The sequence below is a fragment of the Saccoglossus kowalevskii genome, chromosome 15 (genome assembly GCF_978046115.1).
Source record: "Saccoglossus kowalevskii chromosome 15, keSacKowa6.1, whole genome shotgun sequence".
Taxonomy (NCBI): Eukaryota; Metazoa; Hemichordata; class Enteropneusta; family Harrimaniidae; genus Saccoglossus; species Saccoglossus kowalevskii.
In genome coordinates this window covers 18,423,338-18,487,031 of record NC_140655.1, presented here as the reverse complement: position 1 = coordinate 18,487,031, position 63,694 = coordinate 18,423,338, and the positions used below count along the sequence as shown (strand labels likewise).

At 35.2% G+C, this 63,694-nt stretch overlaps 3 protein-coding genes across 3 annotated transcripts; 1 reads left to right on the top strand and 2 right to left on the bottom strand.

Moving 5' to 3' along the window:
* Positions 1-4,526: 4,526 nt before the first annotated feature.
* Positions 4,527-8,604, bottom strand: LOC100371045 (5-hydroxytryptamine receptor 7-like). The gene is made up of 2 exons (XM_002731110.2): positions 8,151-8,604; positions 4,527-5,095 (listed from the first exon to the last, which is right to left on the bottom strand). The coding sequence occupies exons 1-2, from the start codon at positions 8,602-8,604 to the stop codon at positions 4,527-4,529; spliced, it is 1,023 nt and encodes a 340-aa protein (XP_002731156.2).
* A 17,109-nt stretch (positions 8,605-25,713) lies between these two features.
* LOC100370889 (melanopsin-like) lies at positions 25,714-53,508 on the bottom strand. The gene is made up of 2 exons (XM_006811963.2): positions 53,061-53,508; positions 25,714-26,288 (listed from the first exon to the last, which is right to left on the bottom strand). Exons 1-2 carry the CDS (start codon positions 53,506-53,508, stop codon positions 25,714-25,716), a joined length of 1,023 nt encoding a protein of 340 aa, XP_006812026.2.
* On the top strand, positions 31,031-32,967 carry LOC146734036 (uncharacterized). The gene is made up of 2 exons (XM_085508325.1): positions 31,031-31,695; positions 32,275-32,967. Exons 1-2 carry the CDS (start codon positions 31,047-31,049, stop codon positions 32,763-32,765), a joined length of 1,140 nt encoding a protein of 379 aa, XP_085364451.1. The 5' UTR covers positions 31,031-31,046; the 3' UTR covers positions 32,766-32,967.
* Positions 53,509-63,694: the final 10,186 nt, after the last annotated feature.

Genomic DNA, 63,694 nt, shown 5'->3' with positions numbered 1-63,694 from the left:
GTTCTACACCGTTTCAATATCATGATTATCTCATCTTATTCTCATCTGTGTGTGGTATACGTAAATATGACCTTGTTACACAGATTATTTCAAATGACAGCTATGCCACTTCTTGATCTAAAATGTCATACGGAAACAATTCCATGAGGTAAAAACCTTCCGAACGAGGGTCACATTTGCATATATGTCTTTCGAACTTTAAAATGGTGCCACTCTCTTTCTTAACACTTAATTAGGTTTAACGAATTTTGATATTTCCGGATTTGTTTTAACCTTCCACCATTAACCAAGAAATCAAACATTCTATAAAGCAATGTAATTTGCATTAGTTTTAGTCAAGTGGTTATAGATATGATGAAATTATTTCGTCTTCTGGAAAATTAAAATATGTATTTTCAACATTAATTTACGTAATCAAAAGGTATAGTCGTGCTTTTTTTGTTAGTTAAAGACCAGACTAGTAAGCATTTTGGCGACAGAATGAACTGTAACATTCAAAGATAAAGCTATGAGAAATGGCAGGCCTGTTAGAAGAAATATAATTTGATTCAGTTACAGACACTTTACAAGCAATTAATCAATCTCTACAGTGGTGCAGCTGTGCGTAGTGAATGTTTTGTGTGTGTGAATTGAGAAGAGACGTTCACCAGTTTAATTTAAGTATCGCTGTCTGAAAAGTAAGGTACTTGAAAATAAATGTGAAATTCTGCCGAAAGCAACGTTTGGTGTTGCAGGTAGAGATGCAGGTTCGTGGGCACTTGGGAGTGCATTTTTTTTTGCTTTTTATTATCCAAACAGTCTTGGCTATAGACTGTTAACATTTTGTAGAATTGTGAATAGTGGAACATACTCAAAAACGATTTTAAAATATAGATAACAGGTGCAAACATTCTCTCTTTTGAATGCTTAGCAAGATTTAGCAAGGCTGTAAATAAATATTAAAAAAAGAAACATGGTGAAAAAAAAGAAATGACGGGATTTCCATATTATGCACTATATAACAAAACGATAATACATTTAAATTTGGAACTGTTACAGCCATTTTAATTATGAGCATTAGTAAACTTCTTACTGAGTGAATTGTTATGCAAATTAGCAATTATCTCAGCTTCTTTTTAGTGCACATCCCAGAACTTTAAAAAAATAGCTCCTAGACGCTTTGACCTTTTGTTTTGAAATTTTCACAAATGATTGACAATGTGTTTATCTTCAAAACGCCGTCGGGGCATTGTTTTTGGTTGAATAGTGTTACAACAATCGTACAGACAACTAGTCTGGGTGTTAATTTATGTATAAACTCGAAGTAGTGAAATTTGAGCTGCTGCCCTGCAAAATTGACAACTGGTAGACATTTTATAACGGCACTTTCTTCATAATAACCAATTTTGACAGGAAACAGAAGCATGGTTTATAAGCAAATTTTTTTAAATCACTTTTGCCCCCAAAAAAACCACATTTTTGTGCATATTTCAAACAAGAGTGTCCATAAAAAATACTAACACAATTTTAAGATTCATACAATAAGCTTTCCGAAAATATTTAGTTTTGTGGACAAAGGAGATCATCTTGGTTTCCTAATTAACTAATTAAAATACCTGTCAGGTAAACTACATCTCTACCTTAACTTTCACAAATAAATTTGCAGGATTTACTATATAATCCCTCTTTGACAGTTCCTCTTACGAAAACATTACGAATGCAATATTGATGTATGTCGATATTTACTGCAATGACTGGAAACACATATGCAATTGTGCGTACCAATTTATAAGAGTCTGACAAAATCTGGGTTAAAGGACCGTGGTTCTCACCCCACGTCCTTTTTGACATGGGACTCATAGCGACGTACACAACGCGTGTAAAATACATTTTACATTATATTGTTTATAATACTTTATAACACAGGCTGCGCGACGACAACCGCCCTTTAAATATCTGTAAAACGCATACTTTCGCACTAATAAAATAGCAATACCCCGTGCATATAGCTAAACACAGGCTAGTTTAAATAACGACGCTTTCTCGTTTGATTATGAATAATTGAATGGGAACACTAAGGAATTGAAACTCCATTCTAAAAAGTCCTTTTGCCGATATCGTTGATTGGATTCCACAATAGCTCAATCGTTATTGTAACGTGGCTGATGCTGTGGGTTCGAATCCCAGCTGCAGCCTTGGCTAATCTTTTAAGCGGTTAGGGAGGAACTTAATTTTTAATTTTGTCGTCAACTCCAGATGTTGAACCGTAGTTAAACCTGCGCTGTATTAGCTAAGGTGGAAAGTCTGATATACGCCGCCTCTTGGTTATCACCCAAACACAAAAAGAAGATACAAATACAGATTACAATACTAGTATTCGAAAAGTATTGAATTTTAGTTAAAACACCGGTTTTTAAAATTATCGCAAAAGCGATTATCGACCAAGCACAAGTAGCGATGCGTCGGACTGTTAGGCAACGGAAACTATGTCGAAGTGAAACTGGCCGAGTATTCTGACTTCGCCGAGAGAACCACGTCTTCAAAATAGTGTTACTTCGATCAGCATTTCACATCCACTGGAAGTGGATCTGCGTGTTACGAAATATCGCAATACCGCAATACCGAACTTCTCATGAAAGTGATAATTGGCTCATGATCAGCCAATTAGAAAATACAGATAATTAGATATTATTGCATATTCATTTATGATTGGTTGTCTATTACGAGTCTTATCTATAGAAATTGGTACTGAGAAAATATGTTTCCCAGAATTGAATACTTAGTATATACTGGGGGATTTGATCAATTTTGTTATTAAACGTGATACTAGACTAATGACATGAGCAGAAGAGTTAATTAGGAAACACTCGAGGAGATACTTATATAAATACTTGGAGCCACAGTTTAGGCATTATAAACATATATAATTTAAGTTACCTTGAGCTTGAAATAAAGTATTAGAACCACATGAGGGACATGTGTGTCAAATCTTATGAACAATGACCATAATTACCTTTTAGTTATATTATTAATATACATACACATAATTACGGTGACCTTTGACCTGAAATCGAAATGATGTGGCGGGTCACGTGCGTGTGGAGGCGACTGCTATTTTCTCTTGGAATTGTATTATGACCTATACATTTCAAATTTATCTGTACCTAATTGTCGGGACCACATGTTGAATGTGTGCCAAGTTTGAAGGCAATGGCTATTTTTCCCTGACACAAACTTGTATTATCACTTGTGTCTCGCACAGGACACTTGCGTGCCAAGGTTGAAGTTGTCGCCTCTTGTAGTCCATACTGTAATGTTGATCCTTGATGCGAAATGTAGTAAGGTCTCGTGGATCGCATCGGAAATACGTGTTTCATTTTTGAAAGCGCTGGCTCGATCGCTTTCCCAATGTAGCTGTATTACATAGTATGAACAATGTTAAAGCGGGAAGGTCGTCACCTGCGCACGCGCGGTAATTGAGTCCCAAGCGACGATAACAACACACGCTAAAAACGCAAAAGGCTCATGGGCAGACGCGTGTTTGTAAACAAAGACACGTTATGGCCATCTGACGCATGCGCAGGTGACGACTCTCCCGCTATAACACTTACTGCGACTGTGAAATTTGACCTTACAATGCGTCGTGTCTCTTTACATGGCGAACGTGTGTTCCATTTCTGATATTCTCGCATGTTTCCACTGTAGTTCAGTACTGAGTGCATGTGTATCAAATGTGGTGGAACTGGCTATTTTTCAGTATATTTAACATAGTAAAAAACACACAAACATTTTGATTAATGTGTGCTATGTCGAGGGCTATTACGTAATACCTCGGGGGGGGGGGTGATACATAGCTGGATAGGGATTGCTCAAAAGTGTGACCATTTTTATACCTGGATAGTGGAAAAATGTATACCCATATTTATACCAAAGTACCATTTCTATCATCACTGTTTATTTCAAATAAAACAGTTACCATATCTGCTCCAACAGTTGCATTGTATATTGATTTATTAAAAGATGTATTTTGACCATAGAAACACATCTGTCACTTACATAAGAGCATATTGTTAACACAATGTTAATAAATATTACCGATATTTATACTTAGTATCTTGAACATAAATAAGACCGATACTTATACATAAAATACAAAAAACGAGACCCATTTCAGGGGCACGCCCCCATTAGGCAAGTTCTATGTATTGCCCCCGGCGTAATACTAGTACAAGCCTCCCTAATGTAGTCTGGAATAAAATAGATAGAATAGTTGTTAATTCTGTTTGAGTAATAGACACGTGACCGGATATTAAACTATCGTATTTACTCATTTTGGTACAAATATTATCACAGTGTCATAGTTATTTGTTGGATAAAAAAAATCGTGTTCTTAGTTTGCGATAAGAATAACCGTGTATTGACTATAAACAAGACTGGGTTATATTTTTGTAAAGTTTGTATTTTCATAGAATATTGTTGTTTTCAAATACACGTGTGTGTTTGGGTGTGGAAAATTAACTGAATTTTGCTATTTTTTATGAATTTGATCACGGCTGTGCATTTGTTATCGCGTGCACCGTATCATTATCTCCGGGACGTCCCCGTATACACAATATAGCCATAAACTCTTCTGTGAATCTTCTGTTCATTACACCATATATAATTGGGTTACAACAACTGTTGCAGTATCCTAGCAACAACGTCGTCATTTCAACGACAGGCGACAGCAAATTCGGTGACACCACTCCCAAAACCATCGTTATACAAAAGGGCAGCCAGGCAAGGACGAAAGCGGCGATAACAACCAGAAATAACTTTGTCAACTTCATATCCTCTTCGCGCTTTCTTCTCACTCTCTCTCGGTCGATAGCAGCGGCCTCTTTTGCGTTATTTGCTTCTACCCGTTGCCTGCTGCGTCGGACGGTGTTCCAAATACTTGCGTATGAAAACAACATTATGCAGCAGGGTCCCCCGAAACACAGAACTATCATAAAGACTGTGTAAGATATACTGCTTCTCCACTTGCAGAAACAGAACGATTGGTTCGGCAGATAATCGTATTCAGCCCATCCAAACAGTGGTGGTGATGCGAGGCAGCATGCTAATAACCATACCCCTGAATAATATATATATATATATATGGAAATACAAAATAATGAATTATCATAAAGTAATGATTCCCAGTGTCATTAGTTGTGTAGTATTAAGTTGCGCATACATTCACCTGTTGTTAAGCAATTATCCCAACACAAATAATTCGATAGATATATAAGATACGAATCGATAAGTTAATCCAATTGATAACTGGGATATCAATTATCTATTGTATTAATTATACTATATTTTTATTTTTATTTTAGTGTGAGTAGAGAATGTCATGTAACAATTACAAAACAATTATAATACTGGTTCACATTTCAAGAAACCGACATTTCCTCACTAACATAAGCGTCACTATTGTCTCATTGATCGCGTTATCTACAAGTCCCATACGACGCGTACTTATAAAGAGAGCGCAAAATATAATATTTGTTCAGATGAAGTTCGAACCCGCTAAACGACGACTGTGACATTTTAATCAGTTCTTTTTCACAGAAAAGTCCAAATCTTATGAAACGTTTTCGCTCAAATCAATCGTTTCAGCGCTTACTTGGGGTCGCAAGGGTATGTGGATTTTGAGACTTGACGGGCGGTTTTATTACTTAAGCAGATTTTAGTTCTAAAAAGGGCCTTTGAAGTGCTTCAGCGTAAGGAATTTCGGCTTTTCATATGTTGTATTCCCAACCTTCAAACGCTTTAACAAACAGTGATTTCCAAACCTTCTTTTTGAACTCAACACGGCTTGTATGTAATTAGGTAAGAAACATTAACGAATTGGCAATGAACAGACATTTTCCCATCGTAGCATTGTTTCATTTTATTTGTGTGGTTTGACTAATACCGTGTCGACATGTGTGCCTCAGACCCGGCTTGGCTAACTTGGTAACAATCATTATGTATATGTAAATTGGCGTACGTTACCACAATGGAAGAAAAACTGCGCATTTTTCAGTTCAAAATATTGCATCAAATTTTGGCAACAAACAATTATCTTTTCCAAAATTAAATCCGATTGGACAATTGTTGTAAATATTGTATACAAACAGAAACAATTGAACATCTCTTCTGGGAATGTGCAACCATAATTTCGTTTTGGAGATTATTTCAAAACCATTGGAGGGGGGGGGGGTATTCCGGGAAGTGATAATATTGTTCTAAGCTGTGAACGTATTCTCTTTGGATTCCCCCACAAATCTACACTATTAAACCATCTTATTTTAATAGGTAAATATGTTTCATATATATGCCGCTTTAGAAATGTAACGCCTTCTCTTGATTATTTTATGAAGATTGTCAAAGAAAAGAAATGTATTGAAAACAAGTCATTGTCAATGATACGTCCCCTTTCCGTTCCGTTCATTTTTGAGTGACATATACTTTCAAAGCAGATCATGACCGAAATCTCAGACAACTGAAAGTGGTCTGATCCGAAATGCACCTGCATATGTACAATAGATTGTACTAAATCTGAACAAAATCCATCCATGCATGACTGAGATCCGGTTCCGGAATTGTGAAAATATGTGATTTTGATGCATTTTTTGCCTTAAAATGGACATCATTCAGCTATTGTTAAGCGGATCATGAAACAAATGCACATATCTATTTGTGACATGATGTACCATGTGTGTGTGAAGTTTGAACTTGATCAATCCAGACATGTCTCGGATACGGATCCAGAACTGAATTCTTTAAAACAAAATGGCCGCCAGTCGGCCATTTCAAACTAGATCAAAAAAAAAAATGTCGTGCATCAAGGTCCTATTATGTTTAATGTATGTACCAAATTTGAACAAAATCCGTCCATGCATAACTGAGATCCGGGTCCGGAATGGTGAAAATGTGCGATTTTGATGCATTTTCGGGCTTAAAATGGCCGCCATTCGGCTATCGTTAATCGGATCATGAAAAAGATGCATGTGCATATGTCCCATATAATGTGTGATGTATGAGTGAAGTTTGAACTTAATCGGTCCATGCATGTTCGAGATACAGGTGATCACGGACGCACGGACGCACGGACGCACACAGGGCAAAACATAAGTCCCCGTTTTCGGACTACGTCCGAACGGGGACTAAAAATGTCTTGAACGAAACAAAATACGTTTTAAATTGGGGTGCGTTGGCACCCTTGTTGGAATGATTAGCTTCTCTGTACTATTTTTGTAATGTGGATGTCGGGTCTGTGACGTTTTTACTGTTATGTAAACCATTGTACTTATTATTAGAAAAAAAACAAAAAAAAAACATTATCAATGGTTTTAATTAGTAAAGATTAAACTGAGCCGGCGTTGTTATCGGCCACGATGTTTCTTTAAATGATTCCTGTAAGTACGGGGCGCAATTCGAGACTTCCCATTTTAGGCTGTCTTAAACCAAATCGGCGTGGCGACGGCTTATTTTGTTTACAGTGTTTCAACGCCGGCTTAACTATAAAGCTGGTCTCCAAATCGGATGTTTGGCACACGTGTGAATACGATAGAACAGATGCCAGTCTGGAAAATGTTAGCCATTCACACATTCTTTACATCTTTCTATTTAAAATTGTCATAAAATCAATTATATTTTTAATATCTAACTCAAACGTCTAGAGAGACTGCAATAATTGTAGGCGCCGAGCGATGTCACTGAAAATGGGTTACTATTTTATACGTATCAGAGATGCAGGTAATACAATGTTCCCATGGCAATATACTGACTGATCACCCATTGTATATTTCAACGTCAGGCAACTATGCCTTAAGATATGACAGTGCTACAGGTATGATGTCGTCGTACCACCTCTTGTTCGATATGTGTCACATGAGACGTATATATAACCCATGTAAAATACATTGTTTGTTTGCACGAAATTCGAACGCAGGCTGTTTATTGATGGACTAACCGTATTTTTTAAAATACGTTTGGGCACGCACATGCGTCAGACGACAGCTAAGACCTTTGACGGTACATGTATGTTGCATCGTTTTCTTTTATTATTTGCTGTGCTAGATAAATGGCATGATATCCACCATACGCCGAATACAATACTACACACACACACGAAAACGTTATATTATTTGAAGGCTTACCTAGTATCATCGCCGCTGTACCCTTTTTGTTGTAAACGCTTCTAAAATGATGGGGATAGGAGATGAGAATAAATCGATTGACGCTGATAGCACCCAGTGACATAACAGACGCAATGAAATTGACCATGCTAGTGAACCCAAAGACAGAGCACCAAGCACTACCTAATACCCACTCTCCGTAAACGATGGTAACGACGGTAATCGGCATGTTTGCAATCGACACCATCAAATCAGCACCACTCAGGCATAGCACCAGCGCATTCGACGTGGTTCGTAGTTTGCGACTGCAAACAACAACCACCCAAAGAAAGACGTTTCCTGTGATGGATACGAGACAAATTGCAGTTAATATGACACTTTCTATGATTTTCTCCGTCAACGGTACACTTCCCGGTACAGTATCTAGACTTGAATCGTTGCAAGCTGATGTTGATGTGGTTTGTGTTACCGTCATCATCTCCGGCGGTTATCATTTCAGAAAGAGATGTTCGCTCGTTTTAAATACACGAGACAACTGCCAGAAAGAAAAAATAATCTTCCGAGTCGGTTGTTCCTGACTGCACATGCGCTATATTGATTGACAAATATGACGTGTGTCACCGTCTTCGCGTAATGCACGGCGGGGGGGGGGGGTGGTATCGAGCGTATGCCTGACATTTTTATGACAATTTAGGTTTTATCAAATATTTGGAATTTCTGAAAATTTGATATACGTTAATTCACGAAAACACAGTCTATACAAATAATATGGCCGTGTCACGGATTAACGACTGCAATATTTTTCATATTTTTACATTTCATATTTTTCATATATGTCGTGTTCGAACCACATATCGTATGGTAGTTCGTTGCTTCTAGGCACTGATATAATCATACCTTATTGGAAGGTATTATTTTTAGATTTTTACAGGTATATTGAACATTATTAAGTTTACACTCCGTCCACGTGTAAGTGTGACATTGATTTTAAACTTAGCCAACAATTATATGTATATTTCTTATACTGGTACAATTTGTAAACGTAAATGTACATTTAGCGCCCTCCTGAGTTATGTCTTGGATATTCTTTTAACATCCTCATCTGCAATGCTAGTTCCCGGTAAAGAGTAATCGCCATATTGTCCCACTGGGCCGACATTCCAGCCTAAAAGCACGTGACTAAGTACATGTAACGTAATTTGAAAATATTCCAAGTTCCGCTCTGCGTAAACGTGTCTGTAATACTGCCATAATACCATGTTCATTCTTTCTGCCTGCTTAGACCTTGTTACGGTTCTGGTATTTCTCGCTAATTGTGTAACAAAGAAACAGTTTTATTTTTACGAGAGTAAAGGCAAAAACCCTGCTTTAAATATAGAACGATCACGAGCGTAAACGCTGACGTCAGGTAACCAAGGGAAATACAACAAAGGACGAGAACTTTATGAACCAATCTGAATGTCGGAACCAGGCAACTGCAATGGCGGCTTCAATCACAGACCACTAATAAAAGTGGTGCGAAGTGTGAAACTACAGTGTAAAGTAGACTGTAAATCTTAGGAGCACTTCCATGTTTTCACTCCACATTGTTTTTCATCAAAATCCTACTGTTGAGTTAAAAACGTGTGTATTTTATTATAAAACATCTGTATTTTCTATCAAACCAGTAGTGTTTTAGTGTTTTTAGAAAAGTGTTTTTGGAAGTTATTAAAACACGTTTTGATGAAAATGAAGCACATTGTGAACGCACGAATATACACTTTTATTAAAATGAATGTTTTACGAGGAGATAAATGTGTCATTAAAGTGTTTATTCATAGAACATTTATCAACTAATGCGTCCAACTTTATGCATTATGCAAGCAGTGATAAACAAATTTAAAGAAATGTCTGGGGGCTCATAATAAACATTATTATACATCTGTCACTGTAACGCCACAGCGTACCGTAATTTTGCGGTGATTTACATTCATGTAATAATAAAAAATCAAGCATGGATGCCACCAGGACGCCACACTCACAGAAGTTCGCTGATTCTGTTCTAAACCTTCGAATTTCAGCATTCCCATGATGTATCCTGGGAAAGAAAAGTTTTCTATAATAATAAGGTTATTATGAGAATACCTCAAAACATGCACTCAGACAGTACGCCGTCGCATCGACCTCTGCTGCGCGTCGGCCGATGCTCCCGCTGTACTGTCTTCGTGACGTAATTCAGCGCATAACGAGATTGCCAAGAAATTACCCTCAGAAAATAATTTCATGTTTATATGGTCCAACCAGTTTATAAGTACAACTGGAAATTGAGACACGTGGTAAATACAGTACCTGATGGCCTAATGGATTTTAATACTTCGCATTTGGTGAACGGTGGTTGGTAGTTCCACTCACATCTGAGCAGTCTCACATGTGATTTAAGCATTTGTTCTCGAATACTGTTCAATTTGAAACACTTCAGAAATCAAGAATGCTTCAACCCACAATACCAGACTTTAAATTTTTCGCAAAGTGTTAATGTATAAGGCACATGTGTTTATGTGCGTAACTAAAACACTTTCCTTTCAAATTACACATGCAATATTTCAACCTGAAACAGCCGACTATAAAAGTGTTCATATACAGGATACTTGTGTAAGGCCTCTACGGTATATAACCACACTGCAAATCTGAGTGTTTTAAAATATGACACATTTTTGTCCACCACTTTAAGTGTGTTTTTCCTTAAAATTGCCAATGAGCCATTTTACAACACTACTGTTTTTAAAATAAAACATTGTTACTGTTTTGTGTTTATAAGCTTGTTCCCACTTTAAGAACACTTAAAGTGTTTATAATCTGCATAATTACGAAAAGTGTATGTGATGAAAACACTTGCAGTCGGTGTTTTATTTCAATATTTCAAAACTGTTTTTGCACATAACACATTATGTGAAGTGTTTCCAATATAAACACGTATTGAAAAGTGTTTCCACAAGGAACATGTATAAAATGTACTCTCACAACATATAGTGAAATATTATTGTAAAGAAATTACACTTATTTTAGACACGGATAATAGTATTCAATAGTATCTCCATGTTTTAAGCAAATACAGTAGGTCATATGGTTAACACAGACAATGTGTGGTTCATCCATTTATTTTTGTTTTCAGACGTATTTGACGTATTGGTGACCTCCGTTAGAAGTCAGTGTCACGTGACCACCTAGACAAGCATTTTAAATAATGCTTATTAATTGTATAATGGCCCCCGACCCATTACAATCATACAAATTGATTATTGACAAGAAATAAATTTATCTTACAAACTATGTATGAAAATATAGATGAAGAGGGTTTCAACAGATAGTATAACCACTATATGTGATGGGGATATTAACATCCTTTTTTATTTTTATTTTTAGATATATACATACAAACTTAATAGGTTATTTGATCTTTGATTAAAAAAACAACAACTTATAAATAAGTAGAGCTGATGAGTTAATGATCTGGTTGTTAGAGAAACTTATTAACTGTACTAGAGTATTCAAATTTGGGGGTTGTGTCTCATTTTGGAGATACTTTATCCTGATAATGTTTATCCACCGTATTTAATGCGAATAACACATTTTGATGTTACTTCTTGAACCGTGTAGCCCACAAAATAATTGAAATAATTTACTGTACTAGAGTATTCAAATTTGGGGGTTGTGTCTCATTTTGGAGATACTTTATCCTGATAATGTTTATCCACAGTATTTAATGCGAATAACACATTTTGATGTTACTTCTTGAACCGTGTAGCCCACAAAATAATTGAAATAATTTACAAGTTCTAATTTTGTGTACTCATTGGTAATTGCCAGTCGATTTTTTTTCTTTCAAGATGCAATGTAATGCACTGCTTTTCTCTGAATTGTACTACCGCAGTCCTCAAAACATTACAACTTATCTGTATGGTGAACTCATAGAATTACATTTTGGTAGTTGCGTAGATCATCTTTAAGACAGGAAATATTGGTCAGGTGCCCAAAGGGCAAAACATTGCAAGATCGTGACAAACAACAAAACACCAACTTTTCAGGAAAGTTACGTTTTGCCATGCACATTGCAAAAAATAGTGTGGCGACAGCAGACCCACTGGATTATATGGATTGAAGCACATGAAAAGTAAAGCATCTGTGGCATTCGAATAAACATTCCAAGTTCTCCAGGCACTTGTCTTGTCCTTCCCATAGAAGGACAATATTGTTCCGCGCCCTGTGAAGGCATGGAGAAGTATAGCAGAGAACGGGATTTGTCCTTTCCAAGATGCTGACAAATAGTGTTAATATGGTAATACTTAAACTGTGTTCCAGTCCCAAATGCTATCCATATATGAGTATTAGGAAACTGTTTTGAAATATCATAGAATTGACCAATTATAATGACAATTACATCGGTGTCCACTGTGCAAAGCATAACACTCCCAGCCCTTTTGCCTTTCCCAGTCAGTAAAATGTACTTTCATCCTCGTGCCGGCTTCTTCATGGTCACAATTGATCATTGGCTCCGCTGCACCCTTGCTGATTACTCTCTAATCTGGAAATAATTGTTCATAATAGATACAATCTTATGAGGAAATATAAGTTGCATGAATCAGAAGGTATGTCATATATCGGCCATGTTTTAAGAGGATTGTCAGAACTTACTAGATGTGATAAATAATACCTTGTTTTCCGGAATATTGATATCTTCTACACACTTGCTGAGAAATGCAGATAGCTCAACCTTGTTGGTTGAATCTCGCAGAAAATCATTCCATTTCTTCGGTAAATTTGTTCTTCCAGCAACCTTGTTCGAAGGCCCATTCTCCTTTTTCCCTGGTTGATCCCTTTGTATTGCAAGTTATGTAGCAGTCCCATACACACTCCAATCTTCCTGTACTTTGTAACTCACGGAGAATGAAAGAGAGGAATACATTTTCTGCATATTCTGTTGCTTGAATCAGATGTTGGAAGGACGTGCACAACTGGTGTACTATCAAATATGTACGTTGTTGATTGGCTATGTAGAGGTTTTGATTTGATCTTTGGTTCGGGAGATTTCAGCAGTGGCAGAGAGTTCTTTTTTATTGTGTGCTGGATAGGTAATGATCGATCTTCAACAGACTTCAGTGGTACTGATTTGGATTGGAGGTTCCAGATAGTTTTTATTACTGAATCGTCTGCACAAGCACGAGTATTTAAAATAAAACGCTCTGGTCAGTCATCTAGAAATGGGTATAACATCCACTGCATGCTTTATTATGGCTGGTGTATCAGCTTTTTCATAAAATGCTGCATAGCAATGCTGTGATAGCAGCGGGATCAGTTATTTTATGGCTTGGAATATCTCTTGTCAAAAGCTGTATAGTGTTATCCATGTCTCTTCAGTAGTTATTGCCTTGCTCCTGGGGGCTCCCTTTTCTTAGCGTTAAACGCAATCAGCTGAGAAATGGTCATGCAAGCTTGAGAATCATTGTGTTCATTAATTTCCATATGTTACCCATGATCATTGAGATGCGAACTTCAGGTAATGCGTCATTCTGACAGTCAGGCGAGAACTAGCCCGAAAACTTGCCATCTCAAATATCATTTTTAGTGCTTCAGATTTGTAGTCAAGAATCAGAAGTGCGTCCTGCAACATTTTCTGCATGACTTCTAGGAATACACATACTGTTCTTCTCCCATCTGATTGATCTTGCATACTACTGCTTTTAAAGTGTTCCAATATCTCATTCTGAAGACGTGATTTATGGGTGGAGATGTCTACACTGAAGTCTTTTAAATATTTCTCATAGGTAAGATGTATTTCAGACAAGAAAACATTGATGTGCCTTCTACCTAAACAGCATTTTCAAATATAACCTACTAAACCAGCAAAAGTTTGTGCTTTTGCTATTTAAACTTTTAATCTTGATAAGCAAGAGGAACTCTCAGATGTTCTGAAATAACTGTGGTACTTGTTTCGGCACTTTGTTGAACAACTCAGGGGATACTTGGCATCTCTATTTTCCCAGAAATTTGTTCATCGTCCATATCAGTAGCCCACTTTTTCAGCAATGCGTTCATATTAAATATTGTAAACTCGTGGATCATTTCCTTTTCCGCACAAAAAATATTCATATTCAGTTGAGTTGCTCTGCGCTTCTTCTTTCTGTGATTTGGTGATTGCTCGTTTTAACATTTCATTGTTAAATTTCTGTTGGCAAGATTCATGCCATGTTGCCTTGTTTTTTTTGCCTTGTGGATTTCCATATTCTCCCAAACCACCTTTATAAATAATTAAATGTGTATAACTAATTAACCAATTTTATATCTTGGTGACAAGAAACCAAGGCTCGACAGTGGGAATTATCAATCAATATACTTTCTCACCCCATGTAACTATCGCTTGTCTGATCAGGAAAGTAATTGCATGGGTTGGAGGTATACCAATGAGAAATATGTAAACTATATGGACAAACTGGCCAGTACACATCTCATATCTCTACAACAACAAATAACCTGGTTTGTTTAGATTGATGTGATTCAGTTTTTAACAAACAGTATACAATATTTGCAGGATTCAATGACAATTCAGTTATTAATATGATCATCAAATTGCGCCTGAAGCCAACAGCAGACAATATCGTCAATGCACATGCATAGCTGGTATCGCCACTGCGCATGTACACCAACGAATTTGCGACAGCCAGGTATACTATTATCATCAGTGTCGTGCTGATAAATGGTAGTGTGACAATATAAATGTCGAATAGGAATAGTAACTTTGCAATTTCATTTTCATACAAACACACTTTGTGGCCGTTATTTAAAAACAGCTTATTAACATATAGAATAAGACTTTCTGGTTCCATTTTTAAGAGAATCATGAATTTCCTGAGAAAGAGCTGTTTCGAAATTTTAGCTATATTTATATTATATTTGAAGCATAAGATGAATTTCAGTGAGCATTCAATGAACAATAGCCTTATTTTTTATAGTATGCAAATTATCTAATTAGCATATTCATTTCAGAAATAAATAATCATACTCTATTTTAACATTAATATTGTGCTTCTACCCTGAAAAATGAAAAAGTTAGAGCGTGTTATGTGTTTTCAAGCGATGATAACGGTTGCCATGACAACTAAGCTGAAAAAATAGGACCTTACTGTGGTCTGAATTTTTGCAGTCAATATTTTTCGCAATGTGCATGACAGAACCTAACTTTCCTGAAAATGTTGTGTTTTTGTCCGGTTTGTCACGATCTTTCCATTAAGTCACCTGACTATACAGTGTATATACAGGACCAGAGTGACTCCAGTGTGTCGAAAAATCAGACTCACTCTCACGTGAAATCGTCGCGTTAGTCGCACTGGACGCACAAATGTCAAGTAAACACATTGTATTTTTACAATTTTATTTTTAATAAATATTTAATATTTTGCAATTAATATTTTATTTGCTTACTTTACTTCCTATGTCGACAGCAACTATGAGTTTAAAAATTATTTCTCAGTACTTATTCACTGTTAAAATGCTGTACCGTTACTTTCACCATCCTACTACAGCCAGATCTGAAGGCCTTTGCCGCATTCTGGCCATGCTGTGTGGCGCGTATCGCGTGGACGGGTTTCACGTTCTCTGCACGTAATAAGCTCGGTTATTAAGCATCTTTTTATTGGGGATGCCCGGTGGCCGAGGGGAAGACGTGTAGTGGCGTGAAGCTAGGCGATTAGGTGCCGTACGCGAGCGCCGGTTCGAGTCACGCACGTAGTACGTATTTACTATAATTAGACATAGTCTTTACCTTGCCGTTTATTCGGTGTTATTTGCTTGTATTTTTACACGCGTTTTGCGTGAATACAGTGACACGGAATTAAGCGATCAGTTTTGAAATGATACACGGGATATTTATAAGGACTATAGAAAGAAAGAGTGTAATTATGATTAAAAAGTTTGTATATTTCCAGGCATTCAGAATTTTTTTTAATGATTTTCGATCTTTGATTATTTTTTGCTCATATCATTTTATGTGGCTACTGTGCTATTTCGCATAGTTTTACAATTTTACGTATTTATTCATATATAATGCTAGATTGCTTAGTATATTTGTTATACAAGGTGAAAACATGTAAGATTTTTTTAAAGCTTTTTTCAAGCATTTAGCGAGATTCATTTCTTGTTGTAAAGTGCATTGTTGTCTTAGTTTTCTCCTCTACGTGGTAACCAAGTTCTCTCTTTAGAAAAACAACTAATTGGACAACTAACCAAGATCAAAGTCGTATCAGTGTGGCAACTTTCGCTATGGTTCTCCAATTAAATCCAACGCATCAGCTTGCTGCTGATTTCAATATTGTCTTCAGTCAGTTCAGCTTTAAATATGATTAGCACATTTGTCACTGGGCTTGAAATATGTTAAATTAAGGTAGTTTTATGGTTTTAATACAAAATCAAATGAATTTTTTTTGTACGGATGAACTGAATATAAGGAACAACCTTTAAAAACGTAACATGTTTTTTGAGAGCTACCCGCAGGGAAAGAACATCCAAGTTAAGCTAATCGTGAAGAGGCGATGCTCGAAATTGCGCTGTTAAGTTCAGATTGCAGCAAATTAACCCGCATTTTAAGGACCGTGGTAGATAGAAAAATAAAAATTAAGCTAACGTAACATAAAGCGGCGATTGTCGATTCCGACTCGATGACGTTCCATTGTTTCCAACTACGTATTCGACATGATCGACCGGGATCATTAAATTTGAACTTGAGAGCACAAACTCAATGTACTGTATTAAAGTAAAAAAAAAAACCCACATCACGTACGAAACATGAATACTCAAATGTTTATTTACAATCGTGCAAATCTCTTACCGAGCAACTAATTGAACTGATTTTTTGAACTATACTCATGGTTATATCCAACGGCCACCAGTAACAATTCACCGATGCATCTAATTAAAAAGAGAAACGCACGATCGGACATGATTCGAAAGTTCATAATTGATGTGGTAGTCAGCCCCTAGGGGGAAGGGCTTGTCAATATTACAGTGAAACTTTAATGGCATTAAAAAATATCCACTTTGTATAACGAATTCTCATTAATAAAGATACTGATATATTTTGCTTAAATGAAGCTCATCTGAAAAATAATGAATCAATTGACATTGACTGTTATTTATGGTCTAAACTTTGTTATAAGCATTGTTATTTTTGTTCAGTTGTCTCTGCATGTTATTCACCTACGACGAAATGTCAGTTGGGTACTTGGGACTTTGCCATTTAATTTGTCAAATTTGTGCATATTCTCAAGCCGATAATTTGTAATTCGTTTGGACTTCCACGACAGGTTTAGAATATAATTGGGTTGAACCAAGATATCGATTCCATAGAATCAAACTTGATGTTGAAAAACATTATAAAAACCTTCTTGTATTTGTCAAATGTGTATCAAATATATTCTGCAAATGACAAAAGCACTTCTATTTCACAAAGAGAATCATTAGATTGTCTTAGTTTATCTATCAGAATGTGTATGCAGTAATTGTAAGCGAACTTATTGATTTATTTGGTTTACATTGTATTTTATGCGACTCTGCAGCTTCAGACTACTCTTCTCCAGATTGTGCTTTTAACTACAGAAGGTACCCCTATATATAGAGCATATTGTTAATGAGGTTCATTGACATCATCTCAGCCCTGACCGGATTATAACTCAGAAAAATCAAGGAATAATTGATTGTATTCACTCAAACTCTTATCGACTAAATGCACGTGTTTTGTAAAATTTACCTTATTTATTTTGGAAATTTACCTTATACTTAAACACAGAAAGATCGTGAAATGATAAAAAATAAAACCAAATTACATGCCGTTTTGGTTAGAAGTTTTTGCAAATTTTCGGAAAGTTCTAAGAGCAAAGAAACGAGAATTTCTTAGATGTAATCATTTATGGAAACATGTCTATACGCTAGGATTACATTCTCATCTGCACAACATCATTTTGATAAATAGTATAGACATTCTGAACGAAAATAATAGTTCCTCCATAACGCACTCCGTGCGTACTTCTAAACTGCGTGTGCCCGCTTATGGTGCTAATGGAATAAGCCTTCTCCTTTGCAAAGAACTCGGAAATCGATCTTGATCGGTGATGAGAAAAATTACGACCTGGACCGTGATCTTCCTGATTGCGGACAGAGCTTGCGCAATGAAGAAAGTGAAAGTGCTAATATGTCTCCCAACGTTTGTCATGCGGTGTGCAAACGTATATTCTGATGAAATATTTGTTGTATGTGTATAATATGTTTTTGTCATTTTGTGATCAATGTCTTGTTTAGAACCTCGATTTCAAATGTGCTCCTGTAGTTTCAAGAATCAAATTTGAAGAGAATCACAATACACATATCTATATATGACACAAAATAATACGTCGACTACTAAACCTAGAAATACAAAATCGCGTTTTTTAACCCCTACTGCCGTTTTATTACTCGCTTATTTGAGACACTCTTGTTTGATTGTCCAAACCTTGGGAATAATTCGCAACAATTCAATTTCCTACCTTACAACCCAGACGGTCAAATAGCGTCAATAGTGTATCATTTTAAAATTTCCATCCGTCTTGTGAGAGACTTTGAACTGGCGAGAACTTGATTCCATACAACCTCGTTTCATCAAACTTGAACAATATGTTTATATCATGAATAAAGACAAATGTTAACATTGTCGTCCATGGATACCTGATTGGAGAACATCAAAGTTGTTCTTGTTTGTTAATTTCTTTTACAGTTCAAGCCTGGGATAATGCGGGCTCGTAAAAGTCAAATGTTTGTGAACTAGTCTCAGGGTGCTCTACAGTACACATTCGAAAAACATATATCTAAACCCACCAGTGTCATTAATTATACTATAGTATTTAACTTAAAGTTGTTTTTCTATTCAATCTTGTTTTTATTCTATCTGCTTCAATACGTCTCATACAACATCATTGCTTAGTTGTTTGTAAATACACGTTACGTTTTTGTACCTTGTTTTTAATTTGTCTTAGAAATTGACAGGAGTTATCGTAACCTCGTGCAGTGAGAACCAGTGTGACTTGCCTGTCGATAAGGATTCTTTTTCTAAGTTGCATATGTTTAATAAATGTTGGGTTTTTTTGTTTAATTTTACCCGTGAATAAACAATCACTATACTATAAAGTTTTTGCGATGGTATCGCAAAGAAATACGAACACAGCACAGTGGGATCATAGACCAACGCTTAGCAAAGGTCGATGAGATAGTATACTGTTTATAAGTGCATAATTTGTGGTATCTCCGTAAGCATATTCATATTTTGCTCGGTTTTAATTTTAGTATCGCTGATAGATAAGGCACGTGAAATTAAATCCCTTGAAATACAAGTGAAAATAATGCATTAACAGTCATATACATCTTCAAATCTAACTCATCGGTGTACGGTATCCAGAACTGTGTAAAATAGTTTTGTAATTTTTTCGCTAAGGACTTCGTTATCAAAAACGTCCACCATCTTGGAATTACCACGTAATCATTTCATATTTGTAATTCGTATTTCCTAATTCGGCAGGATGTAGATTCCTCGTGTAATTGTAACTTATAGACCAATTATTTTTTTACAATTAGATACGATCTGATTAAAATCCGATGTAGGTATGAGGCTCCAATTTTTTTTTAATATTATTTTTTTTTTTATAACCCTTTATATTATATTTATTTGTATTTTAGTTTGAATATGTCGATTTTTTGTTTTTTCTTGCCGTAAATCATTTCCTAAAAAATTGTATCCCAGTCGCCTCTAACTACACCTGACTCAATGCCGATAACAATCTTGTACAACGAGATCAATTTTCGACGAGTTTTGTCGACCAATCATAGTTCGGCTTACAAAAATAGCTGTCTGACTTTGCACATGCGCCAGACTCATCGTTCCAGGTTATTTCAAGATGGCTGCAAGTAATGTAAGAACGGATGTGAAATCAATAGAGGATTCCAAATTTGAGGTGAGTTTTAGTCACTTTTACAAAAACTTAATTATTATTTTTGAGCAATCACGATTAATTTATGTAATAAATTTGAGATAATTCAGATTTCAACTTTGATGACTTTGTATTACCAGGTGAGGCGGCGGTCATCGATCTTGTTAACGAGTCACATTTGACACAATATATACCACCAGTTACGTGCAAAGCCATGTTGTTTCGACTTTATAGTGATAAACCTATGCCTTACATGTCAGTAATTTGTATTTAGCCTTTCAACGACATTCCTTGCGCCTGTGAGTAACAGTAATAGTTTTTTGTTCACGTGACGCTGTGACTGTGACGTATATGCATGAACCAGTAACGTGAATAATTTATTTGCCGAGTCATTTTTGTTATTGCGATATATTAAATGTGTACATTTCCCCTTTCTTTAAGGTGTGCAAGAAGGAGGCATTAACACATCTGTTATTAAAAACAATGTCCAAGCCATCCTGTCAACTGGATTTGGTTAAATCACTAATCTACCCATGTATAATTCAGGAACCTGGTCCCGTTATCATAGTTTCACATGTGGTTTCATTAATGAAACTTCAGGTAAGATTTCCGCTCAACATTAAAATCATAGTTTGCATTATGTGTGTTATAAATTGTAGAAATTCATGTTGAATGGTCGATGGAATGCGGTTTAAAAGTGGCTTAGCCACTCATCATTTCATATTTTCTGATAACATGCGAATATTTTTAATGTAGGATATATATGAAAAATATTCCGCCACTACTGCATATGTACAGAGCTGTGTTGGTTCATTAAGATATTTGGGCAATTCATTATAAAAGTGCTCATTCTACCAAAATTTCAGTGTACATGTTTTTTTAGAGAATTTTTTTTCTTAAAAATCAGGAAATGATTAGATAGAGTCCTAACTTGTAAAAATGATAATTTCTGTGATCTTTTTTGTAGGAGTGAGAAACCAGATGACAGCCAAAAAAGCATGTGCAAGACGCAACAAAGTGCATTCAAGGAATTTTTCTAGCATGTTGGGGGAACTATGCTGTTTTGCGTGATGTTACAGTTCTTGCACTGACCACATCTCTACAGTCTCAGTTGAAAGACAGCCTCATTACATTATTCCAGACTCCTAGGGACAGTGTATCCATATTTTATTGGATGGTTGACAAACTAAATAAAGGGAAAGATACTTTATTTTTCATTAGCTAAAATATGATTATTTCAAAAAGGAGTATTCCCAGTCAGTTTTTTATATGCGAATGTACCGGTACTGTAGGAAAACTGACAGTATTGTACATGAATCGCATCCAAAAGAAATAGCTGAAATGTGTAACTAAAGTTTCAGATTATGTTCTGCTACACAGCCTTTGGTATGGGCATTTTTATCAAAAATGTACTCCATTTAGATCCCTCTTTCAATATTGAAAGTTATAATACAGGGGTCGGGGTTGAGTTGGTAGAGATGATGAACCATCTCAGCAGTCTTATTTTAACATGTAAATTAATAAATTATATAATAAATGTAACGGTATGTAGGAAGGTTAACTTATTTGAAGATTTTGCATCAAATGAAGACATCAGTGACATGAAGAGCAATAAACCACATCACCTAAATAAGTGACATCTTGGTATATTAAGCCATTAATTTATTTTCCAACTGCTTTCATAAGCAAAAAATGTTCATCTGTTTAAAGAAAACAATTTACAGAACAAGGTTTATTTAAATATCAATAAATATTTATCTCAAAGAAAATATGTTTGTCAATCAATAATGTACTGAAAATACTCTTATAAAAATAACAAAAGTATTTGGCAGCTATTCATCACAGTTTTAGAATTTTAATTTTTGTTGTTGCCTAGTCAACAGGGATATGTGGCTACCTACTATTAGTTAATTGTGATGGTGCTGTTTATCAAAGTAGAAAAACTATTCCAAAATGCCTGTTGACAATCTTAGTTAAATAACAAATTGCTGGATACTAAAGATACCTGGTGGATCTTTTCTTTGTGTGACCAAAGATATAAACTATGACATTTTGCATCAAAAACACTGACAAAAAAATAGATGGAATCAATTCTGATCAGACATAGACAAGAACAACTAAGTCATTAATAATTATAAAAAAACAGAACAGAACTGGTATGGAAAAAAATTATAGTACAGCATCATGTCTAAGAATATACTAATTAACATGTTAAATTAATCCATGTGCTGCATTAATCTCACAACGTAAATTGTATGAAATTTGCATTACAACAGTTGGCGAAAAAAAGTACACTGAGCTAGCAGCGTCTCAGCTACGATATCAGTGCTGTTGGCAATGAACATCAATAAATACAATATAGGTGATTAACATAAATATTATGTAAATTATATAAATATATACTATCGACGCGCGAATACTAGTAGTTGGTTTCTAAAACTGAATCCACAAACAACACATTTATCTGCCCTGGAGAATAATTGTTTCTGGGGTGTCACGTTCTTCCTGAAAACAAACAAACATGGAACACGGTGAATTGATAGCGAGCGTTGTTTCCCCCCATCGTAAACATGCGTGTTGACGGTGACCAATCGGTCAACCGGGAGCAGTAGAAAAAACATCCATTTTTCATGAATCCTTAGCTTAGAAACGATCGACTAAAATGAATTTTCAAGTAAAGATCGTGATTGGGATAAAACAACTTGAAGTTGATACCGGATCACCGACGCCGATCCAGAGGCAAAAAAACAACATTACTGGCACATGTAAATCATCTGCCACCAAACAGAAATGAAATACAATCAAGGCCAAACTAGTTAATGAATGCTACTTACTTGTTATTTTAGACAACGTTCATCATCGAAAAAACTGCGTTGTTAATAAGTTGTATGAGGTCCAGCTCACGCAAACGTAGCAGCAGTGCGCCGCCATGTTTTGAATCATGCTCAGACGCGTTTGTAAACCGTGATCTGATTGGCTGGTCCCAAGGCGAGAATTGTATAGCCATTGAGTCAGATGTAGTTAGAGGCGACTGGGACACAATTTTCTAAAAACTGATTAACGGCAAGAAAAAACAAAAAAATCGACATATTCAAACTAAAATACAAATAAATTTAATATAAAGGGTTATATATGAAAAAAATAAATAAAAATAATATTAAAAAAAAATTGGATACTCATATACCTACATCGGATTTTAATCAGATTGAATTAGATACTGTATCATTAGTAGCTTATGAAGTTAAATTCGACTAGTTGTGTGGACATTTCTTATATTTCATAGTTTACATTAGTTGGTGACATCGCAAAATTGTAATTGACGTTCCTGTATACAGTTATCATTACTCAGGCGTTTTTCATTGTGCGAAATTATTACTGTGATTGATTCGACAAATAGAAAACAACAAAATGACGCTTGCTTTATCCATTTATGTGTTATTTTGTGCAGCCATAAAATAAAACAGTCACATCGACAATACAACAGGTGAATAACTAGAAATGCATTAGTAATTATAAATTCCAATGAAAATCTAGAGACAATTCAGTATGACTGATTTACGACGATTATACGAAGTACATTTAATAGCATATTATATGTGCCATCGACGTAACTAGACAACCATAAAAGTTTACGTAATTCAACGCGTGGCATCGCCTTATTCAGGAAATAGTTTTATGTTTTACTATGTTCCGTCTTTTGGAAAAAAATGGCGGTGGATCGAATCATATCACTTGTATTTGAAGCACTTCGGAAAATAAGATCACCAATGATGTTTCAACACAAAACACCAAACTATAAATGTCTCACAAAGTGTTAATGTATAAGACACATTTGTGCTCACTGGAGTAGCTAAAGCACTTTTCCTCAACATTCTTTTATTTTGAAGCATTCCAGAAAACACACAATTAATATTTTAACCTAAAACTATCGACTGTATATGATTGATGAGTGTTTATGTAGAACAGTTATTGAGATTAACTAAAACACTGTATACTGCATATTAGAAAAACAATGCCCACACACGTCAACAATGTCAGCAGTAATACTGTGTGCACGTATAAAATTGAAGGTTTTGTTCTATTGTTAACCTCTTATAAAATGTGTCGAAATTGTAATTGATGGACCCGACTTCATGATCAGCAGCTGTGTACTGAATTTTCATTCGTAGCGTTCTCTCTTCATTTTAGTGTGTTCGGGTTGGTACGATGAATTATTTAACACGAATAAATTCATTGATGAACCAGTTTAAAATCAACATTCATGTCATCCTAATTATTCTTTACAAAAATTATACATGTCCTTTATTTTGAAACTTTATACACAAACTTACCATATTAATGTTTATATTTAGTACATAATTATTTTCTTGATTGTGTGATTGATTTATTAATTAATTGTATGATATGATAGCATTTTATTTGAAAATCACCCAACAACATTCACCATTCACCATTCAATTCAACTAAAACATATCAAGAATATAGAATATAAATTTTGCAAAAATACTAGGAATGAAAGAATCATTACTTGAAACAATATTTAGAAATAATTCAATATAAATATTACAGTAAAAAATGTAATGTTTGTTATGATTTCTGTGCAGTATTGCAAAGTGCTTAATTGCGAAATGCGTCACAAGCTTGTGAATTGATTATGATTTTGTTAATCGTGTATCATGTGGAAACACGTTTTGAGTCCCTGGTATATTTATGGTATATAGATTGTGAAAGCACATGTTTTTGGTGGAAACATTTTACAAAATGTGTGTCCAATAAAAGCACTTTCAGAAATGTTGTAATAAATAAAGACTTTTCAATACATGTTTGTGACATTACATATTGTCTTACATGCTAAAACATTCAAAGACAATGACTGTGAGTGTTTTCATCATACACAGTCACTTAACACATGTAATGTGTTATAATATAACTTAATTGGGATTAAAAAAAAATCTTTAGGAACAAAAATGTGTCAAATTTAAATTTTTGTTACAGTGAATGCAAATGATAGAGTGTTCCACAAATTAATTCTCGTATACGTGCTTACAATTACGTGTTCGATGAGTTATTCTGCGTTTAAACGTAACATGCTACCGAAAAGATAATTTTCTTCCGCAAAAGCTTTTGTAATTAACAAGTGATTATATGTTGTTACGAGGGTACCAAAAAAAATGCACGAAGCGTCAGTATTGACCGATGCGCAGAGGAGGTTAATGCGACCGTGTACTGTGCATCCTTTTTGGTATCCCTCATATTAGCCTTATTATTATACATCTTTTCCTCCCAGGGATACATTATGGGAATGCCTAAATACTAAAAGTTTAAAGCAAATTGAGCCAACTTGTTTGTATAGGGTCCGGTCAAACTCTTCCATGTTTGTTTTTATTATTCGAGGACGGTTGCGCGCGTAATCGTTCCCATTTGGAATTCGCATTTTCTTATACGGTAGGATGAAAATACCCAGTGCAATACTGCAAAATCACGGAAAGCTGTAAACGTATGGCGTTACGATGACAGATGTATAATAATGTTAGTTATTGTAATGATATAGCCATAGAGACGTTCAAATTCAAGGCATTTTGATTTTGCTACTTGCCACTTCTTCAACAGTTCTTAAATAAGCGCTTATATCCCCACCGATAGCGCTTGTTCATTAGTCCATACACAATTGGATTACAACAACTGTTAAAATACCCTAGCAAAAGTGTTGCCATGTCAATCGGTCTTGGAACTGGCGTTGAGGAGTAGATACTCCAGAACATTGTGGCACAAAATGGCATCCATGATATCACAAACAACGTTATAACTACGAGAAAGGAGAATGTCAACTTCACATCTTCTTCATGCCTGCGTTGACGGCGCTTTCTTTGGGCAATCGAGATTTTATGGGAGTATACAGCGCCCGCTATTGTCGAAACTTTCAACTGAATATCATCATCAGAGCTGGGATCTTCGCTTGAAATTCGCCGACGACTTCTACGGACTTCCCGCATTATCTGGACATAGCAGAAAGCCATCACAGAGCAGGGTCCGCCGAAACAAACACCCACCATAAAGAACGTGTAGGATTCACTACTCTTCCAGGAGCAGAAACAGAACGACTGTCCGGGTAGATATGAGTATACAGACCAGCCAGCTAATGGAGGGCTCGCCAATACCATTGATATTATCCATACCCCTAAAAATAAAAAAAAAATATTGTGTTATGCTGGAACTTACATTTCTTTAAAAGATATATTGTCTATAATACAAAAAAAATTGAAGAACTTCTAACTAAAGATGGTAATATGTTAAATAACAGGTATTGTTGAGTTTATGTATAGATTTTCATTCTCTGTGCTTTCCTCTCGAACGCAATGTATGATAGCTCACTTCAACTATGTCAGAATCGTGCGCTAGGGTTAATTTTTGATGAGCACGTGCATTGTTAATTTGAGCAGCTGCAATTATATGTCAATGAGACAATTCTAAACTGGTTGTTTCACTGAAAACTTTGAAGGTAGAAATGCTTAAAAGTACTGAAAATGATCCATATATACAATCGGGTCGCTACTTGAACATTTTCCGCTACTTGAACATCAGTTTGAAGTAAAATGGAATATACTTTTTGCCTTATGATGGGGTCTGGATTTTCGCGTTTTGGCTAAACAGCCCTACCAATGGAGCTACAAAAAGATGCTCTACCATATCAGTAACCTGATGACTAATAGGACATCTCATCCAGTTCTGACGATTCGTAGCGGTGTTTGCGCACAGGTTTCAGTTATATTCAATAGAAATGCAGGATTCAATCATCTGACGCATTTCACGATGGTGTATTATTGAACGGACGAGAGGAGTGGTAGCTGGTCGAGGTGTAATTTTTTATATTGTAAGACTATATAACAGGTTGTTAAACTAAACATTGCTCCAACCCCCTATCCATCTTGTCACACACTGTAGTATTTTGTAATTGTATGCGCCTTTTGTGAAAATTCCCTTTTGTTATTTGTTTTCAGTGTAATAACCATTGGCGTTTTTTGTTATACTCAAGCATACATAAACACTAAACATGTAATTTTGGAATCAAAAGCGATGACAGAATCTTGCAATACTTCCGACAACCAACCCGAATATATGCGTCGATACCTGAAAACACTTTGTCATACAATATCATATACTCGAAACAAACCGGGGTTGAAGGTACTGTTGAAGTACTGAGGTTCAACTTACAAAAACTAATAATATGGATATTTTTACATCTTTGAATTTATTTAACTCCTATACAACAAGTGTTAACTAAAATAATAGCGTAAAATATACCGTAGGATACTTCATTTTCGCTATTTGCGCTGAAGGGATGATTCCGTGAAAATAAAATCCAGCGAATATACTTGTTTTCCTATATTCCACATTAAACTCATCAGAAATCAGTGAAAATAAATTCCATACAAAATGCCCAAAAAGCTTTTTCAGCGAAAATTAATTCTGGACCAGCGAAAATAAAGTATTCCGCAGTATACTGTAAGGTTCAATAATTTCACCTGAAATTTCGCTGAAAGAAAGATTCAGTGAAAAAGAAAATACCCTGAATTATTTTACATCCAACTCATGATAAATCAGTGAAAATAAATTCTATACAAACCAGTCAAAAGGTCCTTTCAGGAAAAATTCAATCTAGCTAAAATAAAGTTGTTTATAGTGTGCATGTTATTGCAAAACACGTATAGATTATTATGATTACGCGTAGGTATGTACTCTCAACTTTAAGTTCTCTATTTTTTTCAACTCTCATTGTATGTGTAGCAGTTTTTAGTAAATATACATATGCTTTTACGACATGATGTTACGTAGTTTTAAAAGCGCATGATAACATGTATCATCAGCCAGCCGGTGGTACATATAGTCGGCTGTTTTCCGTTTGTTTATTTTAAACGGCCACAGGAAAAAATATTTCGCGTTCATCCGTTTAATCGCATTTTAAATGGATCAAGAAGTCAGAAAACAACTATCAATTGTATGAAAGTCTAGAAAATAAACGATATTTAACCATTATATAGAACAATATATTGAGAATAGTTCATAACCAAAAACTTGTATGATGCCATACATTATGCCAAAATTATATGATACTTTTTTTTCGGATGATCACTCTTTTCGACACCTGCGCAAGTATTATTATCTATGAAATAAATAGTCATTTAGACGGGATAAAAAAATAACAAAATAACCCATAGTCCGTTTATTTTTTTATATTTTATTTTATCAATTATCTTTCCTTTTTAATAAGAAATTCGGGTGTTATTGAATTACACTTCTCCAGAATTTCTCAAGATCTGTCTTTAGCAGAGATCAATGAACCGCGTGTTACAGTAATTCAAATCATACCGCCTCAGAACAGGGTTACGCCATTAAACAGTGATTACGCGAACATATTTGTCTAAATTGCTTTCAGTTTCAATGCGTAATGTGATACGGTCTTATTCTACGTATATGTCTGGTAGGCTATGACGTATAATTCTAACATTGGGGTGATTCAAAGGACGCTGACCTGCAGCGTCAATGCGGGTTTTAATCCCAGGTCACATCTGCAGGTCGAAGGATAACTTTTGCTGTTTTTTAAGTATGGACAGATTTCAGTTAGCGCGTCGCTCTTTGCGTAACGAGACGCTTTTCAGCGGCAGCGGACCGATTGTTTCAAGAAGCGCACCAATTTTGTTTTCAAGTAGCGGATCGATTGTATACATTGGCCAACGTAGCAAATACTGCTTTTGTTCCCCACCGTTCTGTGAGAGTTTCAACGAACAACATAGTATATTTTTCATACAAATTAGATTCACCAAATTAGAAAAATATATATGCATAATTGAGATCTGTTTTTTATATAGATAAAACCAAATGCTATATTTGCGAGTATATAATTGGAAAATATGATTTTTTTTTCGTTGGCAGTTAAAGCATTGGTTCATGTAGGTTCGTGATAATCAAAAGGTTGTAAGCAACTGCTAGCCTCAGGGTTCTGTACAGCGTATCTATATATTGGAAGGGGATGGTGAACATGTATCTGAACGCACCGGTATATTCAATCTTACTATGAGGCTACTGCGGGGATGCCACAAATTAAGCGCGAAGACGGTACAAGGGAGTTTTGATGGACGCGTAGCAAAGCCGGTCGATGTGACCGTGGTTCTATCTGTCTGCGAACAGCCTTATTACTGCGAACATTTTATAATTCGCTCGGTTTAAATTCTGAAATCCGCTGAATTAAATAACTTATATATTTAAAAGTACACTTAGAACTCATTGCTTCTTAATTGTGAATTACAAATCCCCTCAGTGAATAAGGTTAGTCTGAATCTAGAAATCTGATTGGCAAGGTCGAATGTAAAAAAAAAATTATACCTTGTATTGTAATTTATTTTGCCGAAAGTTGGCAATAAGAAAATAAAATGTGAAGCTTACGTGATCAAAGTATAGGTCAAAAGCCAAGCAGACAAAGTACAATCAGCATATGTTTTAGCAAGTGCCATTCTAGCCATCTAACATTCAATTTTGTTAATTGATATTTTGTATTACTTGCAATCCCACTTAATGTGTGGAGTTTCAGTTTAGCTATAGCTTTCATATAGTTGAATCTAGCTAAATCTATTTTTTTAGGATGTTCATACCAATATACGAACACTTACATGTTACAGTATGACACTGTTCGTGAATGTCCGGGTATCCTCGCAAAACAACATTTTTTTCACTGCAAGTACGAACATTTAGGTAGATCTTTTTTCAGGAAAAAATATTCTGTCCATTACATACAAGAAGTGGGATAAGTTATATAATTCTGCAGTGAGTAGAGAAAAACAACAAAGCACACTTTTACAAATATTACAGCGATAAAGCAGACAAAAATAACTACGATAACTATTCTGTTATTATTATTCATAGGGCTTCATGTCCTACAGACATGGATGAATCTATGTATAATGCTACATTTTACAGTATAACTGGATTTGCTGTTGTACGTGATGCTGAAAGAAGAGATAACGTTGCTGTACGAAAAGTTCACATCGCCGCCGAGAGTTTATTTATTTATTTATTTATTTATTTATTATCATACATATTTTTATAATTCACTTGAATGTATTTATTGACTTAAGCCATTTATTTATTGATTCCCCTCTATTATTTAAATTATATGGCGAATAAATATTATGAATATTCATAAATTATTTATTAGTAATAAATTATGTAAGTAAAAATTATGACTGCCTTGTATATTAATGAATTTTAAATCACGTGACCTTCTGAAAATGCGACATAGTTCAATACATACAAGACAGTTTGCCACTAGTTTGATATGAAGTTTTACATCAAAAAAAAAGAATAGTTGTGTTTTTGAAATAGTTTGTCACTATAATTTCAATTACATCGAGATTTAATTATTTCCTTCTCCTGTACTACATGAATGCCGAGTATGAAACATTCTGTATAATCAAAACAGCGAACACATGTTACTGATGTTTGCCATTGATCAGAATGCTACATATAAGTAATAAATCGGGAGAGTGTTGGCATTGGTTCATCTGCACATTAACAACGACGACAACGTGTGACGTCACCAGGTGATTGTCTCATCGAGTGCGGACATCCGTGAGTACTGCATATTAAAACAAAATTTGGGGACAGTGTGTTGTATTATACCAAATTATATTACTTACTGTCGTACTGTAAGTGTATTTAGCTGCTGGCTATTACGCAATTCCGGCTTTAGTGCGGAAGTCATGGCAATAATACTATTTGGAAAACGTCACACTTTGAAAGTTAAGAAACAGAGTCCTTGTGGTCGCCAATTTTGAGTAGCCCAGCAGGAAATACACAGAAAGTGATTGTGTTCTAGTAGCCTCACGCACCTATATAACTGTACATTCACCAGACTTTTCATTTTGACCGAGACTACAGTACTATGCATATACAAGGTGTTATTTTTGTTTTGACGTTGGTCAGGTTACCGACAATTCCATGTACCCGTCTACCTGTCAAGACAGAGGTAGTTCACCTTAGTCCCGATGAACTAAACTACGCAACGACAGACTCGATGGACACTGAAGAGTATGACCATCATGAAGGGGAAGTTATTCCTAGAACAATGAAGACAGGGCTCGAAGATGATACTGAGGACACATTAGACACTGCAAATGATGACGACAATATTAAACGACGTAGAAAGGAGTGTCGTAATTGGTACGCACGATTTCGCCAATGGGACGCAACTGTGATTAAAACCCATTGCAGACGCATTGTGCGGAGACCACCTAATACAGTCAACAACTACGAAATCCCCATTGACCAGCTTTCTCCTTCGCCCATCACTAGCACGGCGTCGCAGCACGACGCTAAAGCCGCGTTTGAATACACAAAGCAGGACAAAACCACAACCACGATCCCATCCGACCTCTGCAGCCAAGAGTTGAAGGAGTTCTGCAGTGCTTCACAAATGCAAGAATCTCTGAGAAATAGGTGGTTGATAACACAGTTTTGTGATACAAACAATATCACGTGTGACGGTGACTTGACCAACCCTTTAGATCACGCCTTCCCGAGCCATTTCCCAAGTAAGTAGAAAATATACGTGACACACCATCTTTATGTAGAACCAAGTCTACATTTACATAGTTACAGGGAAGAACTTTAATTTTACATTTGTGAAAGTGGAAACAAAATCGTTCGCAGATAACAGCATTCTATTTTGCGTTGTTTTTTTAAACCACAAAACCTGAATGTTTACCTAAAACTTTTAGTTCGAGTTGATTGGTAGATCGTTCCAACTAGTAAATATTCTAATTATAAAATTTGAACTTTGATGGACACATAACTCACCCATCATCACAAATTCGATCACACTCTGATGTGAGTAGTGAGTATGGTTGACTTTTATATTTTATATTCATTGATGCTGTACACGCAAATTGCAAATTGAGTTATCAAGAATACTAAGTACACCTTATTGCGAACAAATCAGAATCATGTATACAACTTAGATACTTAAGAAAACGACTATCATGGCTTGCATCTAGTCAGTTGTTCAAAAATAAAATTACCCCACATTCCATCTTCCAAGCCCTCACGTTTTCAAATTATTCCTTAGACTTTAAAACCATATTTCTTTATGATATGTGTTTCATTATTTACAGAACATTACACTAGTGCTCAAAACGAATACGATGTGTACTTCGATGTTGGCAATGTTTATGGTACATCGGTCAATTATGTGGTCTACATCCCCCAGGGCTCTGTCACGTTAGCTGATACTGCGGAACCACTGATTCATAATGTAACTTCCGGTCACTCCACCACTTTACATCATGGCGCGGTTTCTGAAGTTCTAACCAAGGAATTCCGGTTCATGTGGATGGGATTTATGGGCAACAGCTCGGTATACATTAAACCTTCCGCCGTGGAGAATATCGGTAATATTACGTGTCAAAAATACAATGTGACTGAAATGATGAACGAGAGCATACTGAATCGGGAAGTGGAGACAAAGATAAACTTCAAGTTAGAGGCAGTCTCTACAATAGCATCGGAAGATGAAGTAGCAAACGTAACTCATTCTTGTGTCCCTGTTACTGAGTTGTTTCTTGGCATCGAGCCAGCGACTAAAGGTGAATCTATCATTGTTTAGAATTGAGACAAACGTATATATCCACGAATGATTATTCCGAAAATAACACATGCTCCTTTATATTTAAACTATTTTATGGTTAATATTTTCTATTATATATTCAAGAAACGTTTTTATAACATCATTTCGGTTTCTTCATAGTTTTATTCTTTCAGCATTGTTTTTCATCAGCGATTTACGTAATAAATGCAAATACAATCTAGTTTATGGAAGTTTAAATCATCCATTTTCGTGGTATTTTGAAAGAAGAAATTCTGCCAATCACCCTTAGATCCAGAGTGGGATCTCACCCATATGCCTGACTACTAAATCTTAAGGTTGGGGAGGGATATCAGAGATATGATGGATCAGGGTTGTATGAAAGCATCAGCCACTGGTTTGGTCAATTAATCTTGGAGTCGGAGTGGAACGTAATATAAATGTAAACGAGTAGCGTACGTGAGATACTTCAACATTCATCATGGTACATGATATAAATTAGTATTAGTGGAAACAAACTTTATTTAATGACCCCAATTCAATAAAAAAACAATATTAAATTTCAAAGGCGCGTGCAGGACGTTTTCATAATAAAATAGAATTGGCAATGTAATTTGAACATTTTTGATTCCCCCCTTCAAATACTAGCGCGAGGAAATAGTCTTGCATGTTTTTTTATTTTAAATCACATGACCTTGTGAAAATGCGACATCCTTCAAATAAATGCAAGACAGTGCCCCTCTGCTTTGATATCAAGTTTTACATCATAGCGGGAATAGCTGTGTTTTTGAAATCGTTTGTCTGAATATAACCACACTAGGATGACCAAATCTTACCGAAATATTGCTTTAGACACAAATGAATAAACAAAGTGATAGGAAACAGGTCAAATATCCTTTAAAATGCGATGTGAAAACTAAGGGTTGAGTAGTCGCCATTTTGTTGAAATCGATCGCGCAGTGTGGAACGTAGAACATTATGACGCACGACGCACAGTATTATGAGAAATGAAAAAAATACAATCATGCAAGAGATGCCGTCAGGCTTAGCTTCATAAGATGCGTCGTATTTGACATTTCCCCAAGAACATCCTGTCATATTGTACCATAGACGTTCGCTGAACAAAATTGGATTTAACTTAGATGGTGCCCCTGGAGACATGAGTTATTATATGGTATACTATCATGTATTACGCTATTATCCGATTTGAAGGACTAATTGAATCGCGTTGTTCAGGCATTGACAACTACTAACGGACCTACATGTTCAACCAAAGACACTATAACAGTGTATTTGGTTCAACGTGTATTTGGTGGGGCGCCGATGACGCCTCTGAAGTGGCCGGACAAATAGCTCACAGCATAACATTTCTTGTTAGCTCAATGATAACATTTACATCAACAACTTCGTAATTACAATAACATGCATAGAGATTGGACAAACAACTCGGGGTTAGCACCTTGCATTTGCATAAACCCATGACTGACAGCAATTATGAGCAGTCAAAACGACTGTTTGTATCATGCTTTCCCGTAGCTTTTACGCGGAAATCTCACTGACATCGCTTCGAACATGTAAATTAACATCGAAATTGTATCGCGGATACATATTCATGCTTGTGTGCGACATGAAAAATAACGCATCACAGGCGTTCAGATTATCAAAAAGTGTGATTTTGGAAGCACCCCAAAGCGATGTTTCACCCTTGAGGGTCATTTGCGTACTGAAAACTGGCGGCCATCTTTCCTTTTATATACCCGGAGGCGCGATTTAAACTTTTCTGTAATCATATATTCTGTTTCAGTGGTTTTGTACAACCCATAAAGCGGGAGGATCGTCACCTGCGCACACGCGGGAATTCAGGCCCAAGCGATGATAACAACAATCACTAACGCAAAGGCTCGTGGGTAAACGCTTGTTTGTAAACAAAGACACGCTACGGCTATCTGACGCATGTGCAGGCGACGACTCCCCCGCTTTAAGTGGTGTATTGCTCCCCGTTGTCAAGTATTATGAAATGCTTTCGCTTTATGTCTGTGTTTAATTTGAGAAGGCACGTTCAGGAAATATGCCGCGCACCTACTTGAGTTGTGTACGCCTGTGGTTATTCGATTGTTGCGGAGAGTCGTTGACCAGTTTGTGCATTCGCATGTTGAGACAGAATGGAATTAAGCGGCGTATGAGTAGAAGAGTGGCTCGGAGTTTGATATACACTGCCATTTTGATCTCGACAAGTTTCAAACACCAAAACATGCTGAAAGGTCACCATAACTGTTACACTATACTTTGCAAATACATTGAGATATAATCCCAAATTCTCATCACATTAATTCCTGCTTCTGTATTACATGAATGCTGAATACGCAACATTCTGTACAATCGAAACAGCTGACACATAACTGCGTGTTCCTGATGTTTCCTATTGATCAGAATGTTACATAGTATATATAATAGATAGGGAGAGTGTTGGCATTTGTTCATCTAGACATGTGATAGTAGCAGCGATAGATTTATAGAATTATACTCGGTCTGGCGAATAAGTATTCCCGGCAATCGTTGAAGACATCAATAGCTGTAAATACCATTTTAAAAATTTGTAATAACACATTTGCTGTGTCATTATTGCCAATTTGTAATGACCATCGCAGAAATGTAAACGCTGAAAAATCTAGCATATGCGCAAGTAAAAAAAAGATGGCCATGAGGTTGCGTCCAGAACTTCGAAGAGCGCCATCTATTAAAATCCAATTTTTCCAAGTGAACCTCTTTGATTATAGTACAAAACCCGTAGCCCGGAAGTAAATGTACGCCACCAGCTGAGAAGCCCGCACGATGACTTTATATGTCATTTCCATTGTAGCATGCGTCATGCGTAATCAACCATTTTCTACGGTTTCTGTAGCTTGACCGATTTAGATTCTTAGTTTTGCATCACATTTTATGTGACATTAGCCTTGTGTATGATCACTTATAAGCAATATTTTAGCACTATTATTCGGTTATATTTATACAAGCAAATTTTTCAAAATATTGCCGCTTTATACGTTCATTTCGTTGTTGATATATGGTGGGTGACATGAATCTTAGGGTTTGGGAGGGATATCAGAGATATGATGGATTAATTCATGTATTTTAGTCAATTAATCCCGGAGTTGGGAAGAAACATAATATACTTACAAGCGAGTATGCCTCAGAATACAAATCCTTGACATGCTGAGCCGTAAACAACTCACAATAATATGAATTTACTAATGCACTTAGCATTTTAACATTTTTGATTCGCATTTATATGGTAATATCACACAAATAAGTATGGGTATGAGTTCATTTCATTGCTTTTTAAAAATTGACTTTTCTTGATATTTGGTGCGGAGAAGCAAGTGCCTAGTCACTTCGAAATCAGTGGCATCACTTTATGGTTATTATGGATTTCATATATCTTAATGTAGTGTAGTGTAATTGCCATGTGTTTTGTTTTGGTTGTGTGGGATGCCTCGGAAATTAAAGTCAATTGCATTGCCTTATAAAGGGTATCCATCCAATCTACTGACTGCAGTTAGTAAATTAGTGGTCTTACAACGTGCAACCTTCGATGGCATTAATCTGACATACAAGCGCTGCTGTGCACTAGCCAAATGGTGACCTGATACCCTCCAAATGCACCATAATAAATACAAGCCATGCATGTAAAGCCCACGCAAGTCAAGGTGAAATCTTTTGCTCAGAGTATGTATGACACATAATCAATAGTTGGATAATTGAGCTGAAATCGCTCACTGTGGAATGTCCCCGTACCATCAGAAGTAAATGTGAAAAATACAATACAATACATTCTGCAGTTTGCACTATATTGGATTCACTGGAAACACATCAAGCCATCGTTTCCCTAGTGGCCAACAAAGTCAGTAATAAGGAAGCCCCTCCTGAACCTGCAACTGAAATATGCAAACCCGTAACTTTGGGTAGGCCAGATTTGAAATCAGCCTGCAAAAAAACCTACTGTAGATGGTGGACAATTACGCTCCAGTTGTGAAATCTATATACTTGAAAGTTTTTGAAATTACTGCTTGTCACACTACTAGTGAGAGTTTATGACCAGAGATATTCAGCGCGAATCATTCACCTGTTATATATTCGTAGTAAGATCGCTACTGGTGACCGGGACTGCCAAATTACGTTATGCTATACTTTTGCGAACTTTTTAAATTGAAATCTTGACCCTTCTCCAGTTATTATTGAATTGATATGTACGTTATAGGAACAACTGTGCAGTGGTAACACTATCCTGTAAATGGATGTGCACTGTGCCCGTGACATTATATGATTACAACTATTCACCTGATACCTTGTGGTAATGACCCCTTGTTATGTTTGAAAGAGGCTATAGCTTACTAGGGTTTGAGTTTGCAGTGAATCTTTGCAACAATCGAATATATTTCCTAAACATATCTGTCCGCTTTCTCTGAAACCAACTGAAATTGGAATGGCTTATATAACTCGGTATCTGTTTTGAGTCATCCGCGCGATGTCTTTCATCTGTATTGTATTTGTGATGTAAATGATGTCTGAATTTAATTATACTCTCTAAGCGCGACTGACTAACTTCTTTTTCCGTTTTGTAAGAATGTTTTCGCATGACGGGTTGTGACGTCATTAATTGAGTTTTTTTGTAGTTTTTCTGACAGCTGTTTTAATAGCCCTTTCTTCGATTCTGCATTTTCAGCTACGCTCCCAGATCCCACATCGATTAGTTTGTGCACCTCAATCTAACTCGTGTTAAGAAATGACCAAACGAAACATTCGCGAGTTCAGCGATTGATGAAATGGAAAGTACTTCAAAACTGAGATGGCTACCTGTATTCACTGAAACAGACCTAGAAGTAATTTACATATGTAGTGGGCGCACTACTTATATATAGGCGATGAATAATGTTGCTAGCTTAGACATCGGATACATGAAATGACCACATAATGGAGTGAATATTGTACCCTAATTATGTGCAACAGTACTCTAAATCCCGTCATGCAACAGTGAAATGGCTAGTATTTCGGCGCAAATTTAATCTCTTGACATACCAAAGCATTTGTAATTTTATAGTATTGCAAAAAGCTGCAACCCCCATTTTAAAGTAGTGCGATCCCATTTTAAAGTAATGAATAGAGTTTGGGGGTATGTCGTCGTCTTGTAAAATAAACTATAATCTACTAAGAACATTGTATTTTCTTGGCGAACTATCGATGAATTTAGCTATCATCCGGTAACCCATTCACGTCATATCGTGAGTTCAATGACGACATACATATTGCCAACAAATACTATTATACACTGATTAAGTAATTACATTTTTCTTTAATTTATAGTTCATATGATATATCAATCTATATCACAAATAATTCATAATTTAACACTATCTGTAGCAAATGAATGGTAATCAATGTATTAAGCGCAGACGTTTCCGTGCATATACAATCTGTGTCAGAGTGGTGTTGCAATAATTATGTTTTGTCGTCTTAATGTCAGAAATGTAACAATTTACTAATGGGGAGCGTTCAATATAGTTAATCATTTCGCCGTGTGTAAGCGCTGTTTAGTACTAATTGAACCCTTTTATTCACACAACAACTGTGAGGTAAACATGCACAATCGTTTCGTGATACATTCACGCGTACTGATTAATCCCATTCACCGAACACTAACTCAATTTAAAATATGAATTGTTTGTTTTCTTGGCGTGGGTTTTGCGCGTGAAAACTCGATTCATCGAGAGGAATGCTAATATTTGCCCTATTGTATGTCTCAGACTGGTACGCGTATCGCAGATTATAACACTGTTCATCGAACATTATGTTTAGGTAATTTTTCAGCTGGTCAAATTTTTTCACCACTGGTTCCCTCTTTTCATCACACTTACCTAATATTCGGACAAAAATCATAAATTTTCTTTTGAGTAAAAACTTAAAATTGACTCAAATTATTTCCAAAATTAGGGTTCATTTCCAGAAATATTAAATACTATAAAATAAAATGCAGGAAAATGTGGGCGAGAAAGTGTGGTTGTGAAAAGGTTAATACACTAATATCCGATTTAACGGTTTGATTACATAGTGTATTTATGAAGAATTTATCAAACAAGAAGTTTCGTCAGTGCCTCTCATATTTTTCCCAACGTCGTTAAGTTAGTTAATATAGTTCTTTTAATTATTTCAAGTATTGAATTGTACAATAATTTCAACTGTTGATTAATAGAACCCATAATTGATCTGCCAGCTAATCGATTTCAAAATTACTTTAACATATGCTCTAGGAAATAGTCCTAATAGGTAATATGGTAGTTAATCATATCCTAATCGCAATTGCGCACACAAGATAATATATTCGTAGATGACTCAGAAATACACAACTAAATCAGTAGGAGAAAGTGATATGGACTTTTAAGCATATACAAGAGAGTCGCTTGGCAAGAACATCTTTGTTCAATCTAATGAGACCACATGATCTCTGCAATATAGTTAATTTATTCTAACAAGAACTTACAATACATGTAAACCGCAATTGGATACGTATATTTAAAAATCCCTTTCATGGATCTAAATTGACAGACCATGTATTTCTCACCTTAGGGTTTAACCGATTGGTCCTGAGTTAAAGTGTCTGCTTTTGAGACCAACACGTCCTGCCGCTCACGTTTTTTTGTAGCATCTCTTACTCAGGGGTCCAGGGTCAAAAATGATATAAAATTGTCATTACAATTGTTAAAATAGAAAGATTACAAAAAATGGTGGAAATCACAAAACTCTTGCTCAACATTAAACTCTCTACACAGGAGTGAGCTCAGTCAACCACATACAAGAAAACACTAAAACAGCTCACATTGAACATACGTATATAAAGATTCTCTGATATTGGTGCATCGTGATCATTCTGTCGACTGCTGTTAAAACGCCACTAGCTGCATTGTCATTCTTTCTGATCACAAATGCATGACGTACAGTAACGTAAGTCTGCAGCAATCATATCGATTGCCCGATTTCAATATCCTTGAATTACTCTCTATGTTATACTATTATTAACTATAACTGCGTCTGCATCATTTATTTCTTGATTAATGCACCATAATCTATCATACGCAACGTCTCACAGTTTTTCTATTGCATTTTGAAGGATTTCTATTTGTACTGTGCGATGATTAACGCCATCAGACTGCACCTAAGATTGACATATGACACACTTTAAAACGTCAGGCTTCAAGGGAATATTTCCTTTTATATGAAAAGTCCAGATCCACTGTATATATAAGCGGCTTCAAAACTTCTAAAATACTAATTTCTATATACTACAATACACCACTACTTCTAGAGACCAATATTATTTTTCAACTTACTATTAAAATGTAACTACGATTAACTGGAAAATAACGAGACAGCAAGTAAACATATGAGCATAATCAAGAAATAATGTGGTTGTATCACTATATGTGGTAATATCATAAAGGGTTTATTGTAATTACAGCTATTCAAATAATATGATCACCAAATATTACTGCTATCAACGGACATACATTTCATGTCAGCTGGTAACTCCTAAATAACCATTTCTGCCAATTAAATCTAAATAATCCGAAATTATGTTGACTTGAGAATAAGTTTCCTAATTAGGATCAAATCTAACCTAGCATATCAATATGTAACCAAACCGTTCACAGGTACACACTGTCTCAATGGAAATACTTTAAACCGGGTAATAAATTCTTGTTGACGTGTTTAATCTATTTGTGTATTACTATATATGCACTGACTATATTGCAGCTATATATATCAACTCATGCACTCACTTGATCATACATATTTTGATTATATGATGTTTCTACCAATATTAATTAAAAAGACTAATAATTATTGCACATACTTACATTCAATTTGGCAACAATCTGTTGTTTGGCTCATTTGTTTTTTCACATTAGTGTTTTTAACAACAAAATGAATGTAGCATAGTTATGCAAGAGTTTTCAGACTGACAACCATTACTTTTCATAAGTTTCGATTGTGCCCTTATCCAAACATATATCTGATACTGTAAGTCGAAACGATTTTAAGCCTGATTAAAAGTAATACACGAATTTACGTAAGAGATACATAGGGGTTTTGTGTTTCTTCATGTAATGGCCAAATTAATGGCAGCAGTAGCAAATTTTCCACCTGGTCAAGTTTTATCAGCGATTGCTCAGGAAATGTTTTTTCAAAAGAGTAAAAGACGTAAGCTCATAAAATGTCTGTCTGATAAAGCTAATTTTATGTAATATATATTAGTATTTTGGACTCAAATCGTCGCTGTTATATATAACAATACGTGCTAATAAATAAGTTTAAATAAACACGTCAATGTATCAGTCTTTGTTATTAACAACAAAGTTATTAAAGAATACTTATAATGAATGCATCTTAGATTGCATACTTTGGGCCCACGTATCATTCATTCAGATGTACATTCATACAGATTCAGATGGTGCTTTTAACACCTTATCTTCAAGAGATACACCCTGTCTACCCGCACAGAACCAGTTCTCTTTATTGTCCATATCGATCTCTTCTACGAAACGCTGGATTAACCGACCACGTACAAGAATGGAAGGCAACATTTATCATAAATTTGAAGCTAAGTTTAATTAGGTTCAATAAGTCAGCTGTCAACGCCACAAAATGCTTCCGTTTGTTTATATTTTTTTGGCCTAGCAATCGGCTGGACGGTCATCTTTAAGAGCTGAGTAACACATTAGTAACCGCTTTATTTCGCGATAAAATGTTTTTGTAAATATTTCACGATTTTCATTGCATCTACAAAAAATCATTATCATCTATCAGTAACATATTTTGAAACTTGACCATTAAAGATAAATGAACACGGGATCAATCTAAAACGAAAAACAGTTCTCGAATACAAGTAGTAAAAGTCTGGCGGTTTGTGATGGCAGATAAACTTGCGGTGTTCAAGCCGCAAGGAAGGAAAATGGGCATGTCTCCCTCCGTTTCTCCTTTCCCGGGCGTGTGTCGCGGTGGGGGGGGGCACTAGTAAGAACTTACCAACGAGCGAGTCACCCAAGGGGGAATTATATTTCACATTGCGCAAGGAGTCCTTTTTATTGGTCGTGCGTTATATTTATGGCCGTGTAAATGAGCAAATGACACTCTGGAATTTATATCTAAATCGTACACAGGATTTAGGAGATTGGGAGGGAAATACTACAATCAAATGCATAATCCAGTAAAGAAAATTTACCATGTAATACTGACAACTCACCATTGTGTTTATTTCTTTTACAAAAACAAAACAAAAACAAACAGGTTAGCGGTCTTGGTACATGCAACTACATAACCATATGTGAGAGAGAAAACAGTTTCTATATTCAAAACGTCAAAATCAAAAGCTAACATCTGAATAATCAGTACTTGCGAGCCTAGTCTAAAAAAATGTTTTTTAAAAATAACATCCCTTAAACGCGCAAGTTACTAAAATATGTTCCAAATCATGTAAATAAAGGAAAGAAATGGCAAAGAAAATCTCAGATGTACGCAACACCGCGTCTTTTAATTATGCTTCTGTAATATTAAAAAAAACTAGTTTGATACGTTACAGAAATACGTGGATGCGGAGATTAGCTTGCTATTTCCGTGTGGGAAGATTTGATTGTCCTTCTTCTTCTATCGCGTAATTCTTCTTCTTCTGACTATAAGACTGTACGACGTTTTGCTTCACATTGCGTGTCTTGTAGCATGATGTTGTGCATGATGCTCAAAGCACTCGCACACACATCGAAGACGCGCCTCCAGGGAATCGTGACGTATAGCTTTATGGTACAAGTCAGACGTCACGATGTACGTTGAATACGGGGGGGGGAATTAATAGAGAGCCCACAAAACATCAGTTGGGTTCAGTCATGACCGCGGACGCACAATCGGATGAATAATTGAATATGTTATTAAAAAGAATAGCATAAAGAGAACACATTAACTTGATACAGAATAACCCACAATTAGGATAGTTGAACGGTGTCACTTTCACTATTATTAAATGAACAATTTCTATCATTATTATGTACTTTTTTCATTGTGATTCATTAAAAATACAGAACTAGAATCATGCATTATGGATTAAATAATTGTCACAGTGACAATCGTGACAGTCCGACTGAAATTGTGCACAACTGATAATATTTTTTATGTTAATAACAATTTTTTTTATTCTGAAATAAAGAAAAAAAATACAGAGCAGATGACAAAATCCCCTCTGGGAAAAAAAAAGTACATGACAAACGCTGTCTGGTATACGGTGGTGAGACAAAAACAAAAACAAGATTAATTTACTTGTATTAAGCCAACCAATTATTTAAGAGCTCCTAGTGATTTAAACGCAATTGCAGAAGGGATTGTAGCATTTCTTCTACAGCTATAAATATAATTTTTGAACAGTGAAATATAATGGTTCAAAATTAGATTGTCATCATTTAAAATACCTAAAATTATATTTACTTTATTACACTCTATTTGTTGAATAATACTACACCCTGTCTGCAATGCATTCCATAATTTTTGAATATGGTGACAGTCAACTAAAATATGTTCAATTGTTTCATTATACAATTGGCAGAGTGAACACAGAGGAGAATTTACAAGGCTCCATTCAAATAATTTTGCATTAACAGGTAGGTATCTATGTAACATTTGAAACTGAAAAGCTCTCATGGCTGAAGCTATAGTTGTCTGAAAAGGAAGTGAAAACATCACATTACTCATTTCCGAGGATACACCATACAGTTCTTGAAATCGGCTGACAATGGTTGGAGTCTCAACAATATCTCTGCATAACAATTTATAAATTTGTTTACTTGTAATTGAATTAATATCTATATAGGAGGACTTGCAATAAATCCTTTCACCATAATCAACCTTTGTATGTCTATTTCTATGAATTATACTTTTCCATTCCTTTGGAATAGCATCTATTATGCCCTGAATTTGGAAAAATTCTACTTGAGAAATACCTTTAGTATTCCAAAAAAACCCAATTGTAAAAGTTTCCATTGGTGTCAATTAAATCCCCAATCCTATGAATATTTTTGTTTGCCAATCCCCGAAAATACACTGATTGGTTAGCAATCTTTAAACATTTATTATTCCAAAGTATCTGGCTATCAATTTGCTGTACCGTTTCAGTAATTATATGGGTAATTTTTAACCAATCTTGTAAAATATCATAATAGAAAAGTGGGACCTTGTTTAACAACTCTTTAATCTCAATGTTACACAAAAAAAAATATTACTCCCAAAACCTTTTAAAACTCTATTCATAATAGTTTGCCATCCAGCAAGACCACCAGAGATAAATTTTTTAACCCATTTTATTTGTTGTGCCTTTATGAAAGAGTCAACTTCAATCATATTAAGACCCCCATTTTCAATACTGGAGATCAATGTATTCCTTTTAACTTTGTCTCTCCCGTTCCAAATAAACTTAAATATAATCTGTTTTATCTCTTTGATAACTAGTTTTGGTGTAAGAATCATTGTTACTATAAAAAGAAACTGTGAAAGGCCGAATGTTTTCAAAATTTGAATCTTACCAATAATTGAGAGTGATCTTTGAGACCACAGATTACATATTTGTTTCAGTTTTCTTAATTTATTTTTGAAATTTTCTTCAAAGAACTTGTTTTCATCATAGGTTACATAAATGCCCAGTATTTTTATACCATCAGACCAGTTTAAAACAAATTCAGGTTTTTTCTTTGGCTTGTGCCCATAACCCAGCAACAATAATTCTGTTTTATCTTGGTTTAATCTCAAACCTGAACAACATTTAAAATTATTAGTTATTTGAAACAAAACTTTAATTGATGTTGGTTTGATAAAACATGTAATGTCATCTGCATACATTGCCAGTTTAATACATTTCTGAAAAATAATAAAACCTTCAATAGACTTATTGTTTCTAATTGCAATTGCTAACAATTCAATAGCTACAATGAATAGATAAGGAGATAGGGGGTCTCCTTGTCGAACTCCTCTACCCACTTCAAAATAACCAGTTGAGATACCATGGTTTATGACACAAGCAGTAACATCTTTATAAAACATTTTCACCCAATTTATAAACGATTCACCAAAGTTAAAACTCTTTAAGGCTTCAATAATAAACCTATGGTCGACCGAATCAAATGCCTTGTGAAAATCTAGAGACACCTGACATATCATTCTCTTTAGAGTACCACATAAGATCAAGAACTGTTCGTATAGCATCCCCGATGTAGCGGCCTTTTACAAATGCACATTGGTCTGGATGAATTATGGAAGGCAAGACATTAAGCACACGCTTTGCAATAGCTTTGGATGCAATTTTAACATCTACATTTATAAAGATATTGGCCGATAATTTGAGATATGTCTTTTATCTTTACCTTTTTTTGGCAATTAATGTGATGACACCCTGTCTTTGTGACACCCCCAATAGATCTTTATGATATGAATAATTAATACTATTAAGCAAATAACTTCCTATTACTGGCCAAAATGTCTTATAAAAATCAGCAGAGAGACCATCGTTCCCTGGTGTTTTATTGTTAGGCAATGATTGGAGTGCTGAATAACATTCTGACATTGTTAATTCTCTCTCACACTTCTTTTTTGCCTCTGCATCTAAACGGGGAATGTTATCACTTTTAAAAAACAGCTCAGCATTACTGCTATAGAGATCAGTTGGCTTAACAGCATAAAGTTTAGAGTAGAATTCTTAAATACATTTATTTATCTTATATTGGTCACTAATTTCACTACCATCAACATTCAGACGCCTCACTGTTGACCGTGTTTTATTTGTTCTTTCTAAACCTAAAAAATACCTATTAATTTTTTCCCCCATCTCATAATAGTTACACCTGGACCTGATTATTAACCCACGAGTTTCTTCTTCCAAGATGTTTTCCAACTGTAGTTTCAAATCAGTATAAAGTGCCATATCATTCTCATCATCTAATTTTGATTTCAAATCTTTAATTGATTTCTCCAATTCAAGTAATCTCTTTCGTTTATTTTGGGCTTTACTCTTTGTATAGGAAACTGTAAATCTCCTAATCTTATATTTCATGAACTCCCATGCCCCAATGGCATCCCCATCTAGGGTACCCTGTCCCCAAGTTTTAATATTCTGATTCATTTGGTTGACAAAGTCCTGATCGAGACACAAGCTATTATTAAACTTCCAGTACGATGTACCGTGTTTATCTATAGAGTCGTTACTTAAATATAAAAAAAGTGCAGAATGATCTGAGGCAATTGAGGGCACAATATCAACCGATCTTACATTATCCTGTAGGAAGTCTGAGATAAACCAATAATCTAGACGACTTTGGATGACTGGTGATCTCTGGCGCCAAGTATATCGTTTTAAATTGGGAATTTTAACCCTCCATATATCTATCAAATCCAATACTGCTAGCTTTTCATTCACAATATTCAAAATATTTTTGTTGAATCTCAGACTTCCTCCTTGTCTATCCAAAAGTGGGTTTAAACACAGGTTAAAATCACCCCCCAAAATAACTGCTTTATCGCCCTCAGGGTTAAAGTCCTCAATCTTAGAGCAAACTTGATTGAAAAAAGGTACTTTATCAACTGGACAATTGGGTGCATAAATATTACAAAGAATTACATTCATACCCTGAATTGTAACATCCATACAAATTAGCCTACCATTGTTATCTCTAAATGTATCATGAACCATGATATTCAATGATCTTTTGATCATAATACCAACCCCCCCTACCATGACTGGTTCCATGAGAATACACAATATTACCTTTCCAATCATTTGCCCATCTCTGCTCAATCTCTTGTGTACTGTACAATTCCTGTAGCATGATAACATCACTACCATTTTGTTTTAACCAAGTGAATATTTTTTTTCTTTTCAAATAATTCCTAATGCCTCGTACGTTCAAAGACAGGAGCTTAAAAGAAAAACTATCCATTACTCAACAAAAAACAAATTAAACCACCGTACCCAGACAGACCAAAAATAAAAGAGCAGAACAACCTGCACCAAAGTGCATGGTGAAAAAGCATGCTGATAATATGGTGATTATTGGTTGACTTCAAAAAAGAAATTAGACACAATACTTTATCACAACCTTGTGTTCGACCATCGTAAGCATCGATGAAGATTAAAAGTCACCATAGTTAAACTGTACTGCCAGTATTGAAGTAAATGAGTGTTATATGAAGACGACTATTTTTTACTGAAAACATTTGTTTACCCGTGTTTTGTTTTCCGGCACCCCGAAAGATTAATTTGCGACTCGGTTGGATTACATTTCGTCCGAGATATGGCCGAACTTTAGTCAATGCATTCTTCAGAAATACAAGTGATGTCATTGTGATGAATTATTTAATGATCAAAGCATATGTTACTCAAGTGGGAATTTAGCAATCAATACCATACACACGTTTATAAAGACTGAATCAAGATTGAATAAAAGAGAAAACCCCATGGTAGTGATTATACATAAATTACATATAATTAAAATGTGTTTAGCTAATTAATTTTAGCACCATTATATAGTATATATTTATGTTTCTCGTGTTTATTGTCTACTGGAAAAAAAACACAGAAACAGAAAGCATTTATATTATATTGCTATCGTACTGAATGTATTTGAGCTGAGTGGACACATAATGTGCTAAATTGGCTTCAAAAAATCGCAATTATCTTATTATGTACTTACTAAGCATAAACGTATCATAAACCCATAATTATTGAATTTAACAACCCGATTTTTACCAGCACCACCATTAAGCTTTAGAAAATACTTCCCGGTCGTTATAATAATTATTCTGATTACACTAGTAATTGTTTAGTGGAACGATCATATATACAGGTCAAAATAAATTGTTCAAAATTGCTTCCGATTCCATATGCCCCATAATTCCGTAGAAGCAAAAAAAAAGTACATTCATTGGATAATTATGGTGAGGTTAATATAATGCTTTATACACGGATGCATAAGAGAGGTAATTCAAGGTCGCGTCAAAAGTACACCATGTTACGTGCATCATTTGACACAAACCAATTGTTGGCAATGAGAAACAGAATATAGTCTTGGGGAGAAAAATATTCCACTCAGAGGAAATAAAAAATTACAGCGAATTCATCATTGAAACAAATAGCAAACAAGTAAGTAAAGGAAAACAAATATTTTCCATATGTTTTCTGCCATCGCCACAGAGGTTATAATTGTCCAGTCTTAACTACAGTTTTGTATCGTGGAAATGAAGACTGACAAGGTGCACACTTACTGTCAGGCATTTTCGAGCTTAGATATTAGTCAAAGGTCACGCTTTAGAATATTAGACATGCGTCAAAGTTCTGTTATTTATTTAATAGGATTTCTAAGCTTGGTTCAAACCATGATTTTGGTATTCAATAGACAGTGCATGTAACCCCTAATATATATGGAATTTTGTAGAGATGGCTAAACAGATGTAAACCTTTGAATAAAGTCGTCGTCACGTCATATGCACGAGAATACACTAAATAGACAATAATAGATGAGTGAAGGGAAACTCGTTTGGATGCATATAAATATAATTACACAAGGACATAACACAGGGAGACGTAATGCTTTGCTATGCAAAAAATCCAGTTTCCTGTCACTCGTCTATTAATATGTCATTTATCCGCTGATCACGTTTCCCTAGTTACCATCTCTATATTCACATAGAAGGTGCCTGAGCGTCATCCGGTATGCGATTTGATGGCATGATCGCCAGTTCGATCAACAAATGGGATACCTTCTCATATATAGAATTACGATTTGCATTGCGATGAATAGAACTCTAGCGTTTATGATGATACATTTTCTGGCTCGTCTCTGAAGTTTGAACAGTATGCCTCCCTTCGGCAGCGGAAGTTTTCGTTCAGTGTCTCATTTGGAGTACTTTTGCTTTGTTTCAAACAATACCTGAGCAGCAACATGCTAAATTCAAACCACATAGCAATCTGGTTTATTAAGAATTTCCCAGTTTTCTAAACTATCAGCGGCTTTGAATGGCAGAGAACATTGTACTTTTATTTATAATTTTGAGCCGAAAGTGGGCTGCGGTAATCGAATCAATAACCTCCAAGATGCGTGAAAAAGTCACCCCTCGGCAGCTGCAGTTTTCGTTCACTGTTTTAGTGGAAGTACCTTTTCTTTGTTCTAAATAGTACCTGCACAGCAACACACCGGATTATCGCAACGTAGCTGTGAGGTTTAGTAAGAGTTAACCAGTTTCACAAACCTCATGTATGAATTGCATGGAAAGTTGTACTCTGATTTTGAGTGAACAGTCGGCTATGATAATCAAAGCAATAACCTGCGATATGCATGAAAAAGAAAACCAGTGTACCATCTCTAAATTACATACACCATAAATCATAATACACATCGTTGCATGCCTTTAAAAGGAATATATTGGTTAAATGCCGTAGGCGGTGTGATTATGAGATATATACATTGTTATACTTCATTTATGACATCAATTTAATATGATTTATCAGCACTTTTGTATTGAGCGTTTATTGAAATGGTATAAGATTGTGTTTTATTGCAGGTTTAAGACGCAAGACAAACTATCCTGTGAATGTTAATCGAAATGAAAACCACATCCTCCGTTAACCTCGCCATTAGTTTGCATTTGGCCATTGATGTGTTGTAATGAACTACTGCCTGAACTGAATTTGTTTTTCAAGCCGCACCAATGACGTGGCAATTGCCGCGATCGTAAGTACGAATCGTGTGAACCATATTGTCTGTTTGTTTGCATGTAAAACATCATTTTAAAATGTACAGTACTTAATTTCCTTATTTGCATAATACTGTAAATAAAGTTGACGATTATTGTCCTTAAACAATATGATTAAAGGATCGTGAGTTGTAGTAGCGCTAAATTAGCGTAGACTTGACGCATTCATTCTTCGATCAAGATTAAATTTAAGATACCATCGTCTTTGTCTGATTTTATAGGTGTTTTTTATATTACGAAAGATAACGGGAATAATATAACAATCATTAACTTAACGAAATAATCCTGAACTGCAATGTATGACCCTGGCCAAATGTTTGGAGATGCCTGATACCATTTCTGTCGTTCTATCTCTTTTGTTCGCTCATTTGCAAATAAATTGACAATGCATATATGAGCAATCCTATTGATCACCATATAGTAAATATTCATATTTACACAGTCATGCAATTAAACAGTCGCAGTGCTGATAGTAATGCTTAAGTCGGGCATATATATTTTATTTCAACAAAATAAAATCGTATCTATAGAAGCAACACGTCATTTTTTTCCCGTGAGATCTTATAAAGTCCATTATGAAAATAACGCAAATTTCGAAAACATTTTATCAAAATTGTCAACCTCTGACATTGAATAATTAATTATTAGAGAAATATTCTGTGATATTAATAGACAGTTGCATGAGGAAATGTTTTGATAATACTTTGAAATCATAGCATGTATTATACTGGATCGTATATTCGCCTTTGTTAGTATAACACTTGTGTGAAATGTATTCAGAAAGTAAGTATTATTTTGTAATTGCTTTTATTACTATTACATGCCCGTTTTATTAAACAAGCATAATGAGTCGACAGTGTTTTACACCGGGTTAATATTGTGTACCAATCATTTTATCAAGTAGTTTCAATCGAATATAAAGGAATGGTATTGCAAATCCCGGACATTATGACGCATTTTTAGGCAGTTGTAACGCGTTACAAAAAAAATATTTTAACTATTCGGTCATTATTTAGACCTTTTTTCAGGTGAAGTATAATTTTTGTCACCGGATAAATCAGCAGTAGGGTCACTGAAGGAGTCCGGAAGTGTATTCAAACAATTCCTTGAACGCAAATTTACTTTTCCAAAACCACTGTGACAGACAACCCCACATATAATGTAGCGACATGTCTGTACAATAAATATTACTTACAACCCAGTGTATTTACGGCCCACGTGCACTGAACTAAACTTTGCACTAAAAAATAGTTAACGATCGTACATATATATACACAAATAAACTCGTCCAAGACTCGTTCTTTCATTATAGGTCGATAAGTGATAACTAGTGAACTTTTGAGTGAAGTCGAGTTTGAAATAACCACAAATGTAGCTGAATTCCAATTCTTGAAAGCTGCGAAACGAGTAGCTATACGAATCGCCGCAACAATTTTTGACTGGAATTGTTCATTTAGCAGCAATAAAACTCACTAAATTTTCCATGAGGCGTAATCTTGTTACACTGTCGGCCTTTGTTTTCACCGTGATGGTTGCCAGGCGATGAAAATGCCCGGATGTCCGCCCCGAGAATATGAAGTATACATCGCTATGGTTTTATTATGATACTATTACCCAATTATGCCTAGATAAATACTTCAGTATGCTATGACGTCATAAAATATGAAGATTTCTCGAAACTAAAATTATTACAGCAGACAAATTAAGAGTGAAATATAAGCATTAATAAAAATGACAATATCAGAAAAAGATTTGTACAGTTGTTTCTGCCTTTGTGAACAGTAAAACAAGTAAATTTACTTCAGCTATATATATATAAAGTTAACTAATAATGGAGGTAATTTGGCATATATATAATATCTGCCAATGATAGATATGAATAATACGACATTATCGATTTCAAAATGTAATCATCAACCCGTTTCAGTGTCAACTCAATATATGTTATTTAGTAAGTTGTATATCGATTGCCATCCAAGCATATTTTCTCATATATATTTTGTACCAGTACTACTTAATAATAGTGCAATAATTGGAACATTATATTTACTGTTTGTATTGGTAATATAATTACTAATTTTAGTAAAGTGAATTTAAGCTGGTATCTTTACACAATAGAAAATACACATTTCCTGCGCGGAGAAGAAATGTGTTTATGCCGACATCAACTGCCAATATTATATATAATTAATTTAATTATTATTTTGCTTTGTTTTTTTGTTTACTTCACTGTACTGCACAGGTTAAATTAAAACTCCATCTATACGTCCAAATATGGATCATATATACCCTTGTCACCGTCATTAAAAATGAACAATGAGGATTCTTTTCGACGCGACGAACGAGAATGATTGATAGTCTATTTGACCGTGGAACATACATTTCGCGTGTTTGTATTGGTGTTGAGATATAGGCGTCGGAGTATAAAACTAAGATTTATAATCATTACAACTTTGGATTTGTAAACGTGAATATAGTTCCGCGGAAAAAAAAAATACATAAGATATTTAATCGCTGCACATCGACAAACTAAGATGTTTTCCTTATGATGTACACTCGGTGTTTTTTTTTTCAATAAAAGAAAATTGTATGTGAATGTATGAATGCTGAAACAAAAGACAGTATGCAAGTCTACTTGTAAACGTCAAGTACGAGGACATTTCGACTATAGCTATAATCGCCATCGCCTTTGATGGGCGAGAAAGAAGTTGGACTATATTTGAGAAGAAGTCTTCAGTTACCGTCATTTTCTTGTTTTGAAATACTAGATATATGTGGGAATTTACATCCGACCTATAATTTACCTAGTATTTATTATCATTACAACTTAAAGTGTGTATCAAACATTTCGTCTTTGATTATCGATTAAATCGATAAACGTTCATTCGAATATTAATATATACATACGACATGTTTTGACACAATTACGCCTTAAGATTGTTCTCTGCTCGTCTGATATTTTGGAGCTGATGCTTTTTAATCATTTAATGATCCCAATTGGCATCTCTTTCCAATATTAGCGCTTTTATGTTTGCTTTTTTTGCAATACTTATATATAAAATTTCATACAAATACTGTTATTCGGTGTACAATTTTAAGAATATTTGCTGCTAATACCTATATGTAAAATTGTATATAGAGCTACCATTATCCGGGTAAAATTTTAAGCATATTTGCTGCTGAGCCACATTTCTATAATAAATTATAGTTCTATAGAATAACTATTATGCGATGCAAAAATATATGGTACAATCCGCTACGTTACGCGTTTTGTGATGTGGACTCAAGTTGCACCATTTGTACTTGTCCGATTACATGTTAAATGAAGTGACATACTCGAAAATGAATTACACAAGAATACAAGCAAATATAAGCACTTACATTGCTAGCAACGTACTGGTGATATAATACATTTATGATGTTGAGAGATCACGATTCTAAACTGACAATGGTAAACAGAAACATTTTGCAATAAATTTGACTCACCTAGAATCACAAACAAAGTATTTCTGCGACTGTAAATCTGCTTGAACTTGAGAGGACGAACAATTGATATGTATCGATTAATACTGATAGCTGCCAGTGACATGACTGACGCCACAAACGTGACCATGTTGATAAATCCAAGGCTGATACACGATACATCACTAAATATGTTTTCACCCCGAAATATCGTGACTATAGTTACCGGCATATTGACGATCGACACGAGTAGATCCGCGCCACTGAGACAAAGCACAAGAGCGTTAGATGTAGTTCTGAGTACGCGGCTTCGCATCACCACAAGCCAGAGTGAGGTGTTACCAAAAACTGCGACCATGCATATGACAGTCAAAACGAATCCTTCTACCACCCGCTCCTCGTACGGTATCCAAATCGATAAAGATCTGCTTGCATTCAGCGACGCATTCCACCATTCCCCAGAAACACTCATCCCACCTCACAAAAGTACTAGTTGAACGTTTTCAAGAATGAACCATATGTTGATAGCATTCTAGGGTATTAGAAGTCCCTATTTCATGACTCATTATCATATACATTACAATGTCTACCTCTCAGCGAATAACGTGTACGCCACGGTGCACTGGAAGGACATGCCGGTCATCCGTATCCAACAAGTAATACATTCGTTTCAGTTGTAGCGAATCTCAGTGAGTGAAACTGAATCTGTGACCACCTTCCCAATGCGATTTGTCGCAGTAAAACGTCAATGAGTAACCGCGCAATTACTTAAGTGACCTGTTGCTATGTGAACTAGTGACTCCTAACATTAACAATATTTTTGCCGTGCGAGGCGCCGTATAAGTCTAATCAGAATGAGTGGTTCTAAAATATACAGAAGCTGACATTCATAATTTACAACCGGAAGGCGATATCAATTCGCGCATGTGCATATGACATGATATATTTGTAATCGTTGTATGTCGATGATCTACGATAAAGGCAAGTAAAACCAGTTACAGGAGAGAATAACGCATGTCTAGGACAAGATCAGAACAATGATGATAAATGTATTTTTCCGAGTTAATATTGCTTATGTTTTCTTTCTCTGCTAGACTTGCATAAAGTCTCTTACTTTTTGTATTTTTTTTCAATAAAATAAAATATTATGTGAGAGTATAAATTGCGAAATGATGAAAATAACTTTTGTAATTAGACTAGTTATACTAGTTATTTATATTTGTATATTTCACAGAGACACAAAGAAATATAGGCGATGTAGGGGTTTGATTTTGCATTTATTTATTTATTTATTTATTTATTTATTTATTTATTTATTTATTTATTTATTTATTTATTTATTTATTTATTTATTTATTTATTTATATATTTATATATTTATATATTTATTTATTTATTTATTTATTTATTTATTTATTTATTTATTTATTTATTTATTTATTTATTTATTTATTTATGATAGCTAGATTGATGTATATAACTATTTACTTCTACCACCCATCTTATTTATTTACAATGTACTGAATGTACGACGGCAAAACCTAGTACTATGAATACGGAATACTAATATTGTAATTTTCCTAGTATGGCGTCAATGTGATATTTGGAGATTCGTTTGGACATATATGAATGAATATTTGGAACGATTTATGTTTGTATATATGGTTTGGTGTACGGTGGTATGAACTCAATGAGTATGAACTGTGATTGAAATACATTTTGTGCATGTGATGTGTTATGTGTGTATTCAGCCTGTTGCTAGGTTTCAGTAAAATTGTGTCAGTAAAATTATCCCAAGACAAGACAAGACAAGACAAAGTTTGTTGTCTCTTCTGTGATAAATTCAACATTCAATCATCTCAATTAGATCCCCTCCCACTGATACATTACATTAAAAAAAACCACCAAGTAACCAACAAACGTGAATTATGGATGAATCATGTGGTTATACAATACCAGAATTGAAACATAATGTAATCTAAATATGCAGCCTTTAAATCCATTATTCTATATGGTAACAATACACTTATGAATTAAGAAGTTTGGTTGCTACTGACTGGAGATGAAGATATTTATTAAAAAAAACGATATAGAGAAAGTAAATCTGATGTAGATCAATGTTTTCTGGACGACAACATTTAACAGTTAATTACAGTTAATTATGCGATACAACAATCATGATGACGTGTCACAGCAATATGAAAATGTGTGACTAGTTAACATGGTATACTTACTCGTTCTCGACACACGATGACACGTCCATTTTGTTTGTTACCGGTGGTCTACGTTTTACAACCAAAGCAGCCAAGCGTTGTTTTGTACGCCATCGAACACTACTCATTCCTATTAACTATTTTTGTCATATTATATTTTCAAAGATGATTATTTGGAAATGTGTCGTTGTGTTTTCACTTTTTCCCAAGCACATGACTTTAAAAGTACCTCCTCAACCATTTACAAGTCTCGTATACATTTGTCTCCTACTGGGCTCCTACTCAACTATTGATGAAACAAATGATAATTAATCATTTACTCGGACTTAACTTCTCCTGATCTAAAAATAGCATTTCCAGTCGGAAATACGAGTACGTGTTGAAATTTAACCTATGACCTTTTCATTCATACTAACGCATTCACTTTTTGACTTACAATCAGAATTTCACTCATACTACTTATTATATATTACTTGGTAGTTTTTCTCGTCTTCGTCAGCTTTGTTGTATATATTGCACTTCAAGATTGTCATGTGCTTACTAATGATTGTTACTGCAACAGAAGTTATTTTCGATGTAAAAGTCTACCAGGAGTTATATCGCCATTCTGCGATAAAAATGTTGTAGGTCACCACATTGTAGGTACCCTTCAAATAGAAATTATATTTCGTGAAGGAATCGAGATCGTTCGCCTTTAGATTTTTAATTCAACTTTTAAATCAGTTAAAAATATATTTTGATTTTTTTCGCCCGTTTTTCAATGTCCTTTGAGTATTCATTTCATGTAACCACAATTTTCGGCGATCCTAGTTGGAAACACCAGTCAAGCGATCGTTTCAATTCAGATTGTTTGCAAAACAAATTCGACCTTTACCTTTCTGTAAAACATGTAAAATATCTGTACACATTTTCAATACAAGCGTTTCACTTTAGAACATCGTGGGAATGAAAATTGTTCATTGGCTGGTAAAAGGCCAAGTAGAAAAAGACGAACAAATGTAAAATCAATTACAAAATTCAATTGAAAAGCTAATTTTATATAGTAAAGAGAAAATTTTCAAAAGTGAAGAGAAATATAAATCAATTTTCAAACATAAAAGTAAGATTACAAATGTAAACCATTGTCAAAAGTGAAGTGAAATTACAAATCTATAAATTATATTTTGATTCGTGCTTTTAAGTTTGATATTGATTTCAATAGTGAAATCGACAATAGAATTTCAAAATGCAAAATGATAATAGAAAAATCAAGAAATACAGAAAAATAAAAAAATACATAAAATGTGACACTTTTTAAAATGTATAGCCTTACCCTCCTCGGTTGCCCTAAATGTCTAGATGCGGATGAATATTTTGTGACATTTCTGGCACAAGCTGTGTATTACACTTTATATGGTCTATTTACTCATAAATAAGTATACGCGTCTAGCTTTGGATACTTTTTAGTAGGATACGTGTTATTCGAGGATAACAGGAATACCTTATGCTGTACAATGAAACTAACATTACACACGTTTTGTTCAAAAAACAACAATTTAACGTTTGTGATTGTAGAACGAATTCGATGTACAATAGTATGGTATTTTATGGTCCATATAATTGTGATGTTCATTTCATTTTAGTTTGTTCATTTGATTCAGCTGCCACACTATCTCTAAGGTCTAGATTCCTTTAGTATTGCCATGGATACATGAATTGGAGAGACGCGTTATTGTAACATTTGCCATTCTAATTGGGTACATGAACCATTATTATGAATGTTTTTATAACTGATCAGAATACAAAATTGTTTATGGTCAGCATTTGTGTTTTACGCGCTGTGGGTGCTTCTTCACAAGAAGCTTGTATAGTTTGTGTTTTCCTACATTTGTTCAAATATACTTCATTTCGTAAATCTTCATGTTTACCGCTCCCCATCTTTATTTCAATCAGTGTCATTGCATATAGCAGATCCTTTCTTCTTCCCAATTTCATTTTTAATCGACATTTATTTTAATTTTAAGTCTGCTCGATGAAACATATCTCACTCTTTTGCTTAGTATTTTTGCAAATAACTTACCTCTGTGATGTCTCAAAACATAAACAGCTAATAACATGACCAATACTAGACACGCAAGTCAACTGATTATATACACTATATACGCTCGATGCATGTTAACGAAAACACAATTTAAAAAAACATAATTGTTAAAGTCTAGGAGGCAATCGAGTGATTACATAATAATATCGTATTCATTGAAACAGAACACACTGATGTTTTACAAAGCGAATTAACGAAAGTAGCACAGTTGTCGTGGAGGGCGAGTTTAACTTGAATTTCATGTAACCAAACAATGTTAATTACACACGCTGTAAACGTCGCATGACAGTCCAACCTGAACATTTATTATGACAAACACTTACACCAATTCCAGAGGCGGTTCTAGGATTCTGGAATAGGAGGGGCCGATAAGTTGGCCAAAGACCAAGTTCGCGAGCGCCGATGGTGCAAAGCTCTTGTGAGAGGTCCCAGAATTTGTTTTATTCTAGATGCGCTCAGATGCGATTTCCAAGCACTTGGAGGCATAATTTCCTAATATTATCACTCATTATTCAGGGTAACAATATCTACATCTGAAAAGTACTGAAAAAGGAACCCACATTCATTATAAGAACTCCTCAACCAAAAAAATGCTTTCAGGCCAGTGTAGTTAAATTATCATCCCGAAGGTGAACAACTTTTGCTATTGTATAAAGACGGCAAATACAGGGCTTTTTCTCCCGAAAGTTGTCTATAATAAAGTAACTGACAATTGGTGGACGACAAGGGCTACTTAGTTAAATGTTTGCTCTCATTATTAGTATTGACTCCACACCGTACATGATATTCCAATAAGATAATCTATGATAGATGCAATGCAGGGTATTAATGAATAATTCCGAAAATAATCAGAAATTAATCATCATTCGTTTTATAATCCCAGTTACATACCACAGTTATTTTAACATTCGATATAACGGTATCCTTCCAGTTGGGATAAGGAGCGCTGATTAGAAGACTTGCACGACTCCCCTTAGACTTTATAGGAAAAAGAACAAAGGACAAACAAAATAAGCCGTCTATGTATTTTGAATATGCAAGAAAGTCGTGTTTTTTAACCAGTCAAGACAGCAATAGCGTTTCCTTTTCCCCGATTTTTCATTTTTGTCTTTGTATTCCTATGCTGAAAATAAATAGGCTTCACCAGGTGATCGGTTCTTAATGAAGTATTCCTTTTGTTCATCGTCAATGGTCTTGCATTGTTTGATGGCTTTGACAGCTTCATTTATGTCGCGAAACAATAGTTTTGATTTCAGTTTGATCCTGCCTGAAAAAAAGACGTCTTAGTACATTTGTTGTACCAGTAAGTATCATGGCTTTCATTTTTTGAGCATTTAACAGGAAACTTTATCGAAAATAAAAGATAAGCATAAATACCTGCTGTGGAAACTGTCATTTCGGGATCATTCCGAAGAGGGGTTGCTGCAGTACTCGACGAGGAAGGAACAGCATCTTCATTTTGGTCAAATTCTGATTCTCCGTCAGAAAGGTCTGACGAAGAGGGTTGGTCGTTATCCTCATCAAGGGGGTTGACTTTTCGTTGAAGTGAAAATATTATTGTTTGAAAATAGCTGGCCTGAGAAATCACATCTTTTATTCGGCTCGTTTGGTAAACTTTTTCCACATAATATAATCGCTTGAGACATGACAGGGGAAATTACGAATACATCAAAACTTTGTAAATCGATTGGAATAATCGCAAAGTGAAAGACATGCCGCTGTTATTTCAAAATTTAAATAAAGTTCCATTGGTTTCTTTTGTTTTAGCTTCCTAGCAGCATTTTCATCTGATTTCAAAATCTTGAAATATTGTGTACTCATCATGAAAACATCATGAAATATTGCAGAAGAAATACGAAAATATCTGTACGTATACAAAAAAACCTGAAGAATTTTATCAAGAAAATATCTTGTCAGAAATGCAGGGAGAGCAGGCCTATATCAAAACAGGGTCAAAATTGAAGCTATCGTTACGGTATGGCTAACGTTTCTGGACCTACAAGGAGAACAACCCCTTTTTTACTCTAACTTAAAATTATAAATTCGAACATGAAAAATGGAAACAAACCTTTCTTTCGTGGAAAAATATCGAAGAGCGTGAGCTGTTGTGGTTTGCGTTTATCTGCCATGGCTGTGCGCGTCATGTTGGTGAGTCACGTGTTGTTAGGATGGAAGGCAGCCACGCAAGGTCGGGCGTGATGATCGCATTGCGACGCTGCGAATTCCTGGACTTTTTTTCTCCCAAGCAAGTTAGTCACGAGCACTGTCGCATACAAAACGCTAGACATTGTAGTGTAATTGTAACAGTAGCGCCTTGGAGTTAGTTTCACTAAATAGAAAATTGCTGATTTTTTTGTTGGTTGTTAACAATAGGGGGCGCGGCTCCCTCGGCCCCCTCTAAATCCGCCACTGAATTTACCGCATTGCAGCACTTAAAATCGTTGATATTATATCAAGGTGCTTCAGTAAGTACCTCCAAAAGACGTGTCATTGCTCCAAAATCGTCTCAATGCCTAATATTTTATAAACAACGCGTGCAAACATTGTTTGTTTAAAATTCGAATGCTTTAAACATCAATAAGAATTTTAAGTAATCTCCTTATCACTATAAATTAGATTTCGCGTCAATACTTTCAGTGTATTGCAGATATCAATTAGATGGATAATGCCAATTCGTTTATCCGATCCATCCGAGAAAGCATTGCACGTTGTCGAGGTATTGAAAAAAAACAACAGTAATCCGACTAGATAATATTATTCCAGCCTACGTACTCATAGATTCGCTGCTGAACCGATATCAGTGTATACAAACGACATTGTTCAACGCGATTCAAAATTCATTTAATAACGTTTACAGCATGTAAGCCACTGTCTCGCCAAAGTATTCAGAATCTCATCTATGGAGGCACTTTAATCGCACAGGCTATGAAAATAGATACTGTTTCTAATTTGACTAGAATCATAGCAACAAATCCAGGTATTACACATTGTAAATCTCCAAAGTACTTGCAGGTGATGCTTTCTGCTGACACCATATGCGGTCGATCATCATGCATATGACGTACATGGTTGCTATGACAACAATTCCTGCGATGGTACCCACTTCAATGACGATAGAAATCGCATGGTTGTGGTGCCGTTCCGTACTCATCTCCGAATCGCGCACCAAGGTGTTTGCATGTAGACACTTTGACCCCGTGACGTAATAGGCATCCCCCAATAGAAAACCGGTAACGCAAATGATGTAGCGGGACTGTGGGTGCAAACCAAGAATGCTATGGGTCAGTGAAATTGTACTGTCTGTAACTCTCTCCAGCTGTATTGTCGTAGTGACTGCATCTTTTATCACGTTTTCGTTCCCTCCAATATTGTACTCGATCAGAAAGGCGGCAATAAGATCACGTTTGAAACTTGTACTGGATATAGTGAAAAATAATTCAATAGAAACATCGGCGATTTGAGTCACACGGACTTTAAGTCGCTGGTTTGACGTCGCCTTACGTATCGCCCGACTTCCGGTAAGCAATATGCTTGATAGCTGCTCAGGCGATTTGTTCAAGGTACTCACAAATTCTTGACTTTCCTCGACAGTCACTTCGAGTGTCAAATTACCATCATTGTTACTGCATAACGCGTTTGGCGAATTGGAACTCGTGGATTTACAAACACAGTCGCATGGGCACGATGAAACGCCATCTATCGACAACGTAACATGTGGCAACAGAAGAAGTACAGTGAGGTATATGTTGTCCATGTTAGATACAATTAAATCTGTTGATAAATGAATAGTCAGATTGTGAAAGTATAAATAAAAATAATGAATTTCCCATGGTTATTCATTTGTATAAAGAACAGGAGGACGATTTACACAAATTATCATAAGAACTAATTTGGTATTCACCGCTTTGCTCAATTTACAAAGAAAGACTAGATACAGCGATTGTGATTCTGAATCGTCAAATTGATGTGATTTACAATCGTTAGTAGCAGCAACATATAAACATACTTTATATATAAATAATTAGTGTGAACCACCTGACCAATCAAAAATCATCAGTATGGGATTCCACAACAATCAATATTGACCATTCCCTCACTGACGAACCTTGACATAATGAAATATTCCCTTATAGAACGAATTCGTTTAAAATTGAAATTGAAATTTCATTTCACCAGAAACATAAGGAAATTAAACAAATACTAATGTACAGAAATATTAATGGGATATTTTTAATGTGATTGGGAAGAGCATTCCAGTGCTTTGTAACTGCGTATTTATGTTTATTTTGAGTTAAATGCACTTGTGGGATGTACAAAGTGTTTTAAAGAGCGAGTCTGGCTGGGTAGTTGTGTGGAAAGGGGTCTAAGTAATGATTAATAACATGTGCGAAGCAATTTTTAAGAAAGTCAAAGGTGAACAGGCAAGTATTGAATTCAGAGAGTTTGTGAATGTCAAGAATACCAAGTCGTTTAAATAAAGAGGAAATATGGGCGCGGTAGTTTGAAGTAATGTCTCTATGAAGGTACTATACGTGTTCCCCCAAATTACAATGCAATAGGAAATGTGTGGTAGAATTAAAGAGTTGTACAATAATATAAGAGTTGATTTAGGTAAATAATGTCTGAGCCGAGATATAAATCCCACCTTAGGGGCAATGAATTTCACAACATTTCGAATGTGAGACCAATTGAAATGCTGATCAATGGATACTCCAAGGTAAATGGCCGATGGGACACCCTCTATTTGGTTACCGTCAATACCCAAGCTGCCCTCTACGTTCACTATTTTTTGGGATGTTTTAATAATCATGTAATTGGTCTTTTCAGCACTGATAGTGAGCTTGTAAGCATGACACAACATCACAAACATGCTTAAGCTCAGAGTTTATATGGGAAAGAAAAAATTGATTTTCTTTAATAAATTTAAATAAATTGGTGTCATCAGCAAACAGTCGAAATTGAAAGGAGTTGGTAGAGTTTTCAATGTCATTAATGTAGACTAGAAATAGAACGGGGCCTAGCATCGATCCCTGTAGGACACCACTTTGTATGTTCATGTATGGCGATGTAATGTTGTTAATGAAAACTGACTGGTTTCAAAACTACCTATCGAACCGCCAACAGTTTAATGGGAGGCCTCTCAAACAACCTCTTAACCTTTTTTCACTACGAGTTGTTCCCACTTTTCATCACAAATTCACAAAATAGTCCAATTTAAATAGTCTGCGAATTTTGTCTGTTAGGCTCCAAAATTACGGTTCATTTTGTGCGAGAAAGTCAGGAAAGTCATTTGAAACGATGTATGCGTTCCCGGCATGCACCCCTTACTGGCAATATACTGTAAAACATGTCGTTTTCGCGAGCATGTCTTTTTATCGAATTTAGCGAGAGAACTGATTCGCTAATTCAAGATGTCGCTAATGACTTTATTATAAATGCAAAATGGTCAAGGCTTGGGGATTTGTATACAGTAATCTGGAACATAAAAATTTCGGGCGCTTCCTAATTACACTTGATAGTTTTTCTTTGTTTTAATTGAGATGATAACTGCGCATTTGTTTTGGCGCGACCGACAACTATTGTGAAAACAGGAAATCAACAATGACAAGAGAGATTCGCTAAATTAGCATATGTGTACAACATAAAAATATCCAGACTGTAAAAAGATCAGTTGAACATCTCGGGGGGATATAACACTAAAAAAACAGGCATTGCATAGAGTTATACATAGACCCTACTTACACAACAACGAAATGTTGTCTGTATTGCAGCTCGATTCTAATTGGATTGCAAACAAATTTAATAACATTTTTTCGACCATTGTTAAAATTAAAATTCAATATGGCGTCGTGATGTTTTACAGCATTAATAATATTAGGTACATCACACAAGTCTTATTACAATAATTGTAAGCAACTGTTATCGTATCGTAATTAGCTAGACAGGTCAAATGTTAATTTGAACTTTAATATTACATAAGCTAAATGTCTATATAGACTATCCGCAATCGGCTCAATTAATAATTATTATTCCTGTGGGGCTCACAGTATCAGCAAAATGGTAATTGTTTTTTTTTACAGTTTCACGAGCCATTTTTCAGTCTAATTGATAAATGACAAGTTTTTGAAAATATCAAAAAATGTGTTGTTTACCATAAAATGCTCACTATCCCCCATCTTTGTGCAAGGCCTTCAGGGTCGACGAAATAAAGTCTAGATTAACTGGACTACTTATATATTCCAGAGCTGATCTAATCAAACCATTTAGCAGTTTATTACGTGTGTCTCCATGAATAGTATATTATGTTCATTTCGTCTGGAGTAACGTAAGCCGTGTCACCTATTGATGTGAAATATGTGAACGTA

Coding starts and splice junctions, on each gene's coding strand:
- LOC100370889 (XM_006811963.2), bottom strand. CDS start 53,508: ATGAGTGTTTCTGGGGAATGGTGGAATGCGTCGCTGAATGCAAGCAGA. Junction 26,289..53,060: donor TACTTTGTTTGTGATTCTAG/GTGAGTCAAATT, acceptor TTTTATTTTTAG/GGGTATGGATAATATCAATG.
- LOC146734036 (XM_085508325.1), top strand. CDS start 31,047: ATGCATATACAAGGTGTTATTTTTGTTTTGACGTTGGTCAGGTTACCG. Junction 31,696..32,274: donor CTTCCCGAGCCATTTCCCAA/GTAAGTAGAAAA, acceptor CATTATTTACAG/AACATTACACTAGTGCTCAA.
- LOC100371045 (XM_002731110.2), bottom strand. CDS start 8,604: ATGACGGTAACACAAACCACATCAACATCAGCTTGCAACGATTCAAGT. Junction 5,096..8,150: donor TACAGCGGCGATGATACTAG/GTAAGCCTTCAA, acceptor TATATTATTCAG/GGGTATGGTTATTAGCATGC.